Genomic DNA, 72,089 nt, shown 5'->3' on the forward strand with positions numbered 1-72,089 from the left:
CCAATAATCCAACGTTCAAGCCAACTTTAAATGTCACACCAGAAAATTTCAAATATCTTCAAGATAAAAGATCGGGACCGTAACAATACAGTGCTTACCACGACAAGCAAGGGTTTGCAAACAGTTTCGAAACCTGTTTTTGAGAATCATATGCTAAGATCAGTCTTTACAATACACGAAATGTTACTTTCAGTGCTAGTTAAATATCATTGACTTATGATAGCGGCTGTGGACATCCTCGCAGTATACTGTGGATACAAATTATAACAGAAACTGGCTTGCAACAGAAACTTTTGCCAAAATTCCTAATCTTAACTAATTGTTAAAACGAGGTAGGACAAAGTTTTATTTAATCTTAAACGAAATATATCGAATCGAAACTTTTCATGACATTATATGCCCGTTGTATTGAAAGATTTATTTCTTAAAATTTTTGCAGTCGCAGTAATTCAAACAAAGTTTAACCACAGAAAAGCGATTCCCGTATATCAAAATGATATGATTAACACTGTTTTGATAGTTTGCAGTTATCAGAAGCGCAGTTAAATTTAGTGTGCCACGCATTAGAAAAAGGTAATCGTAGGGCAGCGTTAGTAACCGGAATCAAAATTTTAGATACAGACTTCAATACAGATTTTTGAGATTTTATACAGATTTAAAAGAATTTTTGCCTCAAAAATACAGATTTTAATGTGGCAACGCTGCTTATTGGTCGGTTTGGAAACCCCGAACGAATGAACTTTGATAAGCTTCGGGTGAACGAACCGAACACGACACATTCACCACAGCAAACAAACCGCGGGGTGAACGCAAAAACTAGTGGACAAAACGCACCATACCGAAAGGGTGGTAAGAAATGCAACAATGATTGTAAGGAATGTAATGATTGAACCATACAATGTTTAATTACATGTTCATCGTATTTTGGTAAACTAACAATACTCAGGCAAAAAACCATTTACAATTGCGAAACTTATCGAAAATTTCGCTTTTTAAAATACACTTTTTTATAGCCTTATAGGTAAAACGCCTTCAGGTAGGCAACGAAATTCACTTTCTTGACTGATATCGCGGCAAACCTGGCGGCAGATTATTTTTTCGAGTCGATATTGGTGCACCTTTTTGACTCGAACAAGGACGAAATTTGTTATAATTTTGCATTGATATCGTAATCTGGGAGTCAGCAAATAAAAAGAATGGCATTTTGTTATGATATTAGGGTTTTCTCAAAAGTTAACGGCATTCAATATTTGAGCCTTAGACTCATGGTCTTGAGGGTATTTTGCTCCAATTTTCATATGATTGATTTTAAATAAAATTTGTATGAAGTTAATAAAATACAACAAAATATGTATAGTCTTCCGAAAGTGCATGCGAGTGAAAAAACGATAAGCTGTAGTTTCATCAGATTGCCCAGGCCAGTTTACCATAAAACCGTAAATGTTGACCATGAAAAATAACAGGTTTTACGCTGATTCCATTAATCCTTTTGTTTCTAAGAACGAAAGTCGTTTTTTGTTAATTTTTCATCTAATAAATGATGAAAAACCTTGTTAGCTACACTATAAATGAAGAAAAACATCATTCGGAGCCATAGGTTAGTGTATTTTTGAGAAAGAACGACATGGGCCATCTTACCCCGGTGGTGAGTCTTGTACAGTTTTTTCCTACGACTTTTCGAGTAGAGTATTAACCCTTCATTTCAAGATTTTTTTTTTTACATAAAAATCATTTTTAACAGTTGGAAATGATGTTACATCAAGCAAAAAATTAAAATAAAATACGATTTTTCACTTTTTCCATACATTAATTGGAAAAAATACACTCTCTTTTACTGGACAAGCCGATCTGAGCAGTTTTGCCATCCATAAATCTTAGGAAACATTTCAAAGTGTAGACTTCAAGTCAAATTTGTGATAAAAAGATATTATTTTCAAAATTTTTTTATATGTCAACTGAGTTATCAAATTTGAATCAGTAATAACAATCAATAAAATTCTGATGAATAAATTTGAAGTCTGCAATTGTTTACCTGTTAATTCAAATTATTTTGTACCTGTGTGAAAATAAACTTTAGCTCTGCAGTTCAATTGATTCTTTGTTTTGAATTCACTTTTATTTGTTGAAAAACTGGGAATTCTGATTATCTTTGTTTAGCTTGAAAACTGTTTAAAGACAAATGTTATGAACTTAAATGGATTAATTTTAAATTTTATTTTTTGTTTATAAAGCTTTAGTATAGAAAATGATTTTTTTTAAATCATTTGACTCAACCCCAGCACGATCTAAGGGTAACCTTAAAATAATGAATACTGAATAAATTCAAACCAATTTAAATCTCAAAGGCAACTGAAGAAAATCTATCATCTATTATGTAGAGAATCTGTACCAAAAAAAGCGTCAAAAATCTGTACTTTTCTAGATAAATCTGTACATTCTTAGCAACAGCCACTCCAATCTGTGCTTTTCCTGCCGCTCTGTCTTTGTTTACCGTAAACAAACAATCGTAGCAGCAGTTTTAAAAATCTGCGCTCCTTGAGCCAATCCTTCTTTTCACCGTTGGCCGAATCATAAACACACTGTGCTTATTCTTCCAACTACGCCATTATTGTCCTGATTTTACGAGTATAAAAGATCTCAATTCAGAGATTACCTCAGACACGTCTGTCGCCCACAAGAATTGATCAATAACTGCCTTTGTTTTGTTTTTGGTTGCGACATTTTCAGGACTGCAGACGTCATCTTTGTGACTATATTGTCGGTAGAATTTCGAATGATCCGATTCAGATCTGATTTTTTAAAATTTAAACTACCATTCGCAGATAAAACACTAGCGCCGCACAAAAAAAAATGCCAAACCTAACAACAACCGAGAAAATGTTCGTGTGGTGGCAAATATGCGTTCATTTTTCGACTATTGGTAGAATTTCGCGGTATAAGTCACACACACACGGATATTCATTGAAAAATTTGTCCAGTTTCGAAAATTTTAATCGAGGCTTATATGATGGGAGCATACTTTGGTCATATACGGCAAAGATGAGCAAAGCACGGCCCTCACGGCATGTTTGTGCGGCCCGCTAAGGTTTTCTCAAAATGAATTTATTTTTCCAATTTTTTTTAACGATATTAAGATTGAAAATTATCATAAATTACTAGTTTATACTAAACCAAAAATAATAACATTACTTATTTTTTTAAAATATAATCTTCACTTGGTCATATATGCATCGTTCCCACACTCATTCGGACTTACAGTTTTTTTTTTGAAGCAATTTTTTAGCATTTTACAGTCAAAAGGGCAAAAATATTATCGAAAACGTAATATAAGTGTAAAAAGCAACAAATACATAATCAGAAGACTACGCAATTCTAAGCACAGGCATTTCTAAGTGCTGTGACTTCATTTAAGATAGTAAAGTATTGTCGCTGAATCCCAAAACCAGAGTTTTCGGAAACATCAGCGACGGCGACATCACTGACGACATTTCATGTTGATCAGACATCGATCAAACATCTTCCAAGTGTAGGAACCATACAAAAGATAGGGTTGCCGGTTGCCTAGCTATTTGATAAAACTTTCATCGTCACTGGTTAGCAAGATTGCCAATCGCCAGTATGGAAACTTGGGATTTCAACTGCGTTGACAATCTAATAAATGTGATCAGCAGTTTATTTTTTTAATTAAATTTAATTCTTCTATGAAATAGGAAAAATCCCTAGTTTAGTAAACTCAAAAAAATGGAAAAAAATTAAACCATTTACAAGTAAAATACATTTTTGCATGACTATTGACAGCTGTGACTTTGCTCATTCTAATAAGCGATTTTAGTGAGCGATTTTCAAGTTCATCATCGAAACGACTAAGCATCAAAAGTGGCCAAAATAATTATGAAGTTCTTGACAAATGCAATATAAGCAATTTTATTATTAGACTTACTATTTTTTAAAAATTTCATCCAAAAGGCATACCAAAAACTGACAAGTTGTCTGAATATCAACAGCAACATCATCTCAACGGTCATATACGGAGTTTCAAGTTAAAAAATAAACATTTTATTCATCGTCTAAAATCAAGGTTTTATGAGTAAATTTGAAATGTAGAAAATCTTTTCGAAATTTCGTTTGAAAACAGAACTTTTATAAATTAATTTCAATATGAATTCAATGTCCAATTCTGATAAGACAGCCGTTTGAAAGAAAAAAAAAATATTTCCATCATTTCCACCATTTCCAACTCCAAATTGAAAAATCTCGTTTTTGAAAAAAAAAAAAAAAATGAACAGATGATGTCTATGAATTTAAAATCGAATGTTGACGAAAAAGTTCTAATGAATTGAACCCACAAAAATATTCAAAAAAAAACGACCACTGGCTTGGATAACTCTAGCAAATTTAGGCTAATATTGCCAGTCTTGCATTAAAAAAACGTCTTTATACTAGTTTTGAATCTAAAAAAGTATGAGATTTTTTTTTTAATTTCCGATTTTTATTGGTTTCTTCAAAAAAAATTTAAATCCTAGTTATATAGAAATGACATTAGGGTAAGTGAGCCCTATTTTGGCATGGTCCTTTTCTTGGCATGCCAACATGTCTTTTTATGTTTTTCAGGTCCAAATTGAGCTTGAAAAATTTTGAATATATTTTCATTGCGAAGAGAATAATTTGTTTCAAATCTGTGCATACCGAATTTTTTGATTCTTTGTACTTTAATAAAGAAGTAAATTTTTTTCGATCTGCATCCGAGGAAATTATGTTGGAAATCATCGTATGAAAATCAGATGAACTCACCTTTCTAGTGCAACTGTTAAATTCACATGCGATTTCAAACGCGGACATTCATTAGAAAAATTTGCAATAAATACTCATGCTTACAGTTAAACTCTACAAAAAATCAAAAAATACTAGAAAGATTAAAGAGTGAATATTTATTGAGGTTTTTAATAAAAATTTAAAACTAATTTTGTTCCTTTTCTTGGCATGCAACTTCAATCGAAATACACCACCAGTGTTGGAAGCTGGAAAAAAATACATGTTAATTAAAGAGGTATTTTTGGGCTGATGTTTTCCCCAAAACTTCATTTAAAACTATGCATAAATGTTTTCATACTGATTGGGTTGTATGATAAGACCGTTTCTATCAACTTAAGCTTTGAAATAAGTTGGAGAACATAAGTAATTCGACTAACTAAAAGTCATATCCAAGCATTGAAAATGCAAAAATCGATATTTGGGAACCATGAATCGAAGGTACATTAGTATGCGTGCGAACAGCATTTGCATTGCAGTCTGCCGAGCAAAAGCCACGTGGTATCCTACACAGTGGTTTGAAATATAAAAAAAACTAAGTTAACTTAAGATGTTTTTCTTATTCAAAATTTGTTAGATCGATGGCAATTTATGACTTTAGTATATAAAATACACAATTAATTGAGTTTTGGAATCGTTTTCTATTGCTCGGGAACCATATACTCATAGTTTTTTTTGGATTTTTGTTCTAATTTTTATCTTGGAAACAGAACCTGGAAGTTCAGGAAAACATCGTTTTCTTTCCAATTATTCCTTAAAATATGTGAGTCGATTTAAAAAATGTTTACAGCAAGGTTTACATTACAACATCTTTTTGGCGTATCAATCCACTGCGTAACGCCCCGGGCATTCGAGATGGCTCTTGCCAGAAGCTCATAATCTCTGCTAACAAATTCAAAAGGGCAAAATTTTAAAATACCATTTAAGGGATTTTTCAATTTCTTACTTTATGGAGCCAAACTCCACAATATGAAGACAGTTGTTTGGTAGTGAAAATAACCCTATGTGTCGCAATCGCATTGCGGAATTTCTGGACTTCCGACTTTTTGAAATGAAAGCTTATTTTGTGCTTCCCTTCCAACCAAATTTCATCAATGTTTTCAAAAGCCTTTTTGTTGTATGAGTGAAGCCCGGTGTTCAATCGTCGCATAGAACTTTACGCTCAGCTGACGTCATTCTGTCAGTGGCCTTATATTCAGAATAGCCAACAATTCTGTTAACTGTCAATTGAACCTTGTTGGTAAAGATCTATTGCACTCTGCTGGTGGCCAAGAATCGGATCATAGAAACGGAAAACAATTGGTACGGCGGCCAAGTAATTGGAGCACCGCAGTGAGTACTTTGCATGCATTTTGCTCACATTATTGAAAGTTCCATAGAGAACACATATTTTTGTTGAACTCTAAGCAAGTTAGCAAGTAAATTCTTCAAAGGGTGTTCTATGGTACACTCAACAGGAAGGTTGGAATGTCGAAAAAAAGGGTAAACCATGCCTTAGGTGCCAAGGTCGGGTACATTTACCCTAAACCACTTTATTTCTCTTCTCGGATGATTATTCTTTCAAATATTTTCTGCAAAATATTATCAAGTTTTAAGAGCGGCCTGGCTAAAGGATTTCAAGGTAATATTGGCCTGTCGTTTTAAAATGTATAGGGATGCCAACTTTTGCCAATCTGAACTCGATTGACCATATTGTTCACTTAGGCAAAGAAATTGATTGATTGCATATTTTGCACATTTTCCGTTTTTTTGCTTTTGTAATAAAAAACATAAAGCCGAAAAATACATAAATTTAGAGTTGAATCAATCAACATATCTTAAGAAGTTAAGCTTCTAAATCTCAATAAAATAAAGTTATGGAACATCACCTGATGAAAACACTTTTTCGTTCGAGTTTAGTTTTTTAAATAATTGTTTGGAATATTTTCGAATTCACATAATGATGAGAGTGGTAAGGAGCGTTTTGTTTTATTTTTTTCTTTGACATTTCTCTGCATATTTGAAGTTTTTTCAATTCACATTAGCAAAGATAAGAAATTTTACTATTTTGACAATAAACTACAAAGTTTTAAATCTTGTTATCAACCTTTGGATAAGCTATTTTTTTTTCCGTAGAATGGGGTGAAACGAACGAATTGAATTTATTTATGCCTTTAATTTCATGAATCATTTTTCGTATTTCATCAAGGGTTATGGAAGAAGTTCAAAGTCTAGATTTAAAGACAAAATTTATTAGAATTTATCTGTGAAACAGAAAACAATGGATAAACCCTCATCCGTCCCTTAAATTTTTACTCGTTACAGTCCCTGGAGTGTCAATTTGACACTCCTGACTAAAACCGATACATACATCACTAGAACCGGTATGAAATAGCTTTTCTGGTTAATCAAATTTGTTTGCAAAACTCTTGCATTTTTATACTCAAAATCTAATGCTTTGTTGAATTTAAGTGTTGAAAAACCTGAAAAATTGCAAATACACAAAACGTTTGTAAAAAACGTACCTTTAACAATTCACCAATTAGTTCTATATTTTGTATTTTGAAAGTCTTAAGATGCGAAAAATCGCATTTAAAAATTGGTCTGGTATGACGTAATCAATTTCGACAGTTCATTGATTGAAAACTACGGGTTTTACACCACTTTTTTTACATTTTTTTAGTCATGATTAAAAAAAAAGAAATATAAATCCTTGTGCTCAACGTATGGCTTCTAACTTCAGTTTTCTTTTTTTCGAGCATTTTGTAACAAATCTACAGTCTTTTTACAAAGCATGTCATTTCGGATTTTTTTTATCTAAGACTTTGAACAACAGAAAACTGAAGTGTTGTAACTGAATACGAGGTATCCAAAAGTATAAATTTTGTAAAAATCGGTTGACAACAAGAGTGATATAGTGGTTTTAAGCAAGGAGTGTCAAATTGACACTTAAGACCAGATTAGGGAGTTTTGTTTCTGGGCTTTCAGGGTGCGTCCATAAAAAATTATGATGCTAAATTGCAGATTTCAAGAATCATTGAGGGTCCCTGAAGAAGTTCTTTTGAATGGAAGCACTCTAATGGACTTTCAAGCTGCCAAACTAACAATAGTGTAATTATGACACTCAAGAGCGAATAAGGGTTAATTGATTAGTGTTAATGAATGAATTAAAAAAATTTCTCAAAAAATACAAACCTCTTCTTATAACATTTGATTGAAAAAAAAATCATTAAAATGTTTAAAACAATAAATAAAGCTGTAGAATAACTACTAACTACTTTCATTTGAGCTTTTTTCAAATAATCGATCTTTCTATTTAAAAAATGTAGATTGTTCGCAAGTTTGTCGCATCGTGAATTTGGTTCAATTTATTATTATTTATAAAAAAATTTGAATTATTTTTTGTGATCCACCCACCTTACTCTTCGGGATGTTTCAACTCTAATTGACAAAAAAAGGATTTCAAAATTCGTTCAGGTCTAATAGAGGTATGAAAAAACGCATTTCTTGAAATTTTACTGGATAAAATACAACGAGCTACCCAATTTGACATCCGATCAAAAAAAAAATTTCTACCAAATTGTGAACTGAGAGGCTGAACTAGATAGAAATGTTCTATTCGTATAAAATTAACTTTGAATCCGTTTTTCCCTTATTGTGCAATGAACATGTTACATAGAAAATCGTTTATTTTTGGCATCCCTTCCCAAGAACCCAGCAAACCGAAAAGCTTCCATTCAACTGGACCCGTAAGATCCACGCTATCTTTACAATGGATTCGTTTAATCTCTTGCTGCTGCTGCTGCTTCTGTCCCCAGTAGGATGATAGCGTCGTCGATGTTATGGCACTCAGAGGGCAAAACGAGGGTTGCGTCCATCCAGTGGGGGTAGGTCAGCCATTTTTCTCGATCTTAAGATCCCATCAGAGTGCGCCGCCTTTTTGAAAAAAAAGCTCGTCGCTGCGCCAGCATCGAATCGTATCGCAGCAGCATATCGCATAACGGAGGGAAGACGATCAAAGTTTTCCTCCCGCATCCTCGTCATTTTTGCCCCAAGGAGGAGGTTAGAAAGAATGTCCATTATTCCTGGTATCATCGCCATCGTCCGGATTTAAATATAATAGTATGTGTAATGGCCTTCCGGAGCGCGGCTTTGTTCCGATACTTTCCGGATCCGTATCCGGTGTATTCTGGCTGCGGCGATTTGCGGGTTTTGTCCCCGAGACAAACGTCGTCGTCATCTTCTTTTTGCGTGGCGATTTTAAAGTGGAAATATCCGGGCAGTCCCTCGAATTTGAGCAGCATTGACAACGACGAAGAAGATGGCTTTTTGTGAATAGAATTGTAATTTACTTGCTCAGCTTTGCCCTCTGCTTTCACTTCGAAAAACATTCAATGAACGGAAAATGGTTTGCTGGCTTTTGTGTGTACCACCTATTCTTAAAATTATTGTTGGATCTATTCAGTTTTCTTCCTCCCATTAGAGACGAATGAAAAGTTGAATTTTCACTCGTTTTTTTTCATTTTTTTTTTCTGGCACGCTCTAACGACTTACGATGATGACGATGAAATTACCATACGATGAGTTTACTTATTTTTTGTTCGAGTTTTTTTTTTACTTTTTCTTAATAGCACCACTTTAATTCGTTGTTTTGCTGCTTTTATGGAGAGTATGAGTATGTGTTTATTAAGGAAAGTGTGTGTCATCTGAAAGGGATTCTGGATTGGCATCATCAATTAAAAAAAAACTTAAAAAAATCAATCAGTTTAAATAGAAAAGCCCTTCTATATATTTTTTTGAATAATTCAACTTTGAAAAAGAAAGTTTGAAAATATGAATATTTTTCACTTATCATCTTGATTATTTATTCAAAGAAGTTTATGTTAATCGGAAAGAGAAAGTTGACAAAACATCACAAATTTTGATACAACTCAAATTCAGATTATTTAAATATTTCAAAGGCATTGTTAAAAAAAATATGAACAGTAAAATATTATTTTTACAACCATGAGCTGAGATTTTGGTTAAGAAACCATTTTTTATTAATTCTTTTATTGAAAAACTGAGAGCGTTTTGCATGAAAAATATACATCGGCATTTATCTGCACATATATTTCAGAACAGATGAAAGTCGAAGCGCAATGTTTAGAAAACTCACTCTCTGGAGCCACTTTTCTCTGAACGAATAACTTTTTCCTTTATGCTATCATCAAAACAAATAACAACCAAGCCGGTAAAATTTGAATAACCAATCGCCCATGAAAGGGGAACATTAAAATATGATTGTTCTCTCATATGTTCGATTGTCATTCCTCTGATTCACTATTCCTCAAATCTTGCTAACATCGAAAAGCAGACGAGACATTTTATTTTTTTGAAAAGACCCAATTCAAAACGACAGAACTTATTAGTCTAGTCAATTTTCCTATCGGATTTCCTTCTGCCGCCGAATGCTCTCGACGACACAGACGTCGACGACCATCGAAAGCAACTTCAAAAGTCAAGTTCCTCACTTTCCAGGTTTTGGGATGCAAACAACCGGAATGATTCCAACTGGCAAAGACAGGACGATGACGACGACGACGACGATGAAGGAAAAGTCATCTCCAAGCAGCCAAGCAGCGATCAGGAGGTTGTCAATTTCGATGCCGATATTTCTCCTATTCCCGGGGTCAAGTTTCCTTCCTTGCCATAGGTATTTTCTCCATCAATTTTTTCCTGCGTTTTTTTTTCTGACAACGTGTGAGTTGGAAGCAAAGTTTGTGAGACAAATCAACAAAACTTTGGCGACTGACGGTGCTGCCGAAGATGTTGCAACTGGGAGAAGATGGGTTGTTGAAGATGTGGAATTGAGGGGGAAAAATCCGACATCTGTCAGTTCGCTTTCCTTAGCAGTTCAAACACAGCTTGAATTATAACTTCGGCTGCAGCAGTTCAGACAGATTTTTCTGGCTGGCATACGTTTCTGGAGCTGTTTTTCCCTCATCCTGTCTTGGAACTATTTGTCTTGAAACAGGGCCGTATTTTAAACAAAAAACTGGCAGTTTTCTCGACAAATAATTTTGGGAATGAAAATTTAAACCATAAATTCAAAAAATCTAACTCGATTCAAAATAGATTCAGATCAGATTTAAATCATTTTAAGAACCGATTCAGATCACAATCAGATCAGATTCAGATCAGATTAAATTCAGATTCCGATCAGATTTCGATCAGATTCAGATCAGATTCAGATCAGATTCAGATACGATTCAGATCAGATTCAGATCAGATTCAGATCAGATTCAGATCAGATTCAGATCAGATTCAGATCAGATTCAGATCAGATTCAGATCAGATTCAGATCAGATTCAGATCAGATTCAGATCAGATTCAGATCAGATTCAGATCAGATTCAGATCAGATTCAGATCAGATTCAGATCAGATTCAGATCAGATTCAGATCAGATTCAGATCAGATTCAGATCAGATTCAGATCAGATTCAGATCAGATTCAGATCAGATTCAGATCAGATTCAGATCAGATTCAGATCAGATTCAGATCAGATTCAGATCAGATTCAGATCAGATTCAGATCAGATTCAGATCAGATTCAGATCAGATTCAGATCAGATTCAGATCAGATTCAGATCAGATTCAGATCAGATTCAGATCAGATTCAGATCAGATTCAGATCAGATTCAGATCAGATTCAGATCAGATTCAGATCAGATTCAGATCAGATTCAGATCAGATTCAGATCAGATTCAGATCAGATTCAGATCAGATTCAGATCAGATTCAGATCAGATTCAGATCAGATTCAGATCAGATTCAGATAAGATTCAGATCAGATTCAGATCAGATTCAGATCAGTTTCAGATCAGATTCAGATCAGATTCAGATCAGATTTAGATCAGATTCAGATCAGATTCAGATCAGATTCAGATCAGATTCAGATCAGATTAAGATCGAATTCAGATCAGATTCAGATCGAATTCAGATCAGATTCAGCTCAGATTCATATCTGATTCAGATCAGATTCAGATCAGATTCAGATCAGATTCAGATCAGATTTAGATCAGATTCAGATCAGATTCAGATCAGATTCAGATCAGATTCAGATCAGATTCAGATCAGATTCAGATCAGATTCAGATCAGATTCAGATCAGATTCAGATCAGATTTAGATCAGATTCAGATCAGATTCAGATCAGATTCAGATCAGATTCAGATCAGATTCAGATCAGATTCAGATCAGATTCAGATCAGATTCAGATCAGATTCAGATTCAGATCAGATTCCGATCAGATTCAGATCAGATTTAGATCAGATTCAGATCAGATTCAGATCAGATCAGATTCAGATCAGATTCAGATCAGATTCAGATCAGATTCAGATCAGATTCAGATCAGATTCAGATCAGATTCAGATCAGATTCAGATCAGATTCAGATCAGATTCAGATCAGATTCAGATCAGATTCAGATCAGATTCAGATCAGATTCAGATCAGATTCAGATCAGATTCAAATCAGATTCAGATCAGATTCAGATCAGATTCAGATCAGATTCAGATCAGATTCAGATCAGATTCAGATCAGATTCAGATCAGATTCAGATCAGATTCAGATCAGATTCAGATCAGATTCAGATCAGATTCAGATCAGATTCAGATCAGATTCAGATCAGATTCAGATCAGATTCAGATCAGATTCAGATCAGATTCAGATCAGATTCAGATCAGATTCAGATCAGATTCAGATCAGATTCAGATCAGATTCAGATCAGATTCAGATCAGATTCAGATCAGATTCAGATCAGATTCAGATCAGATTCAGATCAGATTCAGATCAGATTCAGATCAGATTCAGATCAGATTCAGATCAGATTCAGATCAGATTCAGATCAGATTCAGATCAGATTCAGATCAGATTCAGATCAGATTCAGATCAGATTCAGATCAGATTCAGATCATATTCAGATCCGATTCAAATCAGATTCAGATCAGATTAAGATCAGATTCAGATCAGATTCAGATCAGATTCTATCAGATTTCAACCAGATTCAGATCAGATTCAGATCAGATTCGGATCAGATTCAAATCAGATTCAGATAAGATTCAGATAAGATTAAAATCAGATTCTGATCAGATATTAATCAGATTCAAACCAGATTGAGATCAGTTTCAGGTTCAGTTCAGATTCAGATCAGATTCAGATCAGATTCAGATCAGATTCAGATCAGATTCAGATCAGATTCAGATCAGATTCAGATCAGATTCAGATCAGATTCAGATCAGATTCAGATCAGATTCAGATCAGATTCAGATCATATTCAGATCAGATTCAGATCAGATTCAGATCAGATTCAGATTCAGATCAGATTCAGATCAGATTCAGATCAGATTTAGATCAGATTCAGATCAGATTCAGATCAGATCAGATTCAGATCAGATTCAGATCAGATTCAGATCAGATTCAGATCAGATTCAGATCAGATTCAGATCAGATTCAGATCAGATTCAGATCAGATTCAGATCAGATTCAGATCAGATTCAGATCAGATTCAGATCAGATTCAGATCAGATTCAGATCAGATTCAGATCAGATTCAGATCAGATTCAGATCAGATTCAGATCAGATTCAGATCAGATTCAGATCAGATTCAGATCAGATTCAGATCAGATTCAGATCAGATTCAGATCAGATTCAGATCAGATTCAGATCAGATTCAGATCAGATTCAGATCATATTCAGATCCGATTCAAATCAGATTCAGATCAGATTAAGATCAGATTCAGATCAGATTCAGATCAGATTCTATCAGATTTCAACCAGATTCAGATCAGATTCAGATCAGATTCGGATCAGATTCAAATCAGATTCAGATAAGATTCAGATAAGATTAAAATCAGATTCTGATCAGATATTAATCAGATTCAAACCAGATTGAGATCAGTTTCAGGTTCAGTTCAGATTCAGATCAGATTCAGATCAGATTCAGATCAGATTCAGATCAGATTCAGATCAGATTCAGATCAGATTCAGATCAGATTCAGATCAGATTCAGATCAGATTCAGATCAGATTCAGATCAGATTCATATCAGATTATGAGCATTTTCTCATCAAATTCTAATCAGATTCAGATCAGATTTCGAACAGATTCAGATCAGATTCAGATCAGATTCAGATCAGATTCAGATCAGATTCAGATCAGATTCAGATCAGATTCAGATCAGATTCAGATCAGATTCAGATCAGATTCAGATCAGATTCAGATCAGATTCAGATCAGATTCAGATCAGATTCAGATCAGATTCAGATCATATTCAGATCCGATTCAAATCAGATTCAGATCAGATTAAGATCAGATTCAGATCAGATTCAGATCAGATTCTATCAGATTTCAACCAGATTCAGATCAGATTCAGATCAGATTCGGATCAGATTCAAATCAGATTCAGATAAGATTCAGATAAGATTAAAATCAGATTCTGATCAGATATTAATCAGATTCAAACCAGATTGAGATCAGTTTCAGGTTCAGTTCAGATTCAGATCAGATTCAGATCAGATTCAGATCAGATTCAGATCAGATTCAGATCAGATTCAGATCAGATTCAGATCAGATTCAGATCAGATTCAGATCAGATTCAGATCAGATTCAGATCAGATTCAGATCAGATTCAGATCAGATTCAGATCATATTCAGATCAGATTCAGATCAGATTCAGATCAGATTCAGATCAGATTCAGATTCAGATCAGATTCAGATCAGATTCAGATCAGATTTAGATCAGATTCAGATCAGATTCAGATCAGATCAGATTCAGATCAGATTCAGATCAGATTCAGATCAGATTCAGATCAGATTCAGATCAGATTCAGATCAGATTCAGATCAGATTCAGATCAGATTCAGATCAGATTCAGATCAGATTCAGATCAGATTCAGATCAGATTCAGATCAGATTCAGATCAGATTCAAATCAGATTCAGATCAGATTCAGATCAGATTCAGATCAGATTCAGATCAGATTCAGATCAGATTCAGATCAGATTCAGATCAGATTCAGATCAGATTCAGATCAGATTCAGATCAGATTCAGATCAGATTCAGATCAGATTCAGATCAGATTCAGATCAGATTCAGATCAGATTCAGATCAGATTCAGATCAGATTCAGATCAGATTCAGATCAGATTCAGATCAGATTCAGATCAGATTCAGATCAGATTCAGATCAGATTCAGATCAGATTCAGATCAGATTCAGATCAGATTCAGATCAGATTCAGATCATATTCAGATCCGATTCAAATCAGATTCAGATCAGATTAAGATCAGATTCAGATCAGATTCAGATCAGATTCTATCAGATTTCAACCAGATTCAGATCAGATTCAGATCAGATTCGGATCAGATTCAAATCAGATTCAGATAAGATTCAGATAAGATTAAAATCAGATTCTGATCAGATATTAATCAGATTCAAACCAGATTGAGATCAGTTTCAGGTTCAGTTCAGATTCAGATCAGATTCAGATCAGATTCAGATCAGATTCAGATCAGATTCAGATCAGATTCAGATCAGATTCAGATCAGATTCAGATCAGATTCAGATCAGATTCAGATCAGATTCATATCAGATTATGAGCATTTTCTCATCAAATTCTAATCAGATTCAGATCAGATTTCGAACAGATTCAGATCAGATTCAGATCAGATTCAGATCAGATTCAGATCAGATTCAGATCAGATTCAGATCAGATTCAGATCAGATTCAGATCAGATTCAGATCAGATTCAGATCAGATTCAGATAAGATTTAGATCAGATTCAAATTAGAGTCAGATAAGATTCAGATCATATTTTGATCAAATTCAGATCAGATTCAGATCAGATTCAGATCAGATTCAGATCAGATTCAGATCAGATTCAGATCAGATTCAGATCAGATTCAGATCAGATTCAGATCAGATTCAGATCAGATTCAGATCAGATTCAGATCAGATTCAGATCAGATTCAGATCAGATTCAGATCAGATTCAGATCAGATTCAGATCAGATTCGGATCAGATTCAGATCAGATTCAGAACAGATTCAGATTGAGTTAGGATCGTATTCGAATTAGTTTCACAAAAAATTCAGATCAGATTCAGATCAGATTAAGATATGCTTCAGATTAGATTTAGTTCAGATTCAGATCAGATTCTGATCAAATTCAGATCAGATTCAGATCAGATTCAGATCAGATTCAGATCAGATTCAAATTTGTTTCAGATCAGATTCAAATCATATTCCGATCAGATTAAGATTAGATTCAAATAAGAATCAGATCAGAATTAGATAAGATTTAGATCAGATTGAGATCAGATTCAGATCAGATTCAGATGAGATTCAGATCAGATTTTGGTCAGATTCAGATCAGATTTTGGTCAGATTCAGGTCAGATTCAGATCAGATTCGGATCAGATTCAGATCAGATTCAGATCAGATTCAGATCAGATTCAGATCAGATTCAGATCAGATTCAGATCAGATTCAGATCAGATTCAGATCAGATTCAGATCAGATTCAGATCAGATTCAGATCAGATTCAGATCAGATTCAGATCAGATTCAGATCAGATTCAGATCAGGTTCAGATCAGATTCAGATCAGATTCAGATCAGATTCAGATCAGATTCAGATCAGATTCAGATCAGATTCAGATCAGATTCAGATCAGATTCAGATCAGATTCAGATCAGATTCAGATCAGATTCAGATCAGATTCAGATCAGATTCGGATCAGATTCAGATCAGATTCAGATCAGATTCAGATCAGATTCAGATCAGATTCAGATCAGATTCAGATCAGATTCAGTTCAGATTCAGATCAGATTGAGATCAGATTCAGATCAGATTCAGATCAGATTCAGATCAGATTCAGATCAGATTCAGATCAGATTCAGATCAGATTCAGATCAGATTCAGATCAGATTCAGATCAGATTGAGATCAGATTCAGATCAGATTCAGATCAGATTCAGATCAGATTCAGATCAGATTCAGATCAGATTCAGATCAGATTCAGATCAGATTTAGATCAGATTCAGATCAGATTCAGATCAGATTCAGATCAGATTCAGATCAGATTCAGATCAGACTCAGATCAAATTTAAATCAGATTTAGATCAGATTCATATCAAATTCTGATCATTTTCTGATCAAATTTAAATCAGATTTATATTTATATTTGAGTCTATTTTATTTTATTTTTACATTTTTCTCAACTTTGCGACTTGAAAAAATGTGGTATAAAATCAAATCCGGCTCTGAAATTTCCCCCCCCCCACCAAAACAGGGCAGCAGCTGTGCGAACCATGTAAAAATTCCAACAATGAGCGAACGAAATCTCATTTGACAGTTGCAATTTTACGCGTCATTCGTCAGAACCATTATTTTCTAACGTTCTGCTTCTTGTCGTGCTCTCGGTACAAAAACCCTGAAGCTTTTCTTCAGCTTCAGGAACTTCTTTTCGTTTGCAGTAATGCTATTATGAAGGTTACATTCTTCCCGCCAACCCAAAATGCGCTACAAGTGCTTTTCCTCACTTTGGTGGAAGACGGAAAAAACAGTTCCCACTCCAAAAGTTTCCAGCACCAGGCTAGCTTACTCATAGAGTGATACCAAAAACGGCAGAAAAAATCGGTCCAACGTTGACATTTGTGCAGCACACGCTTCTGGGAAAGCATTTCGATTGGCCAACAACTCAAGAATCCAGCAGAGAAAAAAAACGGAGCACAAAAATGAAATGCAGTTGGTGACATCGACTAAATCTAATTTTTGTCACCCTCCTCCACTTTTGCAATTGAACTTCCATCCGCCCACACGCACCAAGAAAATAAAACGGAAAATCGCTTTGTCAAACTTGATGCTGCTACTGGTTTTGTCGACAGTCAAATTGAACATTTGTCATATTTTTCTTCTGGCCAATGCTTGTGTGAAGCCAAAAGAACATGCCCGTTTCGGTTGATTGGAGCCCCCGGAGTAAAAGCTACTTTCATCGAAAACTATGAGCCAAATGGGTCCGAAAAGATTTCTCGGTCAAGTTATGGTTTCGTTAAGATTTGATGTAATTTTTCTTCCGATAGCTTTCGGATTCATTAATCAATTCAGAACGTCAATTGTTGGACTGTTGAAGGTTTTTGTCAAATGACCAGCATTTGGGGGAGGGATAATTTATTTGAAATTTGACTTCCCACCCTCTTGAAACTAGTTGAGGATCTTTGTTAAGGGAAGTCGATAATTCTTTTTGGATTTTGGAAAAAGTTTAGAAATGAATTTGAAGTTCTTTGTTCTGCAACATTGTTTGATATCAAACGTTGAACTCTGTTCCCGCTTTTTCACTCTCTGGAGCCACCTTCCAATTGAAAAAAAAAATCTTTCATATTGCTAGGCCCCCATGTTTATTGTGTCCGAAACAATTCGCGTTGTAATATTTAAGGCCTCTTCAATGTGCAACTTTGTAATACAAATTTAACTATTTTTCAGTGCTGCCATGCCGCAACCTCGGCACACAAAAGCGCATTTTTTTCCGGCCGAATTCACTCCATTGCATCAAACTTTTCCAATTAAACAGAGTTTCAGTTTTGACTGCCCCGCAAATTGAAAGGGAGACGTGAAAAGCTTCCAACGGTGCTGGTGGTCAGTTTGAGTTGGTAGTACATATTTACAAACTCACTCTCCGGTAGAAGGTAGCTTATAAAATTTCCAAAATGGCCTCCGGGAAAGCGTTTGACCGCAGTATAAAACGAACAAAACAGTCCCGATCTGGTGGGAAATGGTGCCGGGCGGCAGAGTTTGGTTGCGTTTATTTCGGCATGTTTTATTCAAAACCAAACTTCTTTAATTTGGCATTTCGCCGAAATACATCTCCCACAATGCGGGAGAAAAATTGCGTGCCGGCTTCAATTGGAAGCGTCTCTTGAGAAAGAAAATTACTTTATTCCTTCATTGCTTTCATTGCTTCGTGGGTGGAATCGTGGGAATCATTGTGAACAAATTATAATTGTGTAAACTGATCACTGCGTTTCTTTTTCACCCAAAGGTGCATTTCATTTTATGATATTTGCACGACTCTCGTTTTCGTTTCTGCACAATATTTATAAACATCATCAAACAGGATGGATTACATAGGTGTAAGGCTATGATCATTTAGTATCCTGGCCCTTTTTTTCGGTGATAGCTACGTTACTAGCTTGGATTTGCAAAATTTTAGTAACGTTTTGGTGGTTATGAACAGGACTATCTTGCCTATTTTTTCGGATTTTTAAGTTAACGTGTGTTTGAGATATTTACGATGCAAAAAGTCATGGTAAAAATAAGTTTGCACAATCACCTCGGAAATTCTTCATTGTTGACTTTAAAACTCATGAGCTGTTGATTTTTTTTTAAATTTTTTTGTCCAAATGGTTAAGAAGTATAAGGAGCCACTCTAGCATGCTCACGAAGTTCAAACCAAGCATCAGAGTGGGACCCTTGATCTCAAATATGGGTAAAACGACTATAGTTATTGAGAATAACTAAAAGTAGACCGCTTAACTATGCAGTAAATCTGTTTCCGGTTGGCAAAAAGTGTTGCCTGACTAATAGACACCGAGTAAATAAATAATAATGAGCAGTCCCATAGATCACAATCTTTGCAACTGGTTTTTACGCAATGTGACAGATGTGTTCTGATGGACAAAGAAATTTATGTTAAAACCGAATTGAAGAGGTCAAATTCTTCGAGATGCCTACTCATGAAAAGGTTCGAACCAGATTCCAATTGGTTTTTCCAGGTGAATTTGTGTAAAATATCATGATTTTGCCAAGGTTTTGCTTCTGTGGTAAGTATGATAGATCATACATGATTGAAAAAAGTGTGCAAAGATATAAAAGGGATTTTTTTAATAAAGTAAGAGTATTTCTGGTAATCAACGATGAATTTTTTTTTAAATTTTTAAATTAAATATTTTTATCAACACCTTCTTTCCTCCATAGAAAGTTTTTAAAATAAACACGTTTGTAACTGCCGGGATTCTAAATGATCATAGCCTTAATAAAATAAACTTAACAAATGTGTTCATCGCAAAATCGTTTCTCGGATATATTTTCCACTATTCCAATAGACTGAGTCGATTTGGGGTAATTTAGGAAGTTCTTAAACGCTGACATCTTAAAGACTTCGTTTTGGCTAAAATCTCATCCATGAATTTTTGCAGAATGTTAAAGTAATGTTAACAGGAGTAATTTTAAATAAATAATTACAACAATAAATCAAATTTTATCATTTTTTTACTAAGAATCAACATCATTTTTGCTTCTTCTGTGAAACCGAGCCTGGTAATTTGTTTTGTGCCAATTTATAATTTTTTTAAATGAAATTTTCCGCTGAACAACTTTGTCCAAAACGTAACTTCGTATTTTTTAGGCAGAAAAGTTATTAGCATTTTATATGGGTATGTTTTTGGCATTGAAAATTTATCAATTCAACTGACATCACTGATTGTGCCTATCGAAGTACTGCTTGAAAAGGAAAAAAACACTAGAGAAGTGCATTGCCTAGAGGTTTTATTTTTTGGCATTAGACGTTGATATAATTCGCATTCTCGATCTCATTCAATTCACTCGACCACTCAAATGACTTTTCACTTGACGGTCACTTAAAATTCGCATGAATTGACGTATGGCCAAAATTCACTCCAGAGATCACTTATATTTGAAGTGAAATTTATTTTCAGTGTGTGTTAGATTTGAAATAATTGGAACAGATTTCGTGTGACATTTCAACAGGGCAACACTATCAGTTAACTAGAAACGAGAAAAACGCGTTGTAAATTTCGAAACATTAAATCGAATCCTTTAAAAAAACAATCAACCACATTTTGCTCATGTACACGCTCGTTTTTCTTGAACCATTAATGGTTATAAAATAACCATTTTGAACTAGAGAGGTCGCAAATTGGTTATTTTTAAAATGAAATTCCAAATGCAATTTGGCACGATTTGATAAATTTTTAAATTTGCGACGAAATTAAAAATGTACATTTTTTATAATAAAGATATTGATTACATTTTCTTCAAACCTAACTGTATATGAGCCCAAATTTTCTGTCTTAGATAAGAAAAAAATCAGCACTAAGCAGTAGAGCTTTCGCCGATATCCCCGATTTTTAAAGCTGCTGACTACTGGAAGCCTTAAGTAGCTGTGGATAATTGTAGGGCTGTAATTGAAAAGCTATTAACATTCTCCCAAGAGCATATGTAAGCTAAAGCCGAAAGATTGACCCTAGATTAGTGTTACCATATCCCGCAATGCTAAAAAGAGTACGATGAAAACAATTTCCAAAAGAGTAAACAAAATTTTATAAAAAAAAAGCAATTTAAAGTCATTCAAATAGGGTAGAAGCACTAGTTATTGAACAGGTACCAGATATTGAACACTAGTATAACATTCACGGATTAAAACAATAATATACAGTAGAAAAATGAATCAAAATTCGTTGTGCCACTGTTGAAGTATTTTATACCTATGTTCAAATTTTTAACAAGAATCTCGGACTCTTAAAGCCACAATCCCCGAAACTTGAATATGTGTTCAAATTTTGGCTTGGTTTTTCGACTGGATGAAGAAAACTGCCTATTTTTGATTGGGGGAAAAATTGGATAAAAGACAAATAAACGTCTAAGATAATGACGTGAGTGTTTTAAACTAAATAAGTCTTTATGAATGATTTCTGGAAGAGTGGCAGCCTTTATTATCCTTATTTTCTTAAAATTTAACAAATCAAAGTGTTCAATCATTGGATCTCAGAAAACGCCAATGTTTCAATTATTGAACGTTCAATCTTGCAGTACTCGTTTCGTAAAGAGATGCCTGTACCAGTTATTGAACAAACATCGGTTGGTGTTTAGAAATGTAAACAAACTGTTTCTCGGTTGCTAGCCCAACCAAAATCGCCCCTGCACGGCATACTATCAAGCGAAATACCCCTGAATATATGCAATGATTTTCAATGTTAACGTGTTCAATAATTAGAACATTGCCTGTTCAATATTTGAATCATTGTGTTTAATCATTGGGACAAAAGTAATTTTGAATGAAAAGTCTTAAATAATAATTTCAAAGCATATTTCCACGAAAAAAATATATTGATTCGAAGCAGAGAAATAAGCTTAAGCTATGCTATCAAAATTTTATCAGAAAAACCTTTCGTTATTTTTTATTGGCCACAAATGTGTTGAATCCCAAAGATGGTGTTCAATATATAGTGTTCTTACCCTACTGCCAATTTGTTGGAAGTAATAGGTATGACTAAGCATTCTAGATTGCCTGTTTTTTTTTTTTTTCAAAGAAAAAAAGGAAAAAGGCCGGTCCGGTACGCTTGCCCAGATATCGAGAAAAAAAAGTCTGATGTGCAATACATGTGCGAACATTTTTTTTTAAATGTAAAATTTAAATTGACTTAATAAAGAATTGGATTTTCATGGGAAAAGCCTAGTTTTTTGTCTGATTTGCCCGAAAAATTTTAAAATCCGTTGCCTGAATTTTGCTAGGTTTTTGGGTAAAAATGCTTGTATTTTCCCGGCTCAAAAATGCACATAATTTTTTTTTCAGCTAATCAAAAAAGAAATGCTAGGGACTGAATATTCCTTTTGGATTATTCGAAGGAAACTTAGAATTTGATGTTATGCAGATAAACCACATAAAACCCGATTAAATACATGATTTAAAAAAAAAGTGCGTATATTTCCTTTGAACAAACAACATGTTAGATTTTTGCACTACGAAGCATTTCAGTATACTGCTTTTGCGCTCTTTGTTAACTGTTTTGAAGGTAAGGTATTGAAAGTTTTTGTAAGTTGTATTTCTTTCGTATTATTTGTTAATGAGGTGAACACTCATAAAATGAAACAAATAAGTTCATTTTTCAGATTAGATGGCACTCATAAAAAAGAGCACATTTCGTAAAGTTTAAAAAAAAGAGCACGCTTATTTCTCGATCGAAAAAGAGCACATGTCCTCTTTAGAGAATGCGTATGGTAACCCTTATTTAAAGTAAACTGGGTGAGAAATAACCTACCTTTTGATTGCACGCAGATGCTTACATTGCAACGCTTTGTTTTTGATCGAAAGCACTTAAATTTATTCTTTTTCGTTCGCCAAAAAATCTGCAGCTACAAAATTTATCAATTTACATACTTGCGGTGAAACTGGAAAAAATTTGTCGTGTCATTTGAGGTTAAACTTTAAAGCATATTTTTGGTAAATGCCTTAGTACTACCAAAATCTTTGAATTAACCGTTAGAAAAATCTTTAAAAAGTAACCATATAGGCAGTTCTGCAGCAAAACCATAAAGTTGTAATTTTACAACCATTAATGTTTTTAAGACCAGGCCCACCAATGGTTGCTAAACCTCGAATCGAGTACATTCAGCAACATATTTATCAACCCATCATCGCACCAACAGTTGCTAACATGATTCAAGAAATAGCATTCGAGCAGTAGGTTGTTACAGGATGCGTTTATGTAGCAACCCGGTAGCAACGCAGTGGACTTGGTCTAAATAAATGAGCATGTTAACAAAAGTGCAATCCACACAAAATTGTAGTAAAACGAAGTTTGTGAGCCCCTTTTCTCAAGCTGCTGCCGTTTATGCCACCGCAAAGAGAAATCAATGCTGATGAGAAAATTTGATGCCGATGGCAGGGTTGCCAAAACTTTTTTTTTCTCAAAAATCAGGGAACTGATCAAATCAATTTCTGGCTAAATCAGGCTACGTGAAAGTAAAAAAAAATCGCTCAAAGTTATTTCCTTTTTTCTTGGTTATCGCTCCACATTTTCAGTCTCTTGTGTGTTGTGAGCCTACTTGGCCATACATACATATTTTCAAAATTCAAGGAAATTCAATGGCTTATTAGATTGTCAGGCTTGGCCTTGAAAAATCAGACACATTGGCATCTCTGGCCGGCTGTGCTTTGTCTGGACAAATGGTCGACAAAATTCTAGTTGATTCGACAGTGGAAGGATACAGGTAACAATCAATTTGGAAGCAGACAGATTTTCCGGTTTTAATGTGATTAATTTTTTATTTTTTCTAGCAGGTTTCTACTGCCAGTAAAGGAACAACATCAGTGTCAGAAAATATACATGGTGGTTGCCTTGTCCTGTCAGAATGGAAAACAACCGGAAGCCAGCGGTAAATATTCAATTTACCGTCATTCGGAACATCCCAGTTCAGGTATCGAAAAAAAATGACAAGATCGTAGGTAGAAACGTTGAAAAACGTAGTTGAAAACTTAACTTTTTGCTTAAAAAAGCAAAAGTTTTGGCGGTTCATCATCCGTTTTATGCTATAATTCAAGATTTTATTTTTATTTTTAGCTCAATTGATTGCTAAACTTGGTCTCCTTTGAGCTTAATTTAGCGAAAATCCGGCATCAGAAATTTTGTGTGTATATTTAAACATTTTCCGTTGCTGATCCAAAAATTCCTAAAGTTAAGTGTAACCACGTACATCCAGAAAAAAACCCGTTAACTCGATTTGTTTACATTTGGCAGTTTCGGCCTCATGAAATGTTACACCAGAGATTTGGAACGTAAGTGACAGTGGTGTTTGCATTTGGCAGATCTTAGTATTTATCTAAATTATCTAATATGTATTTTTTTTTCAATTGATCAGATGACGTCTCTTTATGTTTACTTTCGTCTCTTTAGTCTTTTTAGACAACAGGTTTTTAGAAATTTGAGTAAAGTTGCAATTTTTTAAATTTCTGTGCTCTACTTGGTAAATGCGGCATTTTCTCTGCTGAAGCAGTTTGCTTTGAACGTTGCTGCTCGAGAAGCGAACAGAAATCATAACACCCAAATTTTTACTGACTAATCGTAGATTCAATAGCTGGAGAATCTTTCACGAAATAGAAAAATAATTTTCACTTGGGTGCCAAGACACGCCGGAATACCCGGCAATAAAGAAGCAGACAAATAAGCCAATATTGCACTCAACAGCTTCCCATCATCTGTTGACTCCAAATTTCAGCTCAAGACACTGTGCGATCTATATGAGATTCGAATCAGCGATAGCGCTCAAGCCAATCATTCCTCAGACAAAATAAAAACGCACCAACCAAGTAGGCGTGGACCGAATATGTCGCTCAGACCAGCGCGTTCTTTTGAGAGTAGGTATCGGGCAAGGTGTGTATGTATAGGAGGTGTTACCGTATGTCAAATACTTGCACAAAAAGTCACTGTATGATTTTTTGAAGGAATGTAAAATTTAAGAAATGCAATAAAGAGATAATTAACAAGACCAGTGGTCGGTAACCCTCTTAGTCGAAAGAACCCAAAACTACAATTTTCAAAATTACAGAGATTAATTATGCACTTGCTAAGGGAAATGACCGAGTATGGGAAAGACAATGGTGAGGACGTTTTAAGCAATCACCTTAGCATAGAAGTCTACTAAATTTGCTCACTTTCAACAATTTAAGTGAAGAATAGCAACCATAAAAAATTTATTCGTTCGTTATTCACGTTTAATTGAATATCTGTTAATAATATTTATTAAAGTTACAAGGTATTGATGTTAAGAACACATTTGTGTAAGAAGAATTTATTATAATCTTCGCAAATCTTTAGAATCTTTAAAAATATAGTCATTCGCGTTTTACCCCGCAAAGGCATTTAGGACAGGAGTGCCCTTCTGTAGATTTGTTGTTTTATTTTTTACAGAGCTATCCATATCCTGTCTTGAACACAAGTTAAGTGAAAAATTTTCAAAATCACATTAGTTATTTCTATTTCTTTATAACCTGTTCGCATTTTTGCAATATGTTGACACTTTTCTGGATCACCATCTTTTGGTGTTATTTTAGATCAATTTTTCATGAGTGCAGCAAAACATCTGGTCAATAAATTTAAAAAAAAAACACACTCTTATGTCCAATCCAGACTTTATATGGCGTTGTATGAAACTAGCTCAAATCCAAATGAAATTATTGTTTTCACTTTTTTGTGCTAATTGTTTGAAAAAAATGTTAATCTGTTTATCAGTAACGACAACAGGTTTCTGACAAACAGGTAAGGATGATTGAAATGTGAAGTTAAGATCATATGAAATTATTTTTTTTGAATTTTTTTATATTCTAAATTACGCTCCTAAAACCACATGTCATTTTTTTAAATTATTTTTTTTCTGGTAATTCTAAGATCTCATCCTATATCAGAAGTAATTCTTTAGTGAAATCTGTAACTCTTTAGTTTCGTAGAATTCATCAGAAATTCATGACAAAAAAAAAACGATTCAGTACTTTTATTATTGGCAACGTCAGCACTTTGTTATATTAAGGTTGCCGAGCCGGGTAAATCGTGGCAATTTTATTTTAAAACCTGGAACATCAGGGCATTTCATTTCAAAATTGACGACCAAAACTCTGGGCAATATCCGGGCAAATTTTGTCAAAACTTACTAACTCAACAAAAATCAAGAAAAAAATTGAAAAATATATTTTTGCATCTAAATTTATCGACAGATTTTAAATCATTTTTTAGGCTTCGAAAAAGCCATTGATGACTATTTTTGAAGAATTTACTCAAAAAAATTTCGATTTGAACGTTTAAATAGAAAACTTTACAATACAATTTGTTTTATTTTCGTTTGATTTGCCAAATAAATGGATAAAACCGGGCAATCTGGCAACCTTATGATATATTCATTAGTGAAGATTCGAAACATGTAAAAAGAAAGGTTTAAATAGCTTCATACTCATAAAGCAATTTAAAATGGCTTTGTTGAAAACTTGTGTGCTTGAAGTAACGTTGGCATAAGCATCCCACTTAAAATTGAAAATCTTTACAAAGACTTAAAGCTTTATAATTTGAAAAATTGTAATAATAGAAATGAACTGCTTCTGCTTTTAAACGAGCGATTACACTTCTTAGCTAATATTAAAATAATAGATCTTGAATATGAGTTCAGAAATCGTTTTTTTTTTTGTAGATAAAAGAAATCGTAATGAAATTTGGAAACAGATTTCAACAACTAAGGTAAAAAATCGAGGTTGAGATTTAAAATTGGCCGCAAGAATAGTTGAGGAATTGAATTCGCAAGAGATCGCAGACTAACTTTTTTTTGTTTCGATTTTAGTCGTTTTAACATCTTTATTATCAACGATGCAGACAGCCATTGAAAAACTTATCAGGCACAACTGTGTTCGATGTTTACTCTTGAGCTCAAACTCATGGACATTGGCTCAAGAAGCAACTGACTTGCGAACTGAGCTTTATCATAAGCCCATCGCAGTCTTACGATTTTAATTTTTAATTCAATACCAAAATTTTGATTCAAGTCAATTTTTATTCACAACTAAGCTAAAAATTACAAATAACGAAAAATTTCGGAATTTTTGTAAAGGAATTGATTTTCTATAAATAATATTTGCTAAAAAAAGACACATGTAATATTTACATTTAAAAAAATCGTAGAAAGTTCCATTTTTTTTCTATACAGTTAAATATTCTAAATAGGTTTTGCATTTTTTTTAAAGCCCGGTTTCAAAATTAAATCTTAATTTGGGTCCAGATTGCAAGAATTCGATTTTAGCGTAGAATTGCAATTTCTTACTTTTATTTTTGAAGTTTTGATTCATTTTTGCCAATGCTCGATAGTTAAAATTTAAAAATTTACTTAAGAGTTTGGTAGATTGAGATTGCGTTTTCTGAAGAAATTGATTTATTTGAAGAACTAATTAAGTTGAAGAAAGTTAAAATGGATTATCAAATAACCCTACCTACTAAAATATTTTAAAAGGTTTCTTTTATAAATGCACTTTTTTTAGTACAATATAAAATAAGAAAAAATCAGTCACCATGCGTCCCACCCCTCCCTGGGGCGGTTGATATATCGGCCCTTACTTGGGTTTATAAAATTCTGATACAATAAAATTAATTTTTTCTTGACAAAATGGGAGGTTTTGAAAGATATAAACCCTCAAACTAGAAATTATTCTTCGAAATCATTGATTTATAAATTTTACAAAACATTGACAAAGAAGGCAAAAGAATGTCTTTGACTGCTTAAAGTTCAAAACTTCAGGAGGTTAATTTTTTTTGTTAAATTATTTAACTTTTGAGTTGTAATTATTTTGAAATATACACGCGCTTTGGAGCAAATTATATTTGTATTTGTTTTTTGGCCGACTTCTGAACTGGACAAGAATGCCATAAATTTTCAAAAAAAAAACCTGAAAAACATCCATTTTTTTCTTGATTTTCTTGAGTACATCCAGAATGCATAATGTTTGGTTGGAGAAGTACTGAGTACTCGCTAAAATGCACGTTTTGCAGTCCATCCTGAAAGATTCTGAAATAAATATATATAATGTTACACCTTATATACTTTTCCCTCGGATGAAATATCCAGGAAGTTGTGTGTGGAATCCAATTTGTGATAACTTTCTAATTAAGATGTTTAAGAATAAATTAAATAACAGTTAGTAGAAGAAGGAAGTTGTTTCATCAATTAACTCTGTTTTTGTATGTTCAAAAATTTAGTTCAATAAGCGAAACTAGATCAAATGTGAACTGACTGTATGAAAGTGAATGTTAGTCAAAACCGAACTCTCCAAGAATCCCTTCCAAGATGTGCCTGTACCTGTTTAGTGTGGATGATTGTGAAGCTACCATGAATAGTTACATCTCCTCTTACCTTAGAACAGCTCACCTGATGATCCATCTGACCTTTTTAAACGAGTACCTCGATGAGCTACGTTTCACATATTCTAGTACAGCCTACACCTTAGTGATTAAGAGAAACCTTGTAGCTTGGGTGCTTTTCTTTTCATCATTTTAAATGTAACTCGCTCTTAATATTAAGAAAAAAATCCTTCCATTTTTGTTGTTTACTTTAGTAAGTCGTAGGGGTGATTCACTAATATTACTGTTGTGATTGTTCTCTCTTCTGGTGGTTTTAGGTTTTTAATTTTTAACTGTATTTTAATGAGTGATGCGATGGTTTTTTTGTGTGTTGTGTTATTTACTCAAAATGTTTTTTTTCCATCTTTTTATTTGTTATTCTACCAACACCGAATAAAGTTTCATAAAAAAATGTTCAACAGATCGATCCTTTAGCTACTTACGACTGTTTAGACCTGGAAAGGTGTTATTTGTTTTTTTTTTCTAGGTTACGATTTTCACAGTTTCGAAACATCAACGAGACACACCTTTCAGCCTACGCTTCTTAAAATAGACCTAGGATTGGTTTAGTTTTTTCGATTTTCTCTCATTTTTTGCTGTCTGGTTTGGTTGTATTCGTATCGGCTTTTAATGGATAGACACTCAATTGTTGTTTGATGATTTTTGTCAATTTCATTTATTTAAATTACTTTATTGCATCTCATATTCTTAAACATCTAGTTAATTAATTTATCGTTAGCTAGTTTTGCTTAAAGATTGTGTTTGTGTGTGTGTTTGTATGTTTTTTTTTATTTTCCTAACAAATGTGGGATGATTCAAAATTACACCTTGCTAAGTAACTTTTGAACAGTTCTTTTCCAATTCTTTCTGAAACTTCTGATCATGGTGCAAAAAAAACTTAGCGACAAAACATGTTTTTCGAATAATTGTGTACAGGTTTCATGAATGTGTGAATGATTTTTTTTTGTTTTTCATTAAACTCATTACTCAACGTCGACTCTCACCGTCCAACCGCGAGACGAAAGGACTCGTAAATTTCTCCCTCTCGAAAGTTCTCTCTACATATTTCCGAACGTCCTTTCTGCTGTACAATAGTAGTTGTGGTGTCTGGGAGAGATTTGTTGCAACTTTCATAGAATTTATGTTCATGAGTTGTTATCCTTCTTCAATCTTCAATCTAACATTCATTTTCAGTTTCACTAGCCTAAACGAAAATTCCGTGTTCACCTACTTTTTTCCCGCGGTTTTCCGGGACGGAAGAGCGCTGATTTTCACTTGAATTCTTTCATGTTTTAGTTTTGTTTTTTTTTTTGGTTGAAATTTCGCTTCACGAGCTTGCCACTAGCTGGCCCGTTCTAATTTGGCATTTTGTTTTCAATTCCATTGCTTTCGAAGCTACTACCCTTTAGCCTTTTGATCCACATTGCTTTGCAACAATGTGGATAATGTCTACCTTACGAGAAACCATCGGAACACCTAAGGAGTAGGTTCATAAAATATTTTTAATATGTATAAGAGATTAATCACCGTAATTTTTGTAAGTTACTTTTTATTTATCGGCCTTATCGGTGAAAAATGATGTCTAATTTAGTAGGGACATCTAAAAATTTTGAAATATTAATAGATGGATTGTAGGTTAGATGGAACGAACGCGATGATAACAAACTGAGAAGACTATACACTCAGGTTTTTTTTACGCGGTATTTTGTCCCGCGTAAAAAAAAACCCGCGTAAAAAAAAACCGCGTCAATTCGAAAATCCGCGTAAAAAAAACCGCGTTAATTCGAAAATCCGCGTAAAAAAAACCGCGTTAATTCGAAAATCCGCGTAAAAAAAAACCTCGTTTATTCGAAAATCCGCGTAAAAAAACTATTTTAATTAAAAAATTCGCGCGAAAAAGCACGTTACTAAAAAAACGCGTAAGGACCATGATTATTTGAAAATTTGCTTACAATGATAGTTTATTTTTAAGATAAAAAACCAAATCAATTAGATTAATGGAATAGTAGAATATAGTGAGGCTTATTTGACAGTGTGGAATTCAGATCGTCTGATGTCTCATGTCTCAGGTCACATATCCCAGGTCTCATGTCTCATGTCTCATGTCTCATGTCTCAGGTCTCAGGTCTCATGTCTCAGGTCTCAGGTCTCAGGTCTCATGTCTCATGTCTCAGGTCTCAGGTCTCAAGTCTCAAGTCTCATGTCTCATGTCTCAGGTCTCATGTCTCATGTCTCATGTCTCATGTCCCATGTCTCATATCTCAGGTCTCAGGTCCCATGTCTCATGTCTCAGGTCTCATGTCTCATGTCTCATGTCTCAGGTCTCATGTCTCAGGTCTCATGTCTCAGGTCTCATGTCTCATGTCACAGGTCTCATGTCTCAGGTCTCATATCTCAGGTCTCATGTTTCATGTCTCTGGTCTCATGTCTCATGTCTTATGTCTCAGGTCTCAGATCTCAGATCTCAGGTCTCAGGTCTCAGGTCTCAAGTCTCAGGTCTCAGGTCTCAGATATCATGTATCACGTTCTTAGTTCTCTGCAGAGCTACGATATTCCCAACTACAAAAAGATTCTAAGTGTTTTCCTTTGAAAAAGTCTTAGAATATTTTCTCTCAAAAACCGCGTTAATTCGAAAATCCGCGTAAAAAAAACCGCGTTAATTCGAAAATCCGCGTAAAAAAAGCCGCGTAAAAAAAACCGTGTAAAAAAAAAACGCGTAAAAAAAAACCTCAGTGTACATCGATGGATGCGTTTCGGAATTAAAGGGAGCTTATCTGAGCGATCTCATATCATCATTTTGTTCGTTCGCACTGCAAGTTTTCACACTTGTGAGGCGAACCACGCTTGGCCTACTAATGTGTGGTGGTAGATGCAACTTTATCTAAATAAATTCTACCCGCTCATTTTCACCATATTTTATTTTATTTTACCTTTTATCCATTTATTAAAATTTCATAATCTTAAGATGTCCCTACTAAAAAAAAACATCACTTTACATTTCTTTATTTACAAACACGAAGCATAACCATACAGTTAAGAAATTATGATAGCATATTGTCCATAGATTGAATTTTTAGAATTTTGCGAGAATCTGATTTGACAGATAAAAATCTCGCACTCACAAATACCATCACATTCTTCATGTAAAAAATCATGTGGTAAGAGTTGAAAAGGAAGAGTAAGAAAAAAGGACCAACATCGGAGTTTAGTTATTTTAAATTATTTCTTTCCAAAAATCGACATTTATACGCACCGTTGCCATCTTTAACAAACTACGCTGATTGCACTTATTTACACAGTAAACGAAAATTACCGAGTTCGGTAATTTTTTTACCGAAATCCTAACATGTGTAAATCGTTAAACTGTTCGGTAATTTTTTCGGTAAAGAATAAGCGAACATCGGTAAATAGATTCTTCATTTATTATTTGCGCGCCGTAAAATCTGCTCACTGACGCATACATAGACAATGACACAAACCTATATGCTTTACATCTTCAGATGAAATTGAATTTAAAAAAAAAGTTGGAACGTGTGTGAGTTCCTAATTTTTTAGGTAATTTTTCAGTAATTCGAGAAACGCTCCCCGTGATCTGTTTGTTTCACTTACATTCTGGTACCGGAATGTACAGAAATGCATCCCGTTTTTTGTTAGTTTCTTTTCATAAGTAGGTCGGTTAATTTTCGTAACTAAACTTCTCCGTTCGCATTTCATAATGATTTTCGTTTGGAAATGTGATTCGAAAATCGGAAGCGAACCACGGCTGATTTGAAAAACTGACACCGATTGTATATTTGTGCGTCAGTGCGAAAAAATTCCTGCGTAGTAATTATTTGCACAGGAGTCTAAATGAGTGCAATTTCCGCAATAAGAATTTAATAAACTTTTTTGTATCTCATGAAACTCAAACCAGTTTTTATTTCTTTACGGAATCGAGTTCAATAACATCTATAAGTAGTAAAATTACCAACCAAGTACATGAGTTCAAAATATTTACCTTTGATAATGGCTCAAATCTAGATCTCGGTTTCTGTTGAAGACTCAAGCGGGCCACAGACTACACAACATTTGTACAAATGCGATGAAATTCGATGAAATTTTGTCGCTGTAAACACGATTTGCATAGTGTATGGCACTGCTTGAATGAGTGCCCAAACGGTCGTAGTAAAATCGGTCGGGATCGAAATATTTTGTACAAAACATCCTCCCAGCCGGGGTGGAGATGGTTTTTTTTGTTGCTGTTGCTGTTTTCGCTAGCAATCGTTTGTGTTCGCGTGAAAAATGTTTGTATAGTGTGTGGGCGAGCATAGATCAAACAATCGTCGTGGAATCATCGAATTTGTACAGGCCATTTGTGTAGTCTATGGTCCGCTTCACGCAGGCTACAACTTTTTTTGCGGACGAAAAGTTATTAACTCAGGAGGCAATGACAGTTTTTGCATCCCACAGAATTCAACCCAATCGCATGATGAAAACAAAATTTGGCATGTTTCATCATTTCATCTGAATAGCATGGATCATGACCGGATTTGAACTCACTAGACTTCAGGATCTGGGGATACTTGCTAGGGAAGTTGAACGACGTTAGGCATTAAAAGTTGGACACATTGAAAAACGTATTGGCGAATATTTGGGACGAAATGTCGCCTGCTGAACTTTTGGAATATTGCAAAGACTACGAAAGCATCTACTTGGGCTATTATCAACCAACTACTTATTGATGTTCAATATAATCTAGAATTAATAGTTTGATAACGGCCCGTAGATGCTTTCGGAGTCCTTGCAAGCCGCTCGCAGGACTTCTATTCCATTGATAAATAGAAACTGATTTGAGTTCTATGACATAAACAAAGTGTATCGATATCACGTTGTCAGACTACAAATTTAATTTGAATTTTGCTAATGTTGAATGTTTCTTAGTTACTAACCTTTTTAAATATTTTTAAATTGTTTTTAAATTTATAATCAGGGAAATTTAACAATTTTTGCGTTCTATCATAATTTAATATACGTTTTTATTTTTCACTTTCTAAAATTATGTGTTTGAAAGCTGTAAACACACATCAAATTATATAATAAATTACTATTATGCAACAAAACACGAGAAGAATGACTGTTGTAGACAAATTTGATTTATTGAAAGAGTCAATAGATCTCTGTGCCAGAGACCTCGATGTCATTGTTATAGGTGAGACTTGGGTAAAGGAAGCAATTGATAAATTATTTCACCTAAATGGATGTAAAGGATTTCTATCATGTCAGGCGAAATATGCAGGAGGAGGATTACTTGTTTTTGTTAAAAAAAAAAAAAAACTCTCGTCGCCGATGAACTTTCAAATGTTCACGAAAACGAATTTCAACACTACCATGCAGATGTTCACAAGGTTTACAGGCCCTTAAGTTATCTTTCGAGTCCTTTTTTTCTCAGCTTGCATCAATTTTTCATAATACCAACCCCGATTACCAAAATCTTAGATGGTAGCGTGAATATTCCGGTAAAGAATGCAACAAGTGGATTATTATTTAACAAAGGTATTGGGCGTGATTTTGGCGTGATTTTGGCGTGAAACACACTTAGACACTGCACGGTCACTGAACATGCCTAATATTGTTGTTATTTAGCGGACCAGAGATTGCCAAAAACCTTGTAAACAATGAGTAATCAGCTGTTTGTTTGACAAGTTGGGAAATGGCTGATATGGCACAGTAGAAACAGAAATAAGTGACCATTCCGCTTTAACATCTGCGTTCTGACATGGAAAAAAAACATCGCTCGAACTCTAAAGAAAGTTGTCATTTATTATAACCAGTAAAATTCGTCCTTCAAAACTGAATTCATCAACATAAAAGACGTTTCTGCGTGTGAAAAATTTGGAAAACTTACTGAGCTATATCGAATACTTGAAGTAGAACTCTTAAAAACTGTCAAAGTTAACACAAAAATCAAAAACACTTGCACATGTCTCAGTAAGGCTTAGTGAGGAGAAAAGGCTTAACCAAACAAGCTTTTCGCCAATCTATGTTCAACACTTCAAACCAAACTCTCATTTGGAAAAAAAATCAGATACCGGGGACAAAGAGCTAAGCAGCTCATAATGAATTCAAACTTCTACAAAATGGCAAAGTTGTTAACCCCATCTAACTTCCACAATCAACGGTCAGCGAAATTCAAAACGATTCGACACCCTGACACCGAATACCTCTAATTCTATGAGACCTGCCAATGCAAATTAAGTTATCCTGAAAACTAAGGACCTGATAGACACTGATAAGATTCCGGGACCAGATGGAGTTCCTGCAAATTATTTAAAAGGACAACACTGGATCTCCGCAACCATAATAAAATACGTGCTCAATAAAATTATCAAGACTGGCTGCTATCCCGCATATCTTGAAACACCAAAGTTGTTGAAACTCACCGGGCCGGAATTCGTTTCCTCTGAAGCCGAATGTTTCAAGAATGGGAACGGTTCAGCAGCAGATTAAAAGTGAATTTTTCGAACTACGCACCATTTTCGACTTATTAGAGCCGAGTAGAAACCGATTTGATTTAAAGTATCATATTTCAATTCAGATAACATGTTATGACGTAATTATATGCACTTTTGAGTCATTTGGTATCAACATTTGAAACAGAGATTTTTTCTATTTTGATTTTGATCTCTGCAACGTCGCGCGGAACCCAAACATTGTTTGCTTTGATCCACCGCATGCTTAGGGAAATTCGCAATTGATGATTGCCAAACAATAGAATAGTAGTGACAATATAAATAATGACAGCATCACACGGTAAAGCAAGAGCACTCAAGTTAGGTTCGTGGAAATGTAGAAGTGTTGTCAGATACTCTGAATGGTTATCTCATTATATCATATCGAATTGAGTACATTCCTGGATAAGGAATATAAATGTGAATAGTGACGAACAAGTGATCGCTCATATATTATGTAACTAAGCCATGACGTGATAGACAGATTTGTGATAAACTGATCTAACGTTAATTAGGGTAAAAAACCTAGATTTCAACAGTTTTGGCTTGATTTTTCAGAAAAACCATGTAAATAAACTATTTGACTAAAGTTTTTCATTTCAAATGTGATTGGTTATATGAATCACATTTTTTTCTTCATTCTCTACCTTTTTTATTGATCACAATTTTCAAAACAACGTTTCTATTAGCCTTTTACTAAAACCTCTCGATGATCTAATTTTCGACATTCAATTTTAGTTTTCGACACAAAAAGTTTTAGTTTTCGACAAGCATATTTCCACCTCCTTTGTTAGCTCAGCAATATGAATATTTGCGTATTGGAATTGCTTGTCTACTTCACGGCGTTTTTTACACCATGGAAACAGTATAAACATACAGTCTATACAGAAGAAGATGGGTGTCGAAAAATAGATTATTGGGAGAATTTTCAGCGCTAGTTTTCGACAGCTCAAAAAACAGTTGAAATTTCATTAAGCGTTACCAAAAATATTCAATTAATTACCGAAAAGATTGATCTCAGAGCCTTAACCTTTCCATTGATTCCTTTTATGTTGCTTTTAATCAAATAAAAGGGGGGTTTTTCGTGATTCAAAATCATTCTTATTTGGTCGTTGGAATTGAATTTCACAGGTGATTTAGAATGTCACTCTTAAATTATTTATTCACAACTATTCAATAACTTATTTTAAGGAACTTTTATATTCAAGGTATACTGAAGTGGGAGAGCAAAAATTGAAAAATATGAAGATAAATAGCTTGAGTCACCAAACAGAAAGATAAGCCTTTCCTTAAAATATTGTCGAAAACTAACTCCTGTCGAAATCTAGAGTATCTACCCTATTATAGACCAATATCAGTGATATCTGTTATTAGCAAAGTCACCGAGCAAATTTTGGCTTCCAGGATGTTGTGCTCCAAAATCAATACAATTTTATATGATCACTAGAGTGCCCCAAATGACCCGACTTTCGAAAAAGTTATGCGCTGCAGGCTAAAATTGATCCTAGGCCTAGTACAAGATCTCATGCCAAATTTGGGCCAGATCGGATCACGGGAAGGGGTCGCTCAACGAGCCTGAAGTTTGTATGGGATTTTGAGACATTTTGTTCGGGAGAAACATGAAAAACCAGTTTTTCATCAATAACTTTGGTTCCCGTCGGCCGATTTCTTTCAAAAACGGGTTTTCTTAAAGCCTAAATTATGAAAAACATTCCATCCGAAGACTGCATATCGATAAGAGTTAAGACAAAAAAGTTATTAGACTTCCAAAATGGGCTAACTTTTTTTACGGTGGTATTCATCACTGCTAATGAGGCGTCAACAAGTTCGACCGCCCCGACTCATTTACAGTGATGAATACCATCCTTAAAAAAGTTAGCCCATTTTGGAAGCCTAATAACTTTTTTGTCTTAACTCTTATCGATATGCAGTTTTCGGATGAAATGTTTTTCATAATTTAGGCTTTAAGAAAACCCGTTTTTGAAAGAAATCGGCCGACGGGAACCAAAGTTATTGATGAAAAACTGGTTTTTCATGTATCTCCCGAACAAAATGTCTCAAAATCCCATACAAACTTCAGGCTCGTTGAGCGACCCCTTCCCGTGATCCGATCTGGCCTAAATTTGGCATGAGATCTAGTACTAGGCCTAGGATCAATTTCAGCCTGCAGCGTATAACATTTCACAGGTTTTGAATTTCCCATACAAATTTGGGGCAGTCTAATGATCACCAATACGAATATCGAATTGGACCCAGCATGCTTATCGCTGCCTGTAAACTCATCGATGAAATAACAAACGCATTCGATGTCAAGAAAATCTGTGGGAATACTCTACTTAGACCCCAAGAAAGCCTTCGGTACAGTCAACTATACAATTTTATTGGATAAACTGAATATAGATATATGGTATCAGAAGAGCTACGAATAGTCTTTTGAAAAGCTATCTTGTTGACTGCACTCTATATGTGATAAGCTTGCGTTTTAGCTAACTACGTCTCAAGTCATCTTCGTCCACTAACAGTCGGTGGTTCACAAGGAAGCAACTTGGGTCCACTGTTATTTTCCGCTTACATCAATGATTTATCAAATCTTGAACTTCATGGTTTCAATCTCGCCTATTTCGCAGACGACAATTGGAAATTATGTTGAACAAAAAATCCAAAACTTGGGAATCGATCCTGAGACATTGGGAGAATATTTTTCCAAGAATCTTGCGCTCAATTTTTTAAGACAAAGTACAGCCTATTCGAAGCACAACGTACGATTACAACGCAGGAAATTCCGAATCTTGTCGTCGAGTCTACAACTATCGAACAAACGTTCAATTATGTTGACATGACTTTACGGAATTAAGGAAAATTGAATATGTTTCTTAGAAAGACTGGCTAGTAAAAGAATGCAAACTTGAGGTGTACCTAACAAAATTTCACAACAGCCTTTTAAGAAATATGTGTATGTGTAAGTGTATGCTCGTGATTCGTTTTGCTCTTTTTTTAACTGTATGACTGAGGGAACATTAAAAAACCCTTTTCATGTCCCTCCCTATTTCATTACAAGATAAAGGAGGATGTAAACAAACGCCAGGCAGTCATCCTAGATTGTCATCCTTTGAGATAATTCATCCCAATAAAAATAAAAATATAGTGAGAATCGAACTCACTGCCACATCTCATCTCGGCTCGCCAGCCCGATATCTAACCCAGTGCACCATCTGAGTCGGTTAGCACACGAGAGTTTATGACACACGCCTCCTATGTTTGCTTGATTCACTAGAGAATTAAGAAAACAAGGGATTTTCCCAAACGAGCAATTCATTGCAAATCAAACATTGATTTTAGTGCAAGTTGGAAGAAAAGTTTAGTTTTGGGTAAAAAATTCTAAAAAAAAGTTGATTGGTTTAGCAAGAGCTCTGAGATGGTGGTCCTTTTCGCGGACATCTCTTTGATTGTACATGTCTGAGCGCACCGTGGAAAATATTCTTGTGACGGTTGTTTAAAACGAGTGAAAAAGTTCTTGTTCTGCGGCAAGAATGGAAAATCCGACCAGTTCCTAATGGAAGAAAGCCATCCATATGCCAACAGGGAGAATTCAACCACAGGGAAAAAAGTGCCGAGTCAAAGCCAGAGATGCTAACTGTTTTTCAAAAAAGTCTGGAAAGTTAAAAAAAAATGTCTGGAAAAAAGGTGAGTTTGTGTAAAATATCATGATTTTGCAAAAGTTTTGCTTCTGTGGTAAAAAAATAAATCAATACATTACTGAAAAAAGTGTGAAACGATAAAAAAGAGATTTTATGAAAAAGTTATAGTATTTCTTGAAATCATTGATAATTTTTTTTTTATATTTTTACATTAAATGTCATATTAACAGCTTAATTCCCTCCATAGAAAGTTTTTCGATCAAATGAATGGTTTTTGAAATACACACGTTTGTAACTGCTCGGATACTCAATGATCATAGCAATACTTGATAATCTAATCATACATTCTATACATTATCAATGCCTGACACCATTTTGGAAGTATCGACAGAACTACGTTCGATGCTCAATTCTCTGCTTTACATCCATCTTCGTAGGATTCCTTACTTTTTATTTACTGATTCAAACCATTTTCTATCATTTTACCACGAAAATTTTGAATTTTTACTGCTTTGTAAAAATTTTATGTCCAGACTCAAAAGTCTGAAAGAAAATTTAAAAGTCTGGAAGTTTGGAAACCTTTAAAACTGTCTGTCGAAAGTCCAAAAATCTGGAAGCAGAGCGGTTCGACAATTAAACCAAAACCGACATAGTTGAAGACGGTGGCTTCCCGCAAGCTGGTCGAGAACTCGCTGTTCGAAGACGAGTCCGAGGGTTTCGCCACTATGTTTAAAATTTTACAAGAAGGACACAATTTTTAATCATTTATTTCAAATTTATTTTTGTTTTTCGTGTCATCTCGGGTTCTTCTAAGTATTTGCCGAATGTTTGCATTTTTCAACATTCAACAAATTTGAAAACTCGGACAGTCTATTATAGAAGACCAACATTTGTCAATTACAGGTTCAAAGACATGAAGAACCAAAAAAACAAAAATTACCAAGGTGCTCCAAAGGTTTCTCGTTCTTCTTATCTAAACGCATAATCCCTACCTCACGTACCAAAGTAGAAGAACTTGGTGTAGTTACATTTGTATCTCCAATATTTTTTTGTTTTCTTTTATTCATTTTTTGTATAAGAATCACTATTCATGTCTAGGTATAGAAAATAACAGTTATGTACAGAAGGTTTTGCGTATTGTTATGTTATTTTTTGTAGCTTTTCTTTTGATTGAAGTTTCAGTTTTGTTCAGTTGTCTAGATACTTTCTCCATTCGTAAAACATTTCCGTAAAACTCTTTCAACACTTTTTAATTTTTTCTTCAATAATGAAACAATTATAGTACATTAGAGTTTTTTTTACTGTGTCGTGTAAACTATAAAAGGATCCACGCTCCCAGTTTTCCCCTTGTTTCTCTTTCGCAAGTTCCCCTCTTCAGTCGTAGTGCGTGTTTCGGGAGCGTGGACTTATTGCTTGGTTGTTTAAAAATAAACTTTTGGCCACACGATCTCTCTTCTCGATCCCGTAGAAATTCTGATAGTCCTCTTTCTGTACATACACACTTACGTGTGTAATGGTTAGATGAATGGATTTCTCGAATGTGTCGTTCGATTGAACTTAGTTTACAGTTTATGGTGGTGAGAGTTTGTTTGTTTCCAGTCAGTGCTATGTACAAGTACTATTCACAGGGTTCGGCTCGGAGTCGATCGGGGTTATGATCGGAGAAAAAAGGGGCACAGTTTTTCCAGAACGTCCGATCGACTCCACCGAGCTTGACTCGTATTTTTTTTTACTTTCGACTATCGTTTATACCGGTATTTACCTTCTAGACTTATGTTTGTGTGTTTTCAATTTTTACACTTTGTTCCATATTTTATAAGTTTTTTTGTTTGATTTTTTTTAGTTTTTAAATTGTTTTTGGTTCGACCTTAAATACCTTAACTGTTACAGTTCTTTAACTTAAACTATTAAATAGATTTAACAAAACTTACCACTTACAGACAGTGTTTATTGCTTATGACTATCGTTTCGGTTTCTGTTTTCCTATCTCCTATAAGATTACTGTAAGATTTATCTATAGTCCCCGGTTAAGGTTAATTTGTGTGTGTTTTTGTTTGTTTGTTTGTTTTTGTTTCTGTGCCGGGTCCTGCCCTGTACCGTGCTTCGGGAGTAAAGATCTTGTAGGGGTTAAGGTGGGGTTTCTGTTTCTTCCATCAACATTCAGGCTTCGTAAAAAAGTTGCGAGTTTGATTAAATTCCCGTAATTCGTGTGGATTGGCTGCTTAGCGACATTCATACATACAAACGACGACGATTTGGTGTTTGTTTACATGTGTTTTTGATGTGAAAGGAAACGCGAGGTGGTGGGATTTTTTTTATTGGTTGGTACGTTGTTTGCGTGTCGGATTTTTTTTTTTCGGTTTGGTCTTAAGGGGGTTATCGAAGGTACCCGCCCCGATATCCACCACTTCCCAGCTGTGCGCCACTGACCGCTCGCTCCGTAGCCTTTTCGATGCTCCGGGACACGCAACGATAGCAGCACACGTACGCCAAACATCACTTGAACAGGATCCTCCGGAAGGCCCGCCGGAAGTCCTTGTTGAAGATGGTGTAGATGGCCGGATTGAGGGCCGAGTTCATGTAACCCAGCCAAAATGCTAGCGAAAAGGCAAAGTCCGGTATATGGCAGTCCTTGCACACCGGTACCAAAATGTACAGGAAGAAGAATGGCAGCCAACAGGCTATGAAACTACCCATGATCAACCCGAGGATCAGCGTCGCCCGTTTCTCCTTCTTCCGGGCTATTCGACGCTTCTCTTTCTCTGGATCCCGAGGCTTCGGCTTCGGCAGTGCCGGCTCCATTTCGCCGCAAGTGCTATCGTTCTGCTTGGCCGAAATTGACAGTGCCGTCCCCGGGCCTCCTTCCCCGATCGCACAATTCGCCTTGGCGTTATTGTTCTTATTGCGTCCCCTTCCAGCTCGCCGACCAAAGATCGGCTGACACAGCCTAAACTTGAGCGGCTTAACGACCGCACACCTACTCACCACACCCGAATCCGAACTCGACGGATCAAACTCGCTCACCATATCGGTTTCGATTCCCACCGACAGTGCCCTATTCCTAGCTAACCCCGGACTCACAGCCGCACCACCCGAACCTCCCGAACTCGTTCCATTGTTACCCCGAAGCAACGGCAAACTCGTCAAACCCTTCCCCGAATTTCCCCCAGCACCCCCAGCAACCTTCAGCGTGTCCTTCATCTCCTGCATCGCGGCCACGTGGTCGTGATCGGCCGCCTCACTCGTGGACATATCCGAGGCGAAATCGCACGTCACCACCGGGATCGTCATTGGACCACCCCTCGGTGGCGGCTCGATCGTTGCAATCTGCTGACTTGGACCGCCCATGCTATTGTTATTGTTATTACTATTATTGTTATTATTATTTAGCAGCTGCCCGCTGCTACTACTGGGTGCTAGTCCGGCTCCGGTGTTAGTTCCACCTGCCGCCGTCGGATGGTGTTGCCCGTTTAGGTTCGGCGTCGTCGGAACCACGGCCACGGCCGACATCGATGAGGCACTCGGGAGCGATGGCATTGGGTTTGGCCGGTTGAAGCCGGTGTCCTGTTGAAAAGAGAGAGAGAGAGAGTTTGAAAAAAAAATCAGTTTTGACACGAAATTTTTGTGAAACTGAGTGATTTACATGAATCTTTTAACTGATTGATAATTATAATTGAATACACCAGTAGATAAATAACAGTGAAAATTTAAAAAAATACCATGGAACGCTGGCAATTGTAATGTGGCCCGCCAATAGCTCAGTCAGCAACATTCATGGCGTCCGAGCCAATAATGATTGTGACCAGGGATGTCAACCTTTCAGATTTTGTCTGGATCTTCCAGACTTTTTGGACTTTTGCCAGACATTTTTTCAGGTTTCAAGACTTCCAGACTTTTGACATTTCTTCCAGACAATTCCAGACTTTTGGCTTAAGACGTAAATTGTTTTAAGAAACTATGAAAATTCAAAATTGTCATGGTAAAATATGGCAGTAAATGATTAGAATTAATGAATTTTGAATGCAGAAGTGGTTGAAAGCTAGGAATAATGATAAATGCTTGGAGTTGTGCGTTAAATTGGCAGTCAAACAGAACACGTAAGTGATAGTGTCAGAAACAAACGGTTAGTGGCTATCTGCAACATTGGGTTCTGGCGACCAAAAAAAAAAAAGGTTACCACCTTCCCAAAAGTACGCTATCCAGACTTTTCCACATATTTCCAGACATTTTTTCACAATCTTCCAGACTTCTTCGAAAAACAGTTGGCAACCCTGATTGTGACTTCGTGTTCAACAGTAAACATCAAACACAGTGGCTGTAGAGGCGCTCCCTAACACAAATACGACAGTACATGGGGGTTGGCTTCACCTGTTGAATATGACAAACCTTGTGCAAAGAGAGAACTGTCAGATGCGGAGCGGGAAAACAGGATTCGGTTGAGGAGTGAACTAGTGAACGGTCGTGAATGTACGAACGGAAAGAATACGGTTTTTTGCTACAAAACATTTCTACAGTGGCATCGGATAAGTGAAAGTCTGAATAAATAGCGTATTGCAAATAACTAATTGTTTCTCAATCGATCACTTAAGATACCGTTTTAGTGTGGAAGGCTTGTTTATCTAGTGATGAAAATTTCGTCAGGATTGGTAAACGCGTGGAAAGTTAGATGGAACGCGAGAAAGGAGCAATAGTTGTGCACCAACACGTTGAAACCCCAACATGATCAGGAGGAATGATCGTCAGAGCTCTCAAACTCTCGGAGTCGACTATGTATACTGTGCTCAAACGTAATCTAAACGCTTAACAAATCAAACGTAGAAGTAGATAATTGGACCAAAAACAACGAGCGAAGAACATCAGGGCAGTCCGGAATAATCCTGGGGTCTCCCTCCGATTTGGCGAAGACGTTCAATGCAGTACTCAGTATGGTTCGTCTATTCTCTGTGAAGTAGTTCAGCGTAGAAAAGCAATTGCAGACTTTCCACCTGCATGTGAACGACCAAGAGAACTACACGTCACACTTGATATTTAGGGTCAGGTCGCGACGGCCTGCACACCGTTTTTGCCTTTCTAACAGAAAGGTTTGGTTATCGGTCGATTGGGGAGATCATTAATTATGGGTCTTAGGCATACCTTTATAGGTACCTATCGACTCAGCTCGACGAGTTCTGTTGATGTCCGTGGATTTGTATGTGCCATTTTAAAAATGTCAAGAACGTTTTTGCGAAACTGGGCTGCGCAATTAAAATGATTTTAGTCTCAAAAGAATGCATTTTTTTTCCTACACAACCCTTTCAAAAACGGGAAAAAAACAAAATAGTTGAAACCGTTTTCTTTACGAAATACATATCATACTTATTATGGCATAAAAAAAAGTTGCTAGTGGCGCCTCGAAGCAGCAGCACCAGCAATCATTTATAAATTAGAGATAATCAAAATAAAAAATTAAAATTTACTGACTCGAGAATTGAACCGAAACCCTTCAGATCCAAAGTTGCAAGCGCTATCCAATAAACCATCGGCACGCTTGATAAAGAGCGGCTCAAACTCAAATAGGTAAAAGGCATTACTAAGACGCACCGTGGTCTGGGCAGTTTCTCAGTCTGCTGGGGCAAATACGGCAACAGTGTTTATATCTTACACTTCTTGCTTTTCAATGCAGCAAATGGCGGAAGGGCGTTTCCTTCAGAGTCCGCCATGCCTATTAGACACTATAATTTCATATATGAAATTATAGTGTCTATAGCCATGCCGGGTGTCAACAAAATGCAGAGCCGTACAGAAAACTGCGTTGGGGGGGAATTTATATGAAGATCTTATGACCCTCGTTTTTTTTACCCGCGTTGAAGAATGAATTTATGTTTTTTTTTTCATTTCTACATACTCATACATAATTTAGATTCAATTTCAGATGCAGAATTCAGATTCAGTTTTCAAATTCAGGATACAGGTTTAGGAATCAGAATTCAGGATTCAGAATTCAAAATTCAGATTCAGAACACATATTCAGATTCAGAAATTAGATTCAGAATTCATATTCAGAATTCAGATTAAGAATTCAGATTCAGAATTCAGATTCAGAATTCAGATTCAGAATTCAGATTCAGAATTCAGATTCAGAATTCAGATTCAGAATTCAGATTCAGAATTCAGATTCAGAATTCAGATTCAGAATTCAGATTCAGAATTCAGATTCAGAATTCAGATTCAGAATTCAGATTCAGAATTCAGATTCAGAATTCAGATTCAGAATTCAGATTCAGAATTCAGATTCAGAATTCAGATTCAGAATTCAGATTCAGAATTCAGATTCAGAATTCAGATTCAGAATTCAGATTCAGAATTCAGATTCAGAATTCAGATTCAGAATTCAGATTCAGAATTCAGATTCAGAATTCAGATTCAGAATTCAGATTCAGAATTCAGATTCAGAATTCAGATTCAGAATTCAGATTCAGAATTCAGATTCAGAATTCAGACTCAGAATTCAGATTCAGAATTCAGATTCAGAATTCAGATTCAGAATTCAGATTCAGAATTCAGATTCAGAATTCAGATTCAGAATTCAGATTCAGAATTCAGATTCAGAATTCAGATTCAGAATTTATGTCAATTTATTTTCGGCATATCGGTGAAAAATTTAGATTCATGGAGAAAGAATATCAGAATTAAAAATTGATGAAGCTGGTTGTTGCGAGGTAAAGTATGGTGTACGTTAATAAATTTTCCTTGCAAAAATGTTCTTTCGCTCTTTTCATCATCCGTAAAATTTCTCCTCACTTTATCAATTTTCAATTCTGGAATTGTTTCTCCAAGAATACCAATTTTCACAGTTTTTGATAAATTTGCGATGACTTAAAGATCATTACGCATGAAAACACGATTTTGTTTTGTGAAAACCTTTTTTCACATTTTTTCTGAAATTAAGTTTGCTGCATACTTTTAGGGGTAAAACCATACTACTAAAAGTTGTAAAATCCGAAATCATAAAAAAAAATTTTGGATGAAAGAAATTTCAATGTTGAAAACCGCGTGATGCAAAACAATCAAAATGAGATTCAGATTCAGAATTCAGATTCAGAATTCAGATTCAGAATTCAGATTCAGAATTCAGATTCAGAATTCAGATTCAGAATTCAGATTCAGAATTCAGATTCAGAATTCAGATTCAGAATTCAGGTTCAGAATTCAGATTCAGAATTTCAGAATTCAGATTCAGAATTCAGATTCAGAATTCAGATTCAGAATTCAAATTCAGAATTCAGATTGAGAATTCAGATTTAGAATTCTGATTAAGAATTCGGATTAAAGATCAACCTGGAATTTGAATATATTCAAATATTAGACTAAGTGTTGTAACTCAAAATTCAAACTTTAGAATCAGAATAAGATTTCAGATTTAGTTTCCAGAATGAGATTAATCATTTAATAGTCATATTACTTTCCCCTCCTTTTGTGGGAATTTTTCCTCTATGCATGGTTGAGCTCTAAAAAAGGTATCATGCTAGGGCACGCGTCACGGCTATCCATCAATATTGTAGTTGGTTTTACTTATTCAGTAAAAAAAAGCATAAAAAAACAGTAAGATTCGAACCGTGACCAGCAACGTGAAAGTTCTGGTTGCTACCACGGCACCATTTCAGCGTGTTATAAATCTTGGAAATTCTACTGTTTAAATACCATTCTTTCCATACATAAAATGAGCTCCTTACATACCAGTTCGCTTTTCCCCAAAAAAACGTACCAGGCATCATTTTTTTATATTGAGATTGGAATTTTTCGTGTTTGAATATCTGAAATCATTCTTATATGATTCAGAGGGAAGGAATCTATCATGTATATTCTATATTATTTTATATATTTCCAAATATAATTTAAACTCTGTTAGAAAGGCTCCAATCCACTGTTAAGTGTATTAAATCGGGTTTTTTTTAGTTTGTAACCACAGGTGGTAAATCCCGGTTTACGGATTGTATTCCAAGACACGGCGATCCCCGCGTCCCACCAGTTTGCAACTTTGGGTCCATGGGTACAATGGGAAGACTCGTGTATATTTTCTACTCTCTAAACTCGACCTGGTGCTGCAGACCTAGGTCCCACCTCGAAAAGTTTCTCCTTTAATAGTGGGAGGTTTATTCACGCTAGTGCGCTCCAACGTAATACTCATAGATGAGACCACTTCCAACAATACCTCTCGTCATTACGACTAGAAGTCTAAACTCTCCTCTAACGATTTGAGGACAGACATTTCCTAGCAATGACTCGAGATTCCCACATAAATATCTCTTCATGGTGACTCGAGGCCTGATCTCTCCTCTAACGGTTCGAGATCCGACCCCTCCTCTTATTGACACGAGGTTGACAAACCACAAACCTCCCCTCTACAAAACTCAAGGAACGATCTCTCCTCAAGCGACTCAAGATCTGATCTCTCTTTGTAATGACTCGAGGTAAACACTTTACCCCTCGTCTTGTTGATTAAAGGCCTGATCTCTCCTCTTGCGACACGAGAAACGAACTCGTGGCTGACATCTTCTCTAACGACTCGAATCCTGACATTTTTACCCAAGATTCGAGATTTGCCACCTTTATGCCCGTCTTGTGCCAATCGAGAGCATCTTATCCTAGACTCGCGCCAGCCACATCACACGCATGGGACTTAACGCAACTTACTACTCGGATTATTGTCAACGAAGACGTCATCCTACACCGACTCGAATGGGTCACCCGGCGTCGGAAGCCACTCTACCCGTGGGTATTCCCCGATCGTGGAATAACCCTTTCCCATAGATTTCCACTGCGAAGAAGGTAAAGTCTTATCCCTACCGCTTCGACCGTTGGGAACCGCAGTACTCAGATACTCCCCGAAGCTGGAGAATCTTACGCACGCAAAAGATGTTGCCTTATCTTTGTAGCTTCAAACCGTAAGGTCGAACGCACACTACTCGACAGCCCCTCGTCGATGAAGGCACGCTACGGAGACTTTGAACGTTACTCGAGAGGCTTGCTCGGCATCGAGAACCACTTTATTCGTGGGTATCATCTGACAGTGGTTAACTTTCTTCCAGCGAAGTCCGCTACGAGGAAGGTATAGTCTTATCTTCGCAGTTTCCCCCTTAGGAAGCGGATACTTCTCGGCGGTGGGGTATCCTATATACGTTCGCGGCACATCCGTGACCTCCACTACGCAGAAGATGATGCCTTATCTTTGTAGCTTCGATCAAGGGATCGGACGCATACTTCTGAGATGTTCCCCGTCTACTGCCATTGACTCCAGCTTCTCTGCAGGCAGGGCTGTTAGCAGTTCGAAAATGAAATAGTAGTGACTTTAGTGACCTAAATTTGAAAAAAAAAGTGACCAAATAGTGACTTTGAGGACCGAAAAAAGTGGCCAAATTGTGACTATGTAGAACGAAAAAAGTAACTTTGAAGTACAAAAAATGTGACCAAATAGATTTTGAAGCAATTAAAATAGTCAGCCAAAGATAACTCTGTAGTTATCAAGTTTAATAAAGATGATTTTTGATCTGCAAAGTGTTAAATGTTCATTGGATTTCAAATTAATTCCTTTTTCTATCATGAAAAACGAATTTAAGTCCACCGTCTTCGGTAATTCTTAGGCTTTTTGACGAAGAAGCCTGTTATCAAATGCGCTTTTTTCTTCTCCATGGTATCTTGAACTTGGTCAGCAGCTCGTTTTTGTGAAGACTGCTGTTTCCTTACAGTCGGAACTCCCTCTAGCATCGCTTGAGCTAGCTCGACTTCTGCCATATTACGGGTTTCGATGGCCTTTTTTAGTCGTGAGTTTGCTTCCAAAAACAATCTAAAGAATATAAAAATATCAAAGTTGTTCTATTTGGGTACAATTAGTAAACTCAACGGAACATACTTATCGGCAGTCCGTCTCTTTTCGTCCTCATCCCTTCGAAGGACTTTAAGCTCTTCCTCCTTCTTTTCTGTTGATGACTTCAAATCATTCATTTGAAGCTTATGTGGTGACCGAAACTTTTGCCAACTCGATTCAATAACTACTCGTCGCAAAGCTAGTTAATAGACCGAAGTATTGAGGTGTCAGTCAATCAACATTCATGAGCGCGGACATACATATGTATTTGTAAAACATAGACCTTTTCATTAATACTCTGTAATGCATCCTAGAACATTCGATTTTCGAGTAGGTCTCGAACACAGATACACCATCAATCTCATCGATTTTATCCTACCTCATTATTATTTGTCGCAAGCAAGCATACATGCAAGATTCTTGAAACTGTACACGATCAAACATTATTAGCCTATTTTGCCCAATTCATAATAAGATATCGATAACCTCTTATTTCATAACTATTCTAGTGTACTTTTATAATATTTCAACGATTCCTACATTATACTACCACAGCTTACTCTTCTGTTCTTCCTCTGCGCGTGCGATCTCCCTCAACCTCAACTAATTTCCCTCCCCCTTTTGGCGTCTCTGTTCTTCCAGGTAGTTTTTATAGCTGCCATGAGCTGTGTGGGCCATTTTTATCAGCTGCTTAGGGATGGGAACGAGATGGGGTTTGTTTCCAAAAAGTCCTCAGGGCGCTTTTGATGTGAGATTGATCAGAGAATTTAAAGTTCTTTCGCACATTGATGACCAATCATCTTTGAGTATTCTTCCAGAGGTACAAAATTCTCGTTCGACATCTGCATTACCGTGCGATACGGTCAATGCTGCTGTGAAAATTTTCATTACCAAAGGATATTTCATTTCTCCACCTGATTTTTCATGATGAAGAATTGGTTCCAGTAACTTTCTATTCTGAGATTTTCACTGCTATTCGCATCAGCTTCACATCTCAGTAGATTCCATTCGTCCATCAATAGATCCGTTTTAATATTTAGCGAAAGAGATTTTGCTATTTGCTGTATATCATTTGAGCTGCGACTCGATTTTCGATTCGATGGGGCAAGACAGCGACAATGCTTTATAAAGGCATTTCGAATCCCTGATTTGGTCAGGACATGCTTGCAGGAAGCAATGTAATGTTTTCTAGCATTGTTCAAGAAATGAAGTCTTTGGACGTCCTTTACTTTGTTCAGCTCCGCTGATATTTCGTTTCCAACAAAGATGTTTTCAGGTGAAAGAAGGTTCTCAACGTAATCAAAAATATCCTGTGGTAGTACCGCATCGGCAGGCCAAACATCCTCTTTGCACACTCTGGTTACTTTAGTACGGACTAACCTCTCGAGTTCTGAATACATTTGGTGAATGAGTGGTTCTTCTCTCTGGAAGAAACCTATATAAAAACATCCATATATTAGAAACGACCCAAACATAGGGAAATTAAATGCGGATTTTCAAATCAATTTTCGCCTCCTGTCAATATTAACATGCGCAATTCAAATTACTCTTTCATTGGTTTATTTTCGGTGAAAAAAGTGACTTTTGGTGATAAAAGTGACCAGTTTTCGGAAAATAGTGGCTATAGTGACCAAATGATGAAAAAAGTGACTTTTTAGTGACTGACCCAAAAAAAGTCACTAAAATGTGACTTGCTACCAGCCCTGTGCAGGGCAGTCATGATCCGGGTGAACCCCTCGCTGACCGCATGCCAAGTGCTGGAGTCCTTACACGTCCTCTGCACCGCGTTGTCTGCTGTCGTGTCGTGCTCGCAGGCGGCAAGTATTTGGGTACGTACCGCCGTAAACCTTGGACAGCAAACGTTTTCGGGTGTTTCCTCTTAATCATCGCAAGCTGGGAAATATGGCGAAGCCACATATCCAAACTGGTAGTGGTACTTTATGAAGCATCCATGACCAGTTAGGAAGTGCGTCATATGGAAGTCCATTTCACAGTGTCTTCTTACGAACTAGCTCCCGATGTGCGGGAAAAGATGATGGGACTCGTTGAGCTGTCCCACAGCTACTGCCAGTTGGACATCGAGTCCCCATTGGCGAGATCTCGTATGTTGGGCGTATCTTTGTTGTCGTAACAGTAGAAATCCTCCTATAACAAAACCGAGATGGGCATGACGCCCACCACTACACAGCCGGCTTCGGAAGAGATGGTCCGGTATCCACTGATAACCCGGAGGTTCATCAGTCGCTGTCTTCTCAGGGCCTGTCTACAGGCCGCTGCTTCATACCGCAAGATTGACGTGTTCACGTTTGACAGTATACTTCTCTTGCTACTTCGGATTGCCGAAGAGTTCGACATCATCAAAATCTACACGTAATCGATATGACCTGTGAAGCTGAGTTTAAGGGAGGTTACTGGCCCGATTCGCGATATGATTGGCCCACAGCGGGCGAAGCAGAGGGCCTTGTGTCGATTAACATGGAGAGCATAGCGCCTCAAGTCGTAGAGGAAAGGACGGGTCTCAGCTTGAGTCTTGAAATTCGGACGAAGAACACGGTTAAGTTAATGAAGGATGGGCCTCAAGTCACGGTGAAAGGCGAGTCGAATCTTCCCTTGAATCAGGTCAAGAGGCAGTTTAGAAGTAAGATGGGCTTCAGGTCACGAGGAGGAACGAGATAGAGTCTCGTCGCGTATCGGATCAAGAGGCGGAAGGTGGGCCTCGAGTCATGAGTAGCGGTGGAGGTAGAGCTAATCGCAAATCGTGACAGTAGAGAGAGAGAGTAGAACCATAACCAGTGTTGTCCGATCTACGGATTTCTCTGTAGATTATTTCGTGGCATTCACTTGAGGCACGCGTATGGTGTGTTCCTTACTGCTGATTAGATGATGCAAAATGCACATTCAAACCACCGAAAACGAAAACGAAACGCGTTTATTATTATTGTGGCTCCTGCCAGCATGTTTGCTTTCAAGGTACTTCCTTAATTTTCAACACAATGAGTGTGAACATCTTCGTCAGCAGGAGTGAGCGATGGAGGGAGACTTCTTTGGGAATGAGTGTTCCGTGATGTTTTGCCCAATTTGTCACAATCTCTCCCGTTTCTTCAGCACAAATTGCCGAATGCCGCCCCAAATGGCCGAAGGTATACTAACACAAGTTATGGAAGATCGCCAGAAACTGTGCCGGAACAGAGACACATACCAAACACGAGATACTCTTTACAGCCTTATCAAGGAGGTTAAATTGTAGGTAATTCGATCTGTCAGAATCAGCCATTATAAGTGTTTCGTTGCGTTTTTTTTATCTTAAATCCATAGAACAGCTGAGATCTCAGCTGGCGTTTTCATTTTAACACATTGCTAGTTTGTAAGCAAAGATAACGAGCATCACCCCACTTCACTGCGCTCTCCTCACCTACTTACTGCAAAAGTCATAGAACCTAGTATTTTAAAGACCATGGTCTATACCTGTTCGTCAGTCATAAACAGTTTTTGGTCAGATCTACGGATTTCTCCTTACATCTACGGATTTTTATCCCTTCTACGGATGTACGGATTAATGGACGAAATTTGTGTGATTACAGCTATTTCCTACGGATTTCTACGGATTATCAAAAATTGCAAGGAAATTTTACGGATTAACGAAAATTGTTTATGATGAAAAAAAATCTTCAAGCTCCATTTTGCCAGAATCATATCAATAGAATCAATCATTTTTCGTTGTAATGCGGCTCTTTGGATTTAAACTGCGGCTCTTCAGCTTACTGCGCGAATATTATATATTTATTGAAAAAATATTTTATAAAATCGTGCTTAGCCGATATTTGGGTCTTGTGACCTGGCACACGAATTGTCAAAGGACCAGAAGAAAATTTAAAAATAACATCCGCTGTAGGAACGAGCGGAAAGGATCAAATTCAAGAGTTTAAGATTTAATCTATCATTTACCGTAAATACAAAGAATAACAGAAACTTAAATCAAATCATTTATTTCCAGAAAGTTTGTATACTTCTGAATCAATAGGACACAAAAGTTGACCTTTAGTTAACAAAAAAATCAATCAAAAATATCAAAATCAGTAGTTTCTAGATAGCCTCTCTTTTGTTATCAAACAACGTAACCCTCTTCAAATTTGATATTTTAAGATCTCGCAATCACTTGTTTTTTTCTCTATGAAAAATAATCTGTTGCAATTTTCATAATCATATTAAAATTAATCATCCATTAGAAGAATTGTTTACAACCATGACGCGTAAAAACAACCATGGTGGTATAACCACCTCAAACCTATCCTAACTATATGAACTTTGAACAATCATTTTAAAGTATCTTATTAAAGATACCTGATTTTAACCGGGATTTCCAGGATTTCAAAGAAATAATTGAGAAAAGCCTGGTCGGATGGCCCGTAGGGGAGAGGCGGGCTATATGCGCATATTAAGGAAAACACTCATTTTCTCCCATATTCCAATAGATAGGAGTCTGAAAACTATATACACATGAACGGGAATCTGTTTTATATACGTTAGAGCAATTTTTATGTTAAAATCTCTTACAGTTTTTGTGAAAATAATTTTATAATAAAAGAACCGATTTCCGAAAATGGCGGGCTAAATGCGCATATTTATGTTTTTAGATATATTTCATTAACAGTTGCAATATTTTGATATTATTTAATTGAAAATGGTAGAAACGGATGTTAAGCATACGTCAAAGCTGAAATTTCGGTGAAAATTTTTACATCACTAGTTCTTTTGCATGGAACATAGTTAAGTATGCCATATGGCCATATTTCATGGTAATATTTTGTTCATATCGTATTTTTATCGGATCAGTATGAAGTTCTTATTTTTTCGCTGTATGATCGTTATTTGGGCGTAGATTTAATGTTTAAATGATAAAAAGTAAAAAATTTATAAAACTAGTCTATTTTTCTTGATATAGGCATTTAACCTGCCTTGATATGGGCATTCAGAACCTTTCTCTTATTCCAATATCTTATCATTTACAACTTTGCCAAAAGCTTCAATTTGTTGAGTTTCCGATTTCCAGATGAATAAGAAAGAAAAACTATCAAAGTTTTTGTTCTCAGAATCTGTACGCACGATAATTAAAGTTCAATATATTCTAACAAAACTGACAAAAATCTGGTTCGAATTTTTAAATTTTTTCGACTTTATATAACAATTTAATGTTTTCATGCCATGTGTTAAAAGCGTATTGCCCTCAAACTGCACTGATTAGATATGATGAATCTCCAGCCATATCGTCAATCGGCTGTATGCGCATATTACCCAACATGCGCATTTAGGAACACTTCCCCCTATATCGAAAAAAAAGCCCCGTTTTCCCGGTTGTATTCACAATTTTTACGCCGCTGAAATGCCTTGGTAAAATCATTTTTCGTGTTTATTTTTCAAATTCCCTCTAGCCTTTTTATAGGAAAAACCTTAATTTTGGCTGGATTATTCCGGATATTACACACGGCTTTGAGTTGGAAATGTCGAAACCCAAAAATTTACAAGACACATTTGCTTGATGTCATGAATTTTTGAAATTCTACGAGTTGTCAGGAAAAAAATTTCTGAAGATTAAAATTTTCGGCTACATAAATTTTAGTTCAATTTAACCATATACTTCTGGGTTTTAGAAACGATTAGCTGAATCTGGTGAATTTCATAAAAAAATATTGATAATTTAAAGAAAATTCATAAACCTTATCTTTATGATTTTATTAACTATTCTATGCCGAAGAAATTATAAATATTCAGCTTTTGTTGATATTTAAGAATCTTTCATTTTAACATTATGCTAACTATTCATTTAATCTTGATATGGATTTTAAATTATCATGACTCAATATTTGCCATCGTATGAAAAATGATAAAAAAAACGAACCATGTTAGAAGAGTTGACGATCCAGAAAATAATCCATATTCAAAATGGTTTTCAGAAACAGAAAAAAAGAAAAAAAAACTAATAGTTGTAAAGCTATTTTCGTAAAGCCAATGTTAATTGATCATTCATATTTTATTAAATTCATAACAAAAAGAATGAATATTGAATGCTGTTCTTTAAAACTCTGAAATTTTGAAAATTTTAAGTTTTTGCTCTTTCGACTCAAAAGTTTGCCGACCACTAGTCTAGTGTGTAAGAACCTCACCATCAATCAGGGGTGCCAGGTGGTTTCGTCAAAAATCAGGACAACGCTTAACAAAAAATCTGGATTTTTCAGGACACCTCTTGATTCATGGAAATAATGAGCAGCTCTGCTTATATTGCATGAATAAAGGCAAAGTAAAATTGCTGCGAACGCCTTGATTTATGCAAAATGAGTAAGCAGCTTCTTGGTTGGTCTGCAGTTTATATCGAAAAACACCTTTTAAGTGTCATCTGAATTGAAGATTTTCATCTGTTAAATAAGTGTAACTGGGGGTGAGATGTTTTTATGAAAATCAGGAAATTTGGACATTTAAGAGACCAATTTTCAATATTTAGGACAACTCGAAAGGTTTTGAAAAATCAAGACGGTCTCTCGAAAATCAGGAAAATTCTGAAAAATCCTCTGCCGTCAATCGAGTTCCGAGAAGAGATGCCAACTGTTTTTCAAAAATGTCTGGAAGGTTTAAAAAGAAAGTCAAGGATGGCGAACTTTATAGGTGATGACTTTTTTTTTTGCTCATTACTTAATTATATAATCAAACATTATATACACTTTCAATACCTGAGTAGTATCGACAGAAATACGATCTATGCTTAATTTACTGTTTAACATCCAGCTGTATTCCCCACTTTTCAATAAATATATTTCGAATCATTTCATTTTTCATTTTTTGAATTTTCAGATTGTTTTGTAGAAAATTCATGTTTAAACTCAAAAGTCCGAAAATGTTTGGAAGATGTATGTATGTATGTATGTATAATCCATCCAACGACCCCCTGAGCTGGCAGGTATGTTATGCAAAAGAGCCAATATTAATCCGTTTGATTAAAATTGATCAATCGCGGGTGCTGGTGGTGTTAGCTCTATTGAAATTCCAGTAACCCATTTCAGAATGGCAGCTGCACATCCTGAGGCTACTTTCATTGCCAATAAGCCCCGCCCAATCATAGCCGCATGACCAAATGGGGCATGTAATTATGATTAGCCTTTCCATCTTTTATTGTTTGTTGACATATCCAGGAACTTCATAAATATAATTGCCAAATTATATGAACTTAGCCCCCTAATACGTCCAATAAAAGATGATTGGATGATTAGTTTATGATTTCAATTATACATTAATCGGGCAAATTAGGTCATTCAAAAATCAAGGAAAAAGCAATCAGTTTTTTTAGTCAGCAGCAGAAACAAAAAAGGGAACAAGTAAAATGGAAACTTCTCACCGCGTTGTCAGCTGTCTCCACGCCTCGTCGTTTTATGCTGCCGTGCAACGCTTGCTTCGTTCCAGTCAATTTTCCGTTCAATTTCCCGTAGGCCGCGCTCCCGATGAACAGGTTATAACATGTCAGCGTGCTGATTTCAGTAATGCTGACTTTGCCGGCCCATACTTCTTTTGCACTTTTAATTTTTCACTAGGCACATTTCACATTTACCATATTTTATTCCAAGCCAATTTTTCAGGGAATTTTCCTGATCTAAACAATCGCACTGAAATGAAGAGCACCAACCAAGGTTTGCCTCGCTTTCGCTGTGAAATGGTTCCCCGACGGAATTACACTAAAGCACAAATTAAAAACCATGATAGCACCATAAAAATCCTTCTTCAGCTGTTAATTTTGATCATATCGTGTTCTGACCGTTTTCAATTGTATTTCGGTCATATTTTACAAAACCTTTTCTTGTATTTATCACCAGAAAAATTAAAAATTAAAAAATTTTCGCGAGCGAAGAAAAAACGCGTGCGTTCGCCACGGCTCAACGCCTACTTCCTTCTCAGTCCGAAAATGTTTGGAAGATATATCAAAAGTCTGGAAGTCTTGAAATCTATAAAAAAAATTCTGACAAAAGTCCAAAAAGACCCAGACAAAATCTGGATTTACTGACCATTTCACAATTGAGGTCATTCTGGTCGGAGCCTTTTTCGTTCTTCTTCAATTATACATCAGGACCTTATTGGAGCAAATGCTTGAACATTGAATTGAGCGGTGAAGCAAAAGGAAAGGCATTTCTTGATAGAAACGTAATTACAACGTATTAAAATACCATCAATTTTAGAACTTTTAATTGGTAATATTAGTTTGAAAGAATCTGAAACCCAGCTGAAGCCCATGACGTAGAGAAGAGCTTTCAATTCTTCTAACGGTCATGAGTTCGAATTCCAGTAACGGCATACATAGTAAACTTTCTGTGGGTTAGTGGTCTTCGCATTTGAAAGATGCTAGCCATTATATACTCGAAAGATGAACGACTTAGTGTTAAGTAAAAGGAATCTTTTTAAGGAAAAAATCTAGTTTCATTAAGATGCTGTATGTGTTTGTGCTCGTTTAAAAAAAACCTTAAGAAGATTTTTTGAAAATTTGAACATGTTTATTTTTCTCGTCATTTTCCTCCGACGCTTATTTTTTCCGTCTGGTTGATCAAAAATGCTAAACATGCAGTCAAAAGAAACATTTGGGATCAAATAATTCCCACTACTTATGACTCAACCGATTTGATTTTTAGTATTGGATACGCTTGTTTTTCTTATGGGGCTGAAGGAACTATCTAAATTACCACAAAAAATAAAATATTAAGGAACCAATTTTAATGCATTACAGAATTCACTGGGTATGAAAACCTAATGCTGAATCGATCAAAGAAAATAAACTTTTTGGATTCGTTTTGGCAAGACAGAATTCTAGCTAGTTAAACGCCTCTCAACCAATTCGCATTTGACAAACTACCGAAGCATGCACAGAGCCCACCCAGCCCATAAAACTCACCTGCTCACTCGGCGGCTTCAGTGGCTTCTTGCGGATCCCCCGCCTAGCTCGCGCCTTGGCCGCATAGTAGATCCGGATGTAGACGAACACCATGATGCAGCTGGGGATGTAGAATGACCCCAGGGCCGAATACAGCACGTAGCCAATGTCCTGACTCAGCTGCAAAGAAAAGAATGGGGAGAAAAAAGACACAATCAGTAAGAAGTCTCAAACCAGGTTAGTGGAAAGTCAGTCGGTTCGTTGAGAAAACAAAGTGTTGAAATCATGTTTTCCTTGAGACGGTTTTCTTTGGTTGGGTTGAAAAATCGGTGAGTGTTTTAAATTGCAGTTGAGTGCTATCGAGGGAATTTTTCGGGGCTGCTTCATTTGGAATAATTTAAAAACTACGGCACGTAGTTTTAAAAGCCTTTTCAAACTTTTCTCTATAATTGGTCTTGTCAGTTGCTCAGGTGACAAATATTTAAATTTATTTTTTTTATAGCTTTCATGAAACTAATGAAATTTAAAAAGTTTATGACGGAAACTTTCATTAAAATAAACGTTGGCTTTTTTTTATGCATTCAACAGTGGCTCCTGAGAATCACTCATGCGAAGCAAATGCAATTTCCGGAATCAAACTACCGTTCAGGTTAGAATGCCATCAGAAAAAAAGTAACGAGAGCACCCTTCAGCAGTAAAAAACTTAACAAGTTTGGCCCAGGGTGTTTTTGCTAGCTAGTCAATTGCCAACTCTCTGGAGCCACGATTCGAAAGAAATAAAATAATGTGGAAGCAACTAAAAAGAAGAAAAAATACGAAAACAGAAAACACAAGTGGCACTCAAAACGTTTTGCGCCATCCTTCTCTAATTGTCTTAATTTGATAGAATTAATTTTCATTTGCTCCGGTGTAATTTATTTGCCATTCGCCATCATAAACTATGGCTCTTTCTGTCTTTCTTTCTCTCCGGGCATCAACACGGTTGGTTGCCTGGAAAATTCTTCAACTTCTGGACTTCCGCTCGTAACTTTCCGACATCCTTCACAAGAAGTGGAGAGTAAGCGTGGGGCAACACTGATTTTGTGCCCCCTAGAGCATGGTCGCTTGATTCCGGAAGATTTTTCTCACCAATTCGGAGACTTTGTGACCCATTGGATGGAAAAAGGGGGACTTTGCCTGCTCCTAGATTCTCGAAAGTCGGAATGGCACTTCATAAAAACAACCAGAACCTCCCAAAACGCTGACTGCTGCTGGCCGGGGCAAAGTGAAATTTAATTTAATTAATGGTGTGTTGCAAAATTTCTCAACTTTCAGTAGATTTTCGACGGAATCAAAAGAAGGGAATGTCCCGGATTCGAGACTTCGGCCGATGCCGGTGATCCGGAATCCGGTGGGTCCACCACCAGCCACATTTCTCACTAGGAACTTTGCTCGAAAAAGAGGGTGCCCCGGAGCAAACTTCGGTGATTTATGTAGTTTCTAATTTCTGCTGGTGCCGAAGAAGAATTAGTAATCTGAGGCACGGATTGGATGGTGTGACTTTGGATTTGGATTCCGGGAAATGGAAAAGTTTTAATAGTCTTGTAAACTTTTAGCTTCCTTTCGAATATTTTTCTTATAGGAATTAAATGGACAGAAGGGATGTTGAATATGAGCAACTTATTATTGAGAAAATTAATGAGTTTTCATTTGAGAAAGGACCATAAAAAGGAGTATTTTTTATAGAAAAGTGTATGTGACCTCAATTTTTTTTTTTTGATAAATTCATAAGTAGCAAAACGAGATAATTGATTTCTGACATTCAGAAGGTTTGTAGAAGTGTTTCAGAAGACATTCAGTGGGCACTTGAAAGACGTCTTTTATGATACCTAAAGACTCTAGAAGACTCTAAGAATACTTTAAGAAGATTTTGAGAAGACTATGAAAATTTTTGAAAGACTCTTAGAAGACTCTTAGGAGTGTCTTAGAAGACACTAAAAAGGTATTCAAAGGGCTCTTGAAAGATCCATTGAAGAGTTTTAAAAGACTCCTTGAAGACTTTCATATCGCTTAGAAGACTCCTGAAAGACTCTAAGACAACTTTTAGGAAACTCTTACGAGACCCTGAGAAACGTCTCAGAGGGTTCTGAAAAGATTCTTAGAAGATTCTTAAAAGATTATACGGAGACTCTTAGAAGACTCCAAGGAGCTTTATAGAAACCTTCTAAAATACTAATAGAAAACTCTTAGAAAACTCTTGGAAGACTCTCAAATAGAAGACTTTTAAAGACGCTAAGAAGATCTTAATGATATCTTTTGAAGACTTATAGAAGACCCTTAGTAGATGTTTAGAAGACTCCTGTAAGACTCTTAGAAGACTTTCAGAAGCTCTTTAGAAGACTCTTAAAAACTCTTAGAAGATTCTCCGAGGTGGAGAGGCCCTTGACACAGAAAGACTCTTAAAAAACTCTTAGAAGACTCTGAGAAGAGTCTTAGAAGACACTTTACAGGTTTTTAGAGGCCTTTGAAAAACTCTTTGAAGAGTTTTAAAATACTGTAAGATATCGCTAAGAAGACTTCCGGAAGACTCTATGACAACTTACAAAACTCTGAACAGCGTTTCAGAGGGTTCTGAAAAGATTCTTGGAAGACTATTAAAATATTATACGAAGACTCTCAGAAGGCTCCAAGGAGATTTTGAGAGGCCTTCTGGAAGGCTTATAGAAGATTCTTAGAAAACTCTTGAAAGATTCTTTGAAGACATTTAGAGACTCTAGGAAGATTTTTATTAGATCCTTTGAAAACTTTTATAATACTCTCGAATTATTCCTTGAATACTTTTAGAAGATCCTTAGTAGACGTTTAGAAGACTTCTGAAAGACTCTTAGATGACTTTTAGGAGTATTCTAGAAGTCTCTAGAAGACTCTTAAAAGATTATACGATTATAGAATATACGATGACTCATTGAAGACTCCAAGGAGATTTTGAGAAGCCTTCTAGAAGACTTATAGAAGATTCTTAGAAAATTCTTGAAAGACTCTTATAAGACTTTTAGAGACACTAAGAAGATCCTTTGAAAACTTTTAGAAGACTTTTAAAAATTCTTTGAAGACTTTTAGAAGAGCTTTAGAAGACGTTAAGAACACTCCTGAAAGACTCTTAGAAGACTTTCAGAAGCCTTTTTGAAGTCTCTAGAAGACTCTTCAAGACTAAAAGAAGACTCTCCTAGGGCTCTTGAAAGACTTTTAACAGACTATTTAAATAAGGAGTTAAAAGAGAACTCTTAAACGCACGCCAACCATATAGCTTTTAAGGATTGTCCAGTGGTCTACTTGCGATGATAGATCCACCAAGTGAGATGAATGTTAAATAAAGTTGTAGGAAAAGGCTTTCTCACTGTCGGGGAATACCTTCGGAGAGGCTGCCCCAAGGGACTCCTAGAAGACTCTGAGAAGAGTCTTAGAAGACACTAAAAAGGTTTTTAGAGGGCACTTGAAAGAAGACAATTTGAAGAGTTTTAGATATCGCTTAGAAGACTTCTGGAAGACTCTAAGACAACTTACAAAACTCTGAGAAGCGTCTCAGAGGGTTATGGAAAGGTGCTTAGAAGACCCTTAAAATATTATACGAAGACTATCAGAAGGCTCCTTGGAGTTTTTGAGAAACCTTCTAGAAGACGTTTAGAAAATTCTTAGACAACTCTTAGACAACTCTTAGACAACTATAAGAAGACTTTTAGAGACTCTAAGACGATTCTTATGAGATCCTTCGGAGACTTTTAAAAGACTCTCGAATGATTCCTTTAAGACTTCTAGAAGATCCTTAGAAGGCGTTTAGAAAAATCCTGAAAGACTCTTACAAGACTCTCCGAGGGCTCTTGAACAACGTTTAAAGACTTCATATGGAGTTGGAAGAGAATTCTTAAACGCACGCTATCCATATAATTTTTATGGATAGTCCAGTGGTCAATGAATGTCAAATAGGATAGTAGGAAAAGTAGAAGACTTTTAGAGACTCCAATAAGATTCTAATAAGATCCTTTGGAGACTTTTATAAGACTCTCGAATGATTCCTTGAAGACTTCTAGAAGATCCTTAGAAGACGTTTAGAGGACTCCTGAAAGTCTCTTAGATGGCTTAGTAGGCTAAGGTTTCCAGAACTTTTTTCAGCGCATATTCGCGTTGGACAAACCGGGAAAAATAAGGGGACCTGATTTCAAAATTGACGACCAGAATTCCGGGCAGTATCCCGAAAAATTTAGTCAATACCCAGGAATTACTCAACAAAAATCATCGTCACTTTTCCCCGCATTAAATAATCTATTATTGCGTTCTCAGCATGAGTTAAATTTTGCTCGCGTATAACTTTTTAATGCCTTTTGCTGCCAGACATGCTGAGAACAGTACCGTCCATTACCAGGAGGCTCAATTGAGCCTTTTGGTGTGGGGGAGTGTGGTGGGCCGCTACAAAATTTCCTTAAAAAAAAAAAATTTAAAAAATCGTAGTTTTTGCTTCCAAAAGCCGTTCATGTTTATTTTTCAAAACTTGCTCAAAAAAATTTCTTTTGGATGCGTAAATAAAAAGTGTTTTATTACACAACTTGTTTTTTTTTGTTTGATTTGCCAAATAAAATGAATCAATCCGGAATAAATCCGGGCATTTTTCAATATAATCAACAAACAACAAGGACAAATTTTTAATTGAATATGTGGATGAACCCTGATAAAACCAGACAATCTGTTAAACTTATTTTTGGAACCTAATCATTATATTGCCTCCACTGTTTTCAGCTAAATACTGTTTTGGTAAGTTTAATACGATCATTCTTTCTGGTATAAGCGTTTTAATATCATTGAAGTTGTAAAATGTTTGCTGGAGGAGAGGGGGTCTCAGATAAATTTCATATAAAATTTGACAGAACTCGATCAATTTACTAACTATTCCCACCACATTGGCACTCATAGAAGTTAAAAGAAATAAGATGATTTAGATATAAAAAGACGTTTCCCGTATTTGTTAAAGAGACTTATGAAAATCCCTGAAAAAAAATTAAAAAGACTTCGATACAAAACGATCAAACATATGAAACATTTGACAAAATTCAAATGAATTTCGTGATATTTTCATTCAAAATCGATGCAAACCATATTAGGTATGGAATGGTATTCGTTTACAGCAATTTTTATGATGTTTTGAGATCCCTCCCTCTTGAGAAAGTAATTAATAAAAAAAAAGGTTTTCGACTGAGATTTTTAAGACCCCTCATTCCTTATAGTGGGTGGGAGATGGAGGCTCCCATTATTTGGCATAACCTTAGTATATCAAGCAGATGAAAGTGAATTTGGCATGGTGGGGTATTTGGGGAAATATTTTCTATGATGATTTGAGACTCCTCAATACCCTCAGATGGAAGATAGAAAGGGAAGAAAAGGCTCCCATAGAATTTCTTCTATACCTAATAGGGTGCCCCTTAGCTATTTGGAAGTTTTTAAAAGCCAAAATTTCAATGCTCCCAACCCCTAACATTGATCCGTTTATCAAGATTGCAATCTGAATAAAATTGACCTTTGATTTGAAAACTCTAAGGAGACCCTTAAACGCCTTTTGAAAAATGTATGAAAAATGGTAAAAATAACCATTCATATAATCATAATTAATTCTGGCAACACTGTAAATATTTCCAAACTAGATTGAAGAAAAGATTTTAAGCCTTAAATAGCAAAACTTTCTAAAAAATAACAAGTAGTTTTGGATTAAACGAAAATATATAGATAACCTTTTTGTTTTGATATTTTTTTCATACATTTTGTTTGGGAAAATATGAGAAATCTAAAATATTCAAATGAATCTGCAGCTTTCCTCGCTTAGTTTATTTTTTGCCTCATTTTAAAAACTTTCTCCTGAACTTTAAATCTGCAGACTGTTTTTTCTGTGAATCTTTTACAAGAATTTTATCTTTTTTTTCCTGAATGAACTTCACACATGTTTCTGTTATTTTGTTAACAACTATCAATTGAGGCGCTTGGGATCAGAGGGGTGCAAGTGCCTAAATGATAGTTTCGAGAAAACGCACTTCAGAGTTGTGAAAGTGTTCGATTTTTCATATTTTTTTCGAATTCGAGCAGTTTAATTTCCATCGAAAAAGTGTTCAAAAATATTATTTTGAAAAAATCGAGTGTTCCACCAGATGTACATTGAAACATGAAGAATCGTTAGGTATGCTTAATTATAAATTGATTGTTCCCGTTTTTAACAAACTTAAGGTTTTTATCAGATCTGAAAGGACATACATATTCAAAGAAATTTAGTAACGTTACAAGCGTTACTCTTTGTCGATGATTTCTCTTCTTTTTTTTTATCGGTCATCTTTTATATTTACTCATTTGTAGCTTTCATACCATGGTTTGGCTTGATATTTCAGCTGTTTTTGTGAATGTAAAATCTTCACCCAATAATAGCTTGAGAATAGTCAGAATCTAAATATCAGATTTGTTATGAATATGTTCCAAAAACAGCTTTATTGTTTATAAGGATACACCTTGAAGGGCTTCTGTTATCGGAGGCTAAGCCTTGTCAAAGTTGCCAGTTTTAAATTCATTTATATTGGTTCGAGCTATCACAAGCAATGGGTGATAATTTTTTTTTTCTGTTATACCTTAAACTTTCATCAAGATCGATGGTGTAGTGTATTAAAATTATAAAATGAACTTGAAAATTAAAACAAAACTTTATTCAAACAGTTTTAAGTTCTAAAAAAAAGAAGGAAAGATATTGAAAATCTGAATGAAAATGTTTAATATTACAAGTGAGGAACCCCCTTGTAATAATATATCGAATAGTTTTACCCCGTTAAGGGGCCAACTAGAGTAAACATTGTAGAATAGTTCCCGCATTTTTATTTTTTTTTTTTGTTGAAGAAATAAGCCCAAATTTTTACAATACCTAGCAATATCTGTGAATTTGATCTAAAATGTCAAATTTTTTTTACATAAAATCTCGACTTATCTAAGCATAATTCAGAGATAGTTCGAAAAAAAACTATAGCCAAGTGATTAAAACCACCTTAAATTTTAATTTTTTTCCATCAAAACACGTCAGCAGCGTTCGAATCTCTTTTCAAACTATAAAAAAAAACAAATGGGATAAAACAAGCACAGAAAAATGGGTCCTAATTTATACTTCGAGTTACTTTATATGTTCACTTTATGTAGAAAACCCTGGCAGGTCCGGAATAAATCCAGGGAATCTGGAATGCATACTAGGATTGTTCGATTTTCTGGAAAAGATCGATCTCTTGGATCGATTCAGAAGAACGGTCGTAGTCCACCTAAAAATTGAAGCTCGAGGATCGATACTTGATAGATCGATCTTTTCCATTTCCAACAAGGTACGTTTCAAAGTACTCAAACTCATTGTATCGAAATCTACAAACAAAAATTCCACAAAAGAAAATTCAATTTTAAGTATCAATTTTGACAAGATTAAGGGTGCCATATGTACTATGTAAATGAATACTATGTAAATAAATAAAATAAGGGTGCCATAATTTTCCGAAATAAGTGCAAATTTTAGCAAAACTCATGAATTAATGATTAATAAACAGCAACACTTCAATCATTTCACATTAGCAGATTTCAAGTCGTACTTTATTTATATTCTGATAAAATTTGTACAAAAATTTCGTTCAAGGACTCGAAAATTAAAAAAAAAAATGTATAAATGCTCAATTTAGGTTTTTGGATTTTTTTTGTAAATAAAGTGGTTAAATTTTGAGAAAACTGGGTTTGTTTTTCAACGAAACCTACAATTTTCCCACCTTTTCTAAAATTTATAAAATAAATTAAGGTAGGTCCGGGTAAAACCGGTCAATTTGGCAAGCTATTAATGTTGTCACAATGATGACACAAAGATGTCACATTTTGAATTGAAAAGATCGATCTTCCAAAGATCGATCCAAGATCGACCAATCCTAATGCATATTTCAGAAGTTTCCTGCGTATCAAGCATTATTTTCTGATAAGAAAGTGTTTACACCTCTTATAAAAAATGTAATGGCTTCAACGGGAGATAGATTTTTTTTTCTAAGGGACATCACGTTTAAAAAGATCGTAAAAGAGAAAAAAACAGTCTAGAGGTCACATGTAATCTAAGGATTTAGATGACAACTTAAGATATGAAGAGAGGATTGCTGGCATGGTAGAGGTTTGATAGAAATGTTTGGAAGAAATTTGATATCAATTGAATGGACAGCTAGTTTAGTTAAAAATGCAAGTATAAGGAAAAGCCTGATATTGTAAAAACCTTTTAAATGGATTGACAGCCATCCTTCAAATGAATATAAAAAAAACATCGAAATAATCTTGCTTGCTTAAAGTACCAAGATTTAGTAAGTTAAAAACAATTTAAATAAAAAAAAAAAATAACTAGGAACGACTCTTTTTATACTGTTTGATAAGAAGTGTTTATTTAGTTGCCAGAGAAGCTCAGCCTGAACATGTAAAGAAACCATATGACTAACATAGGAGAAGGTCGGGCAAGATGGACACTAGACCGCTGCCAAAATTGACATTTTGCTCCCGTACATTTTTTCATGCCATTTAGGTCACTAAACTTATCAGTGTATAATTTGAGATGATTTGGTTGATTCCTGAACGTCAACGCATATCAATTTTGAATAGAAGAATTTTTTTTTTGCATATTCAATGATCAAGTAAATTCAAAACAAGCTTGAAATTAAGTTAAAAATGAAGTTTTAATGAAAAGTTTGTCTTTAATTGTTGGTTTAGCTGTTTCTTAAGCTTAATTTTTTGCGGACATGAGAACAAGCTAAGAATTTCACGAAAAAAGTAATAACCATTTAGAAAAAAATTAATCCTAGGAAAAGTATAAACAAATGGCAGGCTTTGCTTGCTAAAGTTATCAATGATTTCATGATGTTGTCACCTTGATTCGTGGGACGAGCTAGATTTAAACACAGGTGTGTCTGCCTCTGCATACAAAACGATCCTTGCTTGTTCAGTTTCTATCGATGGTTGATTCTATGGTTCAGAATCGTAGAACCTATGGTAGCAGCTTTAAGTGACGTTTTCTCAACAACGACAACAACTTCACAGGCTAGCGCGCTTGAGACCAGCTGGTTTTCTTTTCAATCAGATTAAAAAATCAAAACGACTTTTACTTTGAATTGAACAGTAAAAAATATATTAACCGAACGACATTTATTGCAAAGGCTGATGTTTATTGGCTAGTATCAAGAGCTACACTAAAGTCGCCGAGAGCCGATCTCGTTCTTCTCGACCGCTTCAGCTCTTATTAGTTTCATCTCCTACTCAATTTTCTACTACTGATGATTATTTCTCTTATCAATTTGATTTGAAGATTGAAGACGGTTAGAGATGCTCAATTCTCAAACTCATTACAACTGATGACGAAATCCAAGACCACAGCCAACACACGAAATGTTTTTTTCCAAGGTGGAATGAACAAACTCTTTGGCTTTGCAAAGTAGCTTTTTGGGTTTTTTTTTTTATTTTATCCTACAACATGAGCAGTAGTTAAGTTCACGCAAAATTAATAAGCAAAAATTATTCTCATGCTAAAGCGGATTTTTTTTGGTGTAAAGTGATGAAATCATTGAATCATGAGCATTTTTTTAAGACTTTTTATTCGTAGTAAAAATTAAATATTAAGTATTGCTTTGAACGTGTCATTTTTCAACAGATTATTTCATTTAATTTTTACTTAAATGAAAGATGTTTTGGAACGATGATCTTCAGTGTTTTTAACAATTTCGTCAAAATGAAAGTTAAAATTTCACAAACAAGATTTTTTTTTTCATTTTATGAATTTTAATTTCAACGAATAGCTTAGTTAGTAACGTGTCTCAAATAGCTACCTAAACACTCAGCAACTTCAATTTAAACTTCCATTATGTCCGGCTAGATCGTTTATATATTCAGTCCATTCGTCGTGCACCCAAACTAATGTGATCCACTTAACCGGGACTCTATCTTGGCTTGGCTGGTCCGAAATGAGAATCCCTCAAGTGGCCCGGACCGGCCATACCACTCGAGTTTTAATTACTTCCCAGGCACCTCATCCCATTTAATCCGGGTGAATGAATGGACGATGGGTTGGTAAAATGAAAAGAAAGGAAAATGATACCGAAAAAAACCCGAAGTCCATTCCACTCTTCCGTCTACCCGATATCTATGAAAAGTGTACGTTCTCCTTCTATTTCTATTTCCAACGATTCAGTGCTCATCCACTTGAGGAAGATGGTCAGCCGGCCAGCCAGCCAACCACCCTCCTCTCCGTTTCCGATGATGGAAAGGAGGTGGGCGGGTCATGACATGGCTCTATCCGACTCGGGGTCGAATGAATTCAGAATGGCGGAAGGTGCGGACGGCACAGGGAGGTGATGAGAGCTTCACAAATAGAATTGTTCTGTCATCACCGTCATCATCAAGCAACCACTAGTAGCATCATTATTATCAACCGTCCATCACCTTGTATTGTCGTCCACTATGGTGTGAGAATTATTCCGGTGGAAGTGTTCAACCATTTTTCATATTGAACCTGTCGGGTCTCTCGTTCTAAAATGAGGAAACATTCTTTCAGTGAGTTTGGAAAGATGTCTCAAAATGAGAATTCTTTGTTTTGATAGCTTCCTTATAGCTTTAAAAAAAAGGTTTTAATAATTTAAGTAAACCTATTTTTCAAAACTTATTTATTTGAAACGGCATATACAGTACCGTTCATAATTGTATAGAAATTGGAAGCAAGCGCACTGTCACTTCGACTTTGAATTTCCATAACTTTTTACTCTGATGATATTTTTTGATAAAATTTTTTGCGTTAGATAGATCAACTATCACACTATTATAACCCGAAATTTGAGCTCTCTGGAGTTTGTGTGGCCTGAGATACAGTAATTCTACGAAAATCGGACTTTTTGTACTTTTCTCATTCATATGCAATATCGCTGAAACTACGCTACATTTTTTATTGAAATTATTCAGAGTGATTGATGAAATATAAAGCTAGCATGTCTGAAGTTTTCGTAAAGTTCTATAGATGAGATCAAAAGTTACGCGAGGTGCAATATTTCAGGCATGAACCTTGAAATGCGATTTCTATAGAATTTTGGACGAAAGTTTTCATAGGAAAATCATATTCTCTGTTTAACAACCAGTAAATCTATTTCAACCGAAAAATCACAACAATATCGCGAGATTCTGATTTCAAAACACAAATAGATCATTTATTCCATATTTTCTTTTCTTCATTGCTTTTGCCAGACATCTTTTGTCTGATTGGTGGAGGAAACTATATTGCTCTCATGAATCGTCCAAAGTTCTATAGAAATCGCATATCAAGGTTCATGCATGAAATATTGCACTTCGCGTAACTTTTGATCTCATCTATAGAACTTTTCGAAAACTTCAGACATGCTAGCTCCATATTTCAACAATCATTGTGCAAAATTTCAATAAAAAATGTAGCGTAGTTTCAGAGATATTGCAGTTTGAATGAGAAAAGTCCAAAAAGTCCGATTTGCGTAAAATTATTGTTTTTCAGGCCACACAAACTTCAGAAAGCTCAAATTCTGTGTTATAATAGTGTGATAGTTGATCTATCTAACGCAAAAAAATTGATAAAAAAATCATCAGAATAAAAAGTTATGGAAGTTCAAAGTCGAAGTGACAGTGCGCTTGCTTCTAATTTCTATACAATTATGAACGGTACTGTACGTTGAAGCTTTAAACGTTAAATTTAGAAAAATACGTAGCGTGATATTTTTTTAAATGAATTTTCAATTGCTGGTTTGCAGAATAAAGCATTCATGAAGATAAAAACCTACGAAGTGAATTTATAAGCTTCTTTAAAACATGCGTTGTTTTAGGAGAGTTTATAAGCTTGCCCCCAGTGCACGCTTAAATCTACGAAACCAACTAATTTGTTTTTAATGTTTGGATATTTATCTAATACTAGCTGATTTTACCCGGCCTTGCTCGGGGTCACAAAAGATATTTATCATAATCAAAATGAGTCGTTTGATTTTTCGAAATATTGGAAGCTTTATATTCATCATTTTAAGAAATTGGGCCCATGTTTGGCCACGTAAGTTTTGTAAGTCTTTTAAAAGTTTTTGTTGAGATTATTCACCGTGTTTATCGATTTAATTTTTTTAGAAGAAGCTTATAGTTTTAAGGATTATGAATTGCATTTCAAAATAATTTCCTTCTTCTCTATCACAAAAAACTTTAATCTCTTTTGGAGACTATCCCACTTTTCAAGATGGATGATCTCCCTGTACAATGGTATATTTAAGTTTTATTTAATTTCTAAAAACACTTCCGAACCTTGTTGAACCATGTTTAAGACTCATTTGGCATGTTTTCAATTGTATGTTTGCTTTTTACGCTTTTTTAATTTAACACTGTTTTTTTATGTTGAAAGTTGCACTAAAAGTTTTTTGGAGATATCGAATAGAAATCATCTCTGAACCGAAATAATCATTTAAATTTAATGGAAATGGTCTTATTTGAGTTCCATTAATTATTTTGAAGAGTGATCAATGTTGAAATTCTTTGAAATCATTTGTATGAACTCGCAGTACCAAACGGTTTTTTTCTAAATTGGATGGTAGAATTGAACACATTTATGACCAAAAATAAATCAAAAAGTATAAATAAATTGACCAATTAAATAGGATTGTATAAAACCAAAAACCTCATATTGTATTATCTAATCAATTTTCTAATCCCCCATTTAGATTCCCCGGCGGCTATCAAAGCGTTGAAATTGCAGCCTTCAACATATATGTAACTCTGAATCTAATGATTTTTTCTTTCTCTATAAGGAATCCTAAAAATTTGAAAATGGTTGGTTAAAAGCTGGAGTTTATGAAAATCGGTTCATTAGTTTTCCAGCATTCAGTCCAAATAGTTATTCAGCTGAAGAAGACAATTCACTGTTGACTGTTCAGTTCACTGTATATCGTTGTAAACTCTCAAAGCCCCTCAGCGGGGCGATAGGCAGCATATTGAAAATCACTACAATTTTTATTCAATATATTCTTTACAGGATAGTAGTATTTTTCAATACAAAATGTAGGCTCATTATTGCATCCAAATATCTCGTACCGGTACCACATGTTTTGAACAGTAGAAGGAAAAAACACCCGCCAAAATTTTACCTTTCAAATCTTTGATGCTCAGCAAGCTTTGATTTGCTTTCCAGTCCACGTGAACTCTTGATAGTCGTTTCTAATGCCCGACCCATGGTGATGGTGAAAACAACCCCGCCAAAGGGAAAAAATTGGTTCTGAAAAATGGGTGCCATGACTTTTGGTTTGTGGGAAAAAAAACGAAAGTTGTATGGGAGGGTCCCTTTTCTCAGGTGGGAGGGGCTCGAAACTATTACTTAAACCTTCCCATGGTCCAAACACATAACTGTACCAAATTTCAGGCTGATCGGTTAAGCGGTGTGGACTTGTATAAGGTGCATACAAACATATATAGTCCAACTCATCTCTATATATTAGATTGTTCCCAAATAATTAATCTTCAAAGCAATGGACTTCCCAGTAGTCAAAAACTATCGGGAATTTCCAAATCTCGGGAAACGATTGAAAATTCCTCATTCAAACTGCAATATATCAGAAACTATGCTATATTTTTATTGAAATTTTGCAGAGTGTTTGTTAAAATATAAAGCTAGCATGTCTGAAGTTTTTAAAAAGTTCTAGAGATGAGATCAAAAGTTACGCGTGGTACAATATTTCAGACATGAACTTAGAAATGCGATTTCTATAGAATTTTGGACGATTCATGAGAACAATATTGTTTCCATCCACAAACCAGTCAACAAATATCTGGAAAAAGCCATAAAGAAATCAGAATTCCACGATATTGTTTTGAGTATTTGTTTGAAATATGTTTAGTGGTTGTTGTACATAAAATATGATTTTTCTATGGAAACATTCGTCCAAAATTCTATAGAAATCGCATTTTTAAGTTCATGTTTGAAATATTGTGCTGTGTAACTGGTCTGCTCGGAACCTTGAGCGGCACTGATTGCTTCTTCATCTGACCGTAAGTTGCGGCAAACCCGAAGCAATCGACCATGTGCTCGCTCGGCTAAAATCCCGAGTCGATGGGTGGGGTTAGAGAAACAAGAGAGATCAATAGAGGGAAAGATCACATGCGGGATATACATGGTGTTTCGATAGAAGGTCCAGCAGTTGATCGGCAGAGCTCGATTGCTCGTGTTCGCCGGTTCCATCACGTTCACCGTGGTGGAATTGGCTAACGCGCCGTTGTACCGAAGCGGAGATTGCAGGTTCAAGTCCTGTCGGTGAGCCGTTGTATCTTTTTCGAAATTTTCATGATATTTACGGCTTATGTTCTTTCGTTATTTGATAGTTCATGTTTCTCTAATTTCTTTCATCACATATGAAAATGTGCCTCGCGTGATTTTTGATTTCATCGATAGAACTTTTCCTAAACTTGAGACGCGCTTACTTTATATTTCAACAATCACTCTGCAAAATTTCTATCAAAATACGTAGCGAAGTTTCTGAGATATTGCAGTTTGAATGGTAAAAGTCCAAAAAGTTCGATTTTCGTAGAATTACTTTATCTCAGGTCACACAAACTTTAGAGAGCTTCAATTTAGTAATATAATGTTGTAATAGTACACACAAAAAATTTTATAAATTTAAACGTGACAGAAACGCTTGAACACCTAA

At 35.5% G+C, this 72,089-nt stretch overlaps 1 protein-coding gene across 1 annotated transcript; it reads right to left on the reverse strand.

The window, feature by feature from the left end:
- Window positions 1–38,876: 38,876 nt before the first annotated feature.
- Window positions 38,877–58,766, reverse strand: LOC129760141 (5-hydroxytryptamine receptor 1A). The gene is made up of 3 exons (XM_055757732.1): window positions 58,716–58,766; window positions 57,376–57,534; window positions 38,877–42,172 (listed from the first exon to the last, which is right to left on the reverse strand). The coding sequence occupies exons 1-3, from the start codon at window positions 58,764–58,766 to the stop codon at window positions 41,105–41,107; spliced, it is 1,278 nt and encodes a 425-aa protein (XP_055613707.1). The 3' UTR covers window positions 38,877–41,104.
- Between the last annotated feature and the right edge of the window lie 13,323 nt (window positions 58,767–72,089).

The sequence above is a fragment of the Uranotaenia lowii genome, chromosome 1 (assembly GCF_029784155.1).
Source record: "Uranotaenia lowii strain MFRU-FL chromosome 1, ASM2978415v1, whole genome shotgun sequence".
NCBI classification, from domain to species: Eukaryota; Metazoa; Arthropoda; class Insecta; order Diptera; family Culicidae; genus Uranotaenia; species Uranotaenia lowii.

What these genes read in the sequence shown, in the direction of transcription:
- LOC129760141 (XM_055757732.1), bottom strand. Translation starts at nt 58,766, where the DNA reads ATGTGGCTGGTGGTGGACCCACCGGATTCCGGATCACCGGCATCGGCC. An exon ending in GATCACCGGCATCGGCCGAA is followed by an intron (nt 57,535 to 58,715) that starts GTCTCGAATCCG and finishes TTTTCTTTGCAG; the next exon opens with CTGAGTCAGGACATTGGCTA. An exon ending in TGAAGCCGCCGAGTGAGCAG is followed by an intron (nt 42,173 to 57,375) that starts GTGAGTTTTATG and finishes TCTTTTCAACAG; the next exon opens with GACACCGGCTTCAACCGGCC.